Source organism: Zea mays, chromosome 1 (assembly GCF_902167145.1).
Source record: "Zea mays cultivar B73 chromosome 1, Zm-B73-REFERENCE-NAM-5.0, whole genome shotgun sequence".
Classification (NCBI taxonomy): domain Eukaryota; kingdom Viridiplantae; phylum Streptophyta; class Magnoliopsida; order Poales; family Poaceae; genus Zea; species Zea mays.
The window spans coordinates 173,423,596-173,495,684 of record NC_050096.1 but is presented as its reverse complement, the minus strand read 5'-3'; the positions used below and the strand labels follow the sequence as shown (position 1 = coordinate 173,495,684).

Sequence of the window (72,089 nt, the reverse complement as noted above, 5' to 3'; positions counted from 1 at the left end):
GTGGCGCCGCCGCAGCCAACACTTCACCATTGCCGGGCCGCCATCTGCCATGGACATGTATTGGCACAGCGCGATTCATGGTGAGCAGCCATCTATATTGTTCGCCTCCGTTCTCTCTTCGTGTAGCACGCGTTGATGGTAGTCGTGATCGCCGGTACTCGGGGTCGGGGGATCTCGCCGGCGGTGGCGCCGCCGTAGGGGGCGAGCCGTCGTTCTTGAGAGGCCATGGGAGGGGAAACTTCAGACCGTTGATCCAGCATTATACGGTCGATATTTGATGACAGTAGCAGCTCAGCCGGATCGATTAGCGACCGTTGATGCCAGATCGTGCGCCCAGGACTGGAGTTCGGTTATTTAAGCTATTAGCCGTAGATCTAAAGGCTGACGGATGAGATCGTTTTCTCACATAACGTTTCGCGATCTAATTCCGGCCCTCGGATCCGATCCAACGGTCGAGACCATAAGATACCCCTTCAGTGTACACATTTACAAAAGAATCCCTCAGTTTCTGATGTATCAACCCGCCATCCATCACTATATAACTCTGAGTCTTAGGAATTTTAGTCCGAGACCCCTGTCTTTCCTAATAAATTAGGCCCAGTCCAGTAAATAGAAAAATCCAGGAAAAGAGAATAGAAATCTATTTTTAATATAAAAGTAATGGTTAGAATTTGTTTAATTCGTAGAAAATTCATAATAAGTCCAAATTGATCCATTCTAATTTCTATGATTTTGTAATATTATTGTATATCATCTAGTACCACTGTTTTGACATGAAAGTCACATTAAATTTTTATCCTAAATAATCTTGTATCAAACACATAAAACCTAGTAAATTCATAACTTCTCCGTTTTAACTCCGATTTGATCCGTTCAAGTTGCGTTAGTCTCGTATGAATATTTACTATGCAATAAAAACATTTATTATATCATGTCTTGTTCTTTTATAATTAGATCTTTATTTAACGAATGTTGGTTAGTCTCGTTGAACTACTTATCATTATAATCTACTAGAATATAATCTATGGTCAATTTATAACTTAGATTAATGTTGAGATAATCATTTATAGAATATTCTCCCATATGGGATATCCTAACCAATTTATAATATATTTTAATATTTTAATCACATAGATCTTCTATAAAATCATAACTCCTTAATCGTAACTCCGATCTTAGTAGTTCTCAATCCCGCGATCTCGTAGCAACGCGTAGATCATTATTATGCAGTATATTCTTATGTTTGGTGTGATGTTAATTTTGTCTATACACTGTTTGTTTGTATTGCTATGACTAGCGGTGAGGTTACGAGGATCTAAAGAATCATACTGGTACCTGGAATCTCAAGTGCTAGGCAAGTTGTGCCCTTGACCACTTTTGTTACCCAATAATGTTCGTTATAATCATTTACCATACATAGGTTTAATTTTGATGGGACCCGATAGGTCACCCTAGATTGTTTATCTCTTTACCTTGTTATCCCTGAATCACTTGGGTAGTTTTGTTATTGCTTTACATGGTTTTGGGATAATATTTTGTTATATCCATGTTCCAGTTATTTTGTTATTCTATTTATGTTCATGTCAAGATCATTAATGTTAATTGGAACATGGAGCTTAATTTGAGAAACACGTGCCACCATAAGGGTTTAATGGGACGCCCTTGGCCAACTAACTAGGAAAGCAAGTGGAAGACTACCTTACCTGAAAGGGGCAAGGGCAGTAGGGATTGCATGCAAGGAGGTTCTCGGGTTGATTTTGCTGCGATGGTGGTCAGACGGGGGATTCTTGCAAGTGTTCTTCCCATAAACTGTAGCGGGTTTTCGGAAGCTAGTGGAACTTTGTAAAGGCCTCATTGTGGATCCTTAGCCATTCACCTCAGTAGTGTCTAAGGGTCTAGCTAACCCTGGCGACATGGGATACACGACTTGTGGGTACAGGGTATAACCTCTGCCGAGTGTAAAACTGGTATACTAGCCGAGCTCACGGTCATGAGCAGCTCAGGACTCTCTGATGATTAATTTATGTAACTTAAACTCAATTTTGTCATTTGCATATGCATGGGATTATTATTAATTTTGTTCTATTATTTTATTTAAGGTTTGGTATTTACTTACATTTAGTAACTGCTAATAAAATTTGACCAACTTATTAAAAGCAATGCTCAACTTTAACCCCTATTGTTGATCAACCTTACACATCACATGAACTCCCACCTTTGGTGAGTTCATGCCACATTATTCCCCACAACTTGTTGAGTGATGAACATGTGTGAGCTCACCCTTGCTATCTCACACCCCCCCACAGGAGAAGAACAGGTGGTTAAAGAGGAGTCACGTATCGAGGAGTTCGATTCGATCTAGGTGGCGTCTCCCAGTTGACTTGCGCCAAGGATGATCCTTAGTTTGTTTTATATTTATCTTTTATTTTGTAAGACTTTCGCTATGTAATAAGTACTCTGATTATATTGTGACTTTTATCTCTATACACTCTGTTATTATATATGTTGTCTTCTTTGGCGAATGTATGAGATGCACCCGGCTTTATCCCTTAAATCCCGGGTGTTACAGAAGTGGTATCAGAGGAAAAGTTGACTGTAGGACGAAACCTAGATAGAAATGGACAACACCCTTACCTACTTACCTTACTCTGATTCATTCTATACTTATCTTGATTCTGTCTCACCTTTTATTGTTCTACTCTAATTATTCTTACCTTCTCTACTCTGAGACAAGATGGATTACACACTTTGGAATCCTACAACTATGAACTTTTTCAAAGATAGGGAACCTAAGACAAAATTAAAAAAAATTCTCTATTAAAAATGTTGGTTGATTGTTCTGATGATCAATGCCTGATTTTCTTCTTTGATTGATTAAAATAGTATAGACGGGCATCTTAGCATGTAGCACCATAAGGTAATGAATTAGCTTTAGTAGGCGACACACTCAGCTAATAAATCCCCCAAAGTAACATGCCTCGTAATTACATGCTTTGTCTACAATCCTTTCTTTTGTACCCTGTGTTTCTAACCCAGATGGGCTACCCCTATAGTGTTAGAAGAGAGCAGTATAGATTTGATCCTTGGTATGTCATGGTTAAGAAAGGCAAAGGCAGTATATACACTGTGCTAAGGGAACCGTAGAACTCACCAGTTCCAAAGAAGAAAGATTTGAAGTTGAAATTGCAGTAACTACCACCATCAGATTAGCAACATTCTTAGTAGATGAGAAGTTTGTGGGTGGCAACATCCGTGCAGTTAGGGATTTTCCGGATGTCTTTCCAGAGGAGTTACCAGGGATGCCACCAGATAGGGAAGTTGAGTTGTCATTGATCTTTTACCTAGGACTGCTCCTATTTCTAAACTGCCATACAGGATGTCCGTAGAAGAACTAAAGGAACTTAAGAAGCAATTAATGGAATTACAAGAGGCTAGGTACATTCGTCCGAATTCTTCACCTTGGGGAGCGACAGTTCTATTTGTACAGAAGAAAGATGGATCGCAAGGGATGTGCGTGGATTATAGGTCCCTTAATGATGTTACCGTGAAGAACAAGTACCCATTACCCCGCATTGAGGATTTATTTGATTAGATGAGAGGTGCCAGGGTGTTCTCTAAGATTGACCTCAGATCGGGTTACCATCAAATGAAGATTAGACCATCGGATATCCCCAAGACGGCTTTCTCGACTCGATATGGATTATATGAGTTCACTGTTATGTCGTTTGGATTAACTAATGCACCAGCTTATTTTATGGATTTGATGAATAAGGTGTTTATGGAGTATTTGGACAGATTCGTCGTGGTGTTCATTGACGATATTCTTATCTATTCTAAGAGTGAAAGTGATCATGAGGAACATCTGAGATTGGTGCTACAGAAGCTACGAGATAATCAACTCTACGCCAAGTTTAGCAAATGCGAGTTCTGGATTGGCGAGGTGCCATTCCTTGGACATATCATTTCTAATGGAGGAATATCAGTGGATCCTGCTAAAGTCAAGGAGATAATGGCGTGGAGCGTACCCACTACAGTTACGGAGATTCGGAGTTTCTTGGGGCTTGCAGGATACTATCGGAGATTTATTGAAGGATTTTCTAAGTTTGCTAAGCCCATGCCTCGCTTCTGGAGAAAGGAAGAGAGTTCAAGTGGGACAAAAAGTGCCAAGATAGCTTTGATCAATTAAAGAAGAGATTGACGTCACCACCAGTGTTGGTTATGCCAGATCTACAGAAGGGATTTGATATCTATTGCGATGCATGTGGCCAAGGCTTAGGATGTGTGCTCATGCAAGAGGGACATGTGATTGCTTACGCGTCTCGTCAGTTACGGAAACATGAATTGAACTACCCCACGCATGACCTAGAACGGGCAGCCATTGCGCATGCGCTTAAGATTTGGAGACATTATATTATGTGAACCAAGTGCCAAGTGTACACGAATCATAAGAGTTTGAAGTATATATTCACTCAGAAGGATCTCAACCTTAGGCAACGTCGTTGGTTGGAGCTTATTAAAGATTATGATTTGGAGATTCACTATCACCCGGGCAAGGCGAATTTGGTTGCCGATGCCTTGAGTCGGAAGGAACACGTTCATTCAGCTATTGTGGCCAAGCTACCTGATGAGATTGTTGAGGATTTCATGAGACTTAACCTAGGGATAGTTGCTCACATTGAAGGTGTTACTATTGAAGTGGAACCTACCTTGGAGCAAGAAATCCGCAAAGGACAGACTGGCGATGCTAGGATACAAGAGATCAAGGATCTTATTACTGATGGTAGAGGTCCGAAATTCATGGAGGATGAGCAAGGCACCATATGGTTCAAGGACAGGATATGTGTTCCTGAGATTGATAACCTTCGAGAGACTATACTAAAGGAAGCCCATGACTCAGATTATTCTATTTATCCTGGGAGTACCAAGATGTATCAAGATTTTGAAGCAGAAATACTGGTGGTATGGATTGAAGAGAGATGTGGCTGCACATGTGGCTATGTGCGATGTGTGTCAAAGAGTTAAGGCTGAACACCAGAGGCCAGCTAGACTACTGCATCCACTAAAGATACCCGAGTGAAAGTGGGGAGAGATTGGTATAAACTTTATTATTGGATTGCCTCGCACCTCGAAAGGATATGATTCTATATGGGTTATTGTGGATAGACTGACCAAAGTGGCTCATTTCATTCCGGTCAAGACTACTTATAAAAGGCTCTCAGCTGGCAGAGTTATATATGGCACAGATTGTGTCTCTACACGGTGTACCGAAGAGGATCATTTCGGATAGAGGATCACAGTTTACCTCCAGATTTTGGAAAAGTTTTCATGAGAATATGGATATGAAGTTGAATTTTAGTCCGGCCTACCATCCTCAGACTGATGGACGGACTGAAAGGACTAATTAAGTGTTGGAGGACATGTTGAGAGCTTGTGCCCTTCAGCATGGTAGTAGTTGGGACAAGAGTCTACCTTATGATGAGTTCTCATATAATAATAGTTATGAGGCCAGTCCGAAGATGTCACCGTTCAAGGCTCTATATGGCAGGAAGTGCAGGACTCCTCTATATTGGGGTCAGACTGGAGAAAGGCAGTTCTTTGGGCCTGAACTGATTCAATAGGCAGGAGAGCAAGTCCGTATAATTCGAGATAGCTCAAACCAGGCAGAAGAGCTATGCTGATAATAGAAGAAGACCATTGGAATTTGAGGAAGGTGATCATGTGTACCTCAAGGTGTCACCACTTCGTGGAATGAGGAGATTTAAAGTCAAGGGCAAATTGTCCTCTCGCTTTATTGGACCCTTCAGAGTTTTTAGCCAAGTTGGAGAGGTGGCCTATTAACTCGAGCTACCTGATAATCTATCTGATGTACATAATGTATTCCATGTGTCTCAACTTAAGAAGTGTCTCCGTGCCCCTGAGGAACAGTTACCAATGGAAGAGCTCAGTGGTCAGGGAGATTTGACTTATACGGAGTATCCTATCAAGATTCTTGATACTTTGACTAGGGTTACAAGAAATAAGGTGATAAAGATGTGCAAAGTGCAATGGAGTCACCATGGAGAAGATGAAGCAACATGGGAAGAGAAGAAGAGCTTCAGATAGATTTTCCCCATCCTTTCCCTAATCTTTCCTAAATCTCGAGGACGAGATTCTTTGTAAGGGGGTAGGATTTGTAATACCCAAAAATGTATTCAAAGAGAGTAGAGTTGATCTCCTTAAATGTTTTACCATCTACTCATTACAACATGGAACATCCTATTTGAGTGAACAAATAACTAATAAAAATACTCTATGCATCATGTTGGGGTTTTTGTTTGTTTGTGCATTTCATAAAAATAATAATATTAATAAAGATACATTAATAATGGGAATTAGGATTTTAACAGGATTCAAATTCTAGAGTTTGGAAATAATGTATAAAAGAGAGGGAAATGAAACTCTATAAGTACCATGAAGAGAAATATACATATATAAATGAGTCATTTACTAGCATAACTGGATTAACTATTTAATTTAAAATTACCAGTTCACAAGCCAAAAGTTTAAATTCAGTTGAACATTTGAATTCAACAGAAATCTTTGAAAAAAAAGAAAATGGAAAAGGAAAGAAAATGGGAAAAACTCGAGTTTGGGCTGAATGTAGCCATTTGGACCATTTACTCATCCACTGCGCACAGCCCAGTGGGGAAGGGGGTCGGTCACTGCTCAGTGGGGCCGCACTGTCAGCTATCTCTTCTCTCCGTTTAACAGAATGCGCTCAGCTTCGCTTCCTGCACGGGTGGTTGGGGAATGGCTCCGCGAAGCTCTGGCGGTTCGTCGCGCGCATCTCGCTCCTCGTCGACTGCTTCTCCCCCTGAAGTCGGGCTCTATCCTGAGATAAAATCGAAGGCCAGCCCTCTCTATTCCCCATGGAAAGCTCCTCCGTCATGCCCCTGCCCTCTGCTTAACTCCGGTCGCGCGCGTCTCCCCTGGATTGCGCCCTGCGCTTGCCCTGCCTGCTTGTAGCTCACTGTAGACCTCCCCGGCTCGTCCCTCCCTCGCCTGAGCGTCCACTAGTAGAAAAAGGCTCAAAGCCTGTGGTGCGATACATTTTTACAGACGGATTCGGTTATCAACCGCCTGTGCTATTTTTTACTGGCGGTTCCTTATGAAAACCGCCAGTAGAAATCCATGATTTCTAGTGGCGGTTTTCTTAAGGAACCGCCACTAGAAATCATTTTTATCCTTAATTTTTTGAGTTTTTCAAACGACCTCGTATGATGAAACTATGAAAATAAAAGTTGTAGATCTCTAAAAATTATAAAACTTTGTAGTTGATAACTTTTTTATTTGAAATCATTTCGGCTCTCAAAAATTGTACCTAAATTTGTCAAATTTAAAATTCAAATTTTGCAAACGACCTCGGATGAAAAAAGTGTCAAAATGAAAGTTTTAGAACTTCAAAAATTATTCAATTTTGTAGTTGACAACTGTTTTATTTGAATTCGTTTACGGTCTCAAACAAGCAATTTACACTCAGTTAGTTGTAATATGTGGGCAACAAAACTACACACTAAACACAAAGCATGCCATAGCCGGAGTGGTAGAGGAGGTTACGCGTGAGGCTGAGGTCAGGGGTTCGATTCCTAGCAACTGTGTAGTGCACGAAAAATTCTGTGACCTGCGACTTCGACGGAGATGAACAGGTGAGTGGGTGGGCCGCGAGGTCTCCCTAATAGAAATATTTTTTACTATTTTTAAATCTGTTTTATGTTTCCTGGAAACGATTTTCACTGGTGGTTTTATTACGCCAACCGCCAGTGAAAATCGATTTTCACTGGTGGTTTTATTACGCCGACCGCCAGTGAAAATCGATTTTCACTGGCGGTTCTCAGTTACCCGCCTGTAAAAATGGTGATTTCTACTGACCTCTAGCACTGGCGGTTACGAAAAACGCCACTGTAAATAGGTTTACGACCGCCACTATAGAGCTTATCTGTACTAGTGGTCGCGGCGGACTCGACCGGCAGCTGGGGGGCGGTGGATGCCTCGCCGAGGTGCGGTGCTGCTGCCAAGCCGCCGCTCCCATGGCCGTGGAGAGCTCTGGCAAGCCACCGGACGGTTGAACAGAACTCCACCAACGGCGCCGGGTTAGGTAGTTGCCCTCAATCCTTGCCGGACTTCTCGGAATCCTTCGCCGAGGCTCGGGTGGCGCCGCCGCAGCCAACACTTCACCATTTCCGGGCCGCCATCTGCCATGTACAGGGATTGGCGCAGCGCGATTCGTGGTGAGCAGCCATCTATATTGTTCGCCTCCCTTCTCTCTTCGTGTAGCACGCGTTGATGGTAGTCGTGATCGCCGGTACTCGGGGTCGGGGGATCTCGCCGGCGGTGGCGCCGCCGTAGGGGGCGAGCCGTCGTTCTTGAGAGGCCATGGGAGGGGAAACTTCTGACCGTTGATCCAGCATTATACGGTCGATATTTGATGACAGTAGCAGCTCAGCCGGATCGATTAGCGACCGTTGATGCCAGATCGTGCGCCCAGGACTGGAGTTCGGTTATTTAAGCTATTAGCCGTAGATCTAAAGGCTGACGGATGAGATCGTTTTCTCACATAACGTTTCGCAATCTAATTCCGGCCCTCGGATCCGATCCAACGGTCGAGACCATAAGATACCCCTTCAGTGTACACATTTACAAAAGAATCCCTCAGTTTCTGATGTATCAACCCGCCATCCATCACTATATAACTCTGAGTCTTAGGAATTTTAGTCCGAGACCCCTGTCTTTCCTAATAAATGAGGCCCAGTCCAGTAAATAGAAAAATCCAAGAAAAGAGAATAGAAATCTATTTTTAATATAAAAGTAATGGTTAGAATTTGTTTAATTCGTAGAAAATTCATAATAAGTCCAAATTGATCCATTCTAATTTCTATGATTTTGTAATATTATTGTCTATCATCTAGTACCACTGTTTTGACATGAAAGTCACATTAAATTTATATCCTAATTAATCTTGTATCAAACACATAAAACCCTAGTAAATTCATAACTTCTCCGTTTTAACTCCGATTTGATCCGTTCAAGTTGCGTTAGTCTCGTATGAATTTTTACTATGCAATAAAAACATTTATTATATTATGTCTTGTCCTTTTATAATTAGTTCTTTATTTAACGAATGTTGGTTAATCTCGTTGAACTACTTATCATTATAATCTACTAGAATATAATCTATGGTCAATTTATAACTTAGATTAATGTTGAGATAATCATTTATAGAATATTATCCCATATGGGATATCCTAACCAATTTATAACTTAGCAGTAGGGGATTGCATGCAAGGAGGTTCTCGGGTTGATTTTGCTGCGATGGCGGTCAGATGGGGGATTCTTGCTAGTGCTCTTCCCATAAACTGTAGCGAGTTTTCGGAAGCTAGTGGAACTTTGTAAAGGCCTCATAGTGGATCCCTAGACATTCACCTCGGTAGTGTCTAAGGGTCTAGCTAACCCTAGCGACATGGGATACACAACTTGTGGGTGCAGGGTACAACCTCTGCAAAGTGTAAAACTAGTATACTAGCCGAGCTCATGGTCATGAGCAGCTCAGGATTCTCCGATGATTAATTTATGTAACTTAAACTAAATTTTGTCATTTGCATATGCATGGGATTATTATTAATTTTTGTTCTATTATTTTATTTAAGGTTTGGTATTTACTTACATTTAGTAACTGCTAATAAAATTTGACCAACTTATTAAAACCAATGCTCAACTTTAACCCCTATTGTTGATCAACCTTACACATCACATGAACTCCCACCTTTGGTGAGTTCATGCCACATTATTCCCCACAACTTGTTGAGTGATGAACTTGTGTGAGCTCACCCTTGCTATCTCACACCCCCACAGGAGAAGAACAGGTGGTTCAAGAGGAGTCACGTATCGAGGAGTTCGATTCGATCTAGGTGGCGTCTCCCAATTGACTTGCGCCAAGGATGATCCTTAGTTCGTTTTATATTTATCTTTTATTTTGTAAGACTTCCGCTATGTAATAAGTATTCTGATTATATTGTGACTTTTATTTCTATATACTCTGTTACTATATATGTTGTCTTATTTGGCGCATGTATGAGATGCACTCGGCTTTGTCCCTTAAAGCCCGGGTGTTACAGCGCACGACCCCCACCCGCCCCCTTGCGCGCGTGCGACCCCTGCGCACGGCTCCCCTGGCGCGCGGCGGTGCCCCTCCCCTGCTCCCCTGGCGCGGCCCTCCCCTGGCCCCAGCGCGCGGCGGTGCCCCTCCCCCGCCCGCTGGCGCGCGGCCCCTCCCGCAGCCCCAGCGCGCGGCGGCGCCCCTCCGCCACCCCCTAGCGCGGCGCGCGGCCCCTCTGTCACACTCGGTTTTAGAAGGCAAACCGAATGCGAACCATGTACGTGCCAGGACCAGCAATTCACGTACACAGCTGTTACATAACTAGACATCATCACACAGTGCTCAAATAATGACATAAAAGAGGGTATAATAGTCGATTACATCATGATGTCCGAGACATCCACATAGTCTTTAACAAAAATCAAAGTGCGGAAAAGAAACGTAGATACACATGGCCTACATAGGCAGCCGACTGGGGGTTTGCCGCTAACCCACGCCTAGAACTCATCGTACTCTTGGAACTCCTGGAAGTCCTCCTCCACGACTTCATCTTCACCTGAGCAGTGGTTGCAACGTGGACAACCTGGAGGGGTTTGGTGTGTAAAGCAAGGGTGAGTACACATCAACATACTCAGCAAAATGTCCTGTTTGGCTGTAGTAGACTAGCTTTATGTGGAGTTAAGCCAAGCAGTTGCTTTTAGTTGGTTAGGTTATTATTTACTAGTAGAAAGCCAGGTTTTAGCATTAACCCAAGTTATTAACCCAATGTACCCTTTCCAAACGGAAAGAATACCAATTACCAGTACCATAAGCATAATCATAACCATCATCCTCATCACCACCTGTAAACCATATGTCTCTGATCAAGTATCTCTAATCAATGGAGCTCCCTTGGCCGCTCATAACCGCGAGCACGGCTGATATACCAGTTTCATAACACTCTGCAGAGGTTGCGCACTTTACCCACAAGCCATGATTCCCTCTTGCCTTGGGCCGATCAAACCCTTAAACACTATCAAGGTGAATAGGCAGGGTCTCACTACGTAGCCTTTACAAAGATTTCCTGGGGCTGTAGCCGCTCGTTAGGTTTTCTAAATGCACCGCACTCCTCCACAAGGGGCGAACCAACCTTGGCAGAGCGAGCCGCATACACCGAGCCCCATTAACGGCATGACGATGAAGCGAACTACACCCCAGTTCCTCTAATTACTCAGCTAAGGATGTCCCACTCCACCCTCATGGTTGCACTGTTTTCTCGGGTGGTCATCCAACGAACCAGTCCTTACGGAGAGGCACTCGAGAAACAGCTCGAGCCCCCTTAAATGTCATAGTACCATCATCATAATCAAAAGGGAAAGCAGCGTATCATAGATAATCTCATCATGTTCATTGATTAATGTGAAGCACTAGCATATAACTAAACTGAAATAACCCAACCAAAATAGGTAAACAAGGACAAGATAGACAAAAGCTAGTCAATCCTTAAGTATAAATTGTGTCAATGCGGGGAATGAATTATAAGAATTAGTAGGACATAGATGTGTCAAGGGACACTTGCCTTCACCAACCGACTGCTGCTCAGGGTCTTCACCTGCATCTCCTTCGGACTCCACCAACTGACCGTTATCTATACGAGTTTAAACATACATTCCACACATTTAATACAAAAGAACAGTACACCATACAATGGAATGCAATAAATAAACAGACGTTCGACGCAGGGCTCACACTTACGACTAAGCGAGAAAGAGAATGTAACGGTCGAGACTACGGTCGAAGAGCGATCACGTTACACGATTATAAATTAAAATACTCATTTAAACATAATAGTATTAATTTAGCCATCACGTTAAGCATAAGGTAAAGTCCTATTCCATGTTTAATTATTATAAGCAGACAAAGGTAAATTAAAAAAGGATTGTCGCGCGGCGAGACGCGCGACAAAACACTTAAATTGAATTAAGAAATAAATGACTCGTCGCGCGACGGAGCACGCAATGAGACACTTGCGTTAATTATAAAGAGATGTTAGGCGTCGCGCGACGAAATGCACGACGGCATACGTCATCAAAACTGAATTTAAAAATGAAACGTCGTGCGACGAATCGTGCGACACAGCTCATTAATAAAGATGAATTTAAAATGAATCATCGCGCGACGAAACACATCGACAAATAAATTAAAAATGGATTAAACTGAAAGTCGAACACTGCGCAACTACAGTCGCGAGCGCGCGAACATGCTGCGCGCGCCGGGGGCACGCGAGGCCACGCCGGGGCACGAGGGCGCGGGGTCGCGGGGCGCACAGGCGCGTGGGGCACGAGGCCACCGGGGAGCAGGGGCCGCACCGCTGGGGAGCAGGGGGCCGCCACGGGGGAGGGCAGGGGCCGCGCCACCGGGGAGCAGGGGCTACGCCGCCGGGGGCCGAGGCTGCGCAGGGGAAACAGGGGGCGCGCATAGGGAGGAGAAAGGGGAGGGGGAGGGGAAGAGAGAAAGGGAGAGGGAGAGGGGAGGGGAGCTCACCTCGGGGTCCAAATCAGGCGATCACCGTCTCCAAAACATCAGGGAGAGAGAGAGATGGGAGAGAGAGAGGAGGTTGCTGCGCAGGAGAATTGAATGAGGGGAAGAGAGACAAGGGGAGGGGGTGCGCGCATGGGGAGGGGCAGGGCGCCAGGGGCGCGCGGGCTGAGTTAGGCCGGGCTAGGTCGGGCTAGGCTGGGTCGGGCTAGGCCGCACCGTGGGTCAAAACCCTATGGCACGCACAACCACAGATCGGAATTCAATTCGCGAAGCAAAATCCAAAACGAGACTAAGCAACACACATGACTAAACACGACATCAGACAAAAGAAATATGATTCGGCATGATGTAACACCCATGTCAATTTAGGTTTTGTTTATACGTAATACAGACACCAGTCACTACACCGCTTTGAAATTGGGAAGAAGGAGCGAAACGGGAAGAGAAAAGAGAGTAACGCCTGAATTTGGTGAGTAAAAAGAAGAAAAAATTCTACCCCCAAATTCAGGGCGTTACACCCTCCCCCCACCCCCTGGCGCGCGGCGCGCGGCCCCTCCCCGGCCCCCTTGCGCGGTGGTGCCCCTCCCCCCGGCTCCCCTGGCGCGGTGGCGGCCCCCTCGCGCGGCGGCGCTCCTCCCCCAGCCCCCTGGCGCCACGCGGCCCCGCCCAGCCATGCACGGCGGCGTGGCCCCGCCCGCCCCCCTCGCGCGGCGACGCGGCCCCGCCTGGCCCCCGGGCAGCGTGGTCCCCAGCGCGGCCCCTGTCCGGCGCGCGGCCCCTCATGGCTTGCCCAGCGCGTTCCCGCGCGCGCAGCTTCAGCGCACGCGACGATCGAACCTCGATTTAATTAGTTTTTTAATTTTAGTTTAATGAACGTGCTGCGTCGTGCGTTTCATCGTGCGGCGAATTAGTTTGATTTCAGATTCTATTGACGTATTGCGTCGCGCGCTTAGTCGCGCGACGATTCATCTTAATTTCATATTATTTAATGTGTGGCGTCGTGCGTCTAGTCGCTCGACGTTTCGTTTTAAATTCAGTTTAGATGGCGTATGCCGTTGTGCGTTTTGTCACGTGATGCTTAACGTCCCTTTATAATTAATGCGAGCGTCTCGTTGCTCGCTCCGTCACGCGACGAGTCATTTATTTCTTAATTCAGTTTAAGTGTTGTGTCGCGAGTTTCACCGCTCCACAATCCTTTTAATTTACCATTATTTGTTCATAATAATTAAACATGGAACATGAGTTTACCCTATGCTAAACGCGATGGTTAAATTAATACCAGTCTATTTAGACGAGTATTTTAATTTATAATCGTGTGATGTGATCGCTCGTCAGCCATAGCCTCGACCGTTACTTTCCCTTTCTCGCTTAGTCGTAAGTGTGAGCCCTGCGTCGAACGCCTGTTTATTTATTACATTCTATTGTTTGGTGTAATGTTCTTTTGTATTAAATTTGTGGAATGTATGCTTGAAACTCGTATAGATAACGGTCAGTTGGCGGAGTCCGAAGGAGTTGCAGGTGAAGACCCTGAGCAGCAGTCGGTTGGTGAAGGCAAGTGTCCCTTGACCCATCTATGTCCTACTCATTCTTATAATTCACTCCCCGCATTTACACACTTTATACCTAAGGATTGACTAGTTTTTGTTTATCTTGTCCTTGTTTACCTATTTTGGTTGGGTTATTTTGGTTTAGCTTTATGCTAGCGCTTCACATTAATCAATGAACATGAAGAGATTATCTATGATACGTTGTTTTCCCTTTTTATCATGATGATATACTTGTGGCCTTTAAGGGGACTCGAGCTATTTCTCGAGTGCCTCTCCGTAAGGACTGGTTCGTTGGATGACCGCCCGGGAAAACAGTACAACCATGAGGGTGGAATGGGACGCCCTTAGCTGAATAATTAGAGGAACTGGGGTGTAGTTCGCTTCGCCGTCGTGCCGTTAATGGGGCTCAGTGTATGCGGCTCGCTCTGCCAAGGTTGGTTCGCCCCTTGGGGAGGAGTGTGGTGCATTTAGGAAACCTAATGGGCGGCTACAGCCCCAGGGAATCTTTGTAAAGGCTATGTAGTGAGACCCTTCCTATTCACCTTGGTAGTGTTTAAGGGTTTGATCGGCCCGAGGCAAGAGGGAATCACGGCTTGTGGGTAAAGTGCGCAATTTCTGCAGAGTGTTATGAAACTGATATATCAGCCGTGCTCATGGTTATGAGCGGCCAAGGGAGCTCCATTGATTAGAGATACTTGATCAGAGATGCATGGTTTACAGGTGGTGATGAGGAGGATGGTTATGATTATGCTTATGATAATGGTAAGTAACTTGGGTTAATGCTAAAACCTGGCTTTCTACTAGTAATAATAACCTGACCAACTAAAAGCAACTGCTTGACTTAACTCCACATAAAGCTAGTCCACTATAGCCAAACGGGACATATTGCTAAGTATGTTGATGTGTACTCACCCTTGCTTTACACACCAAACCCCCCCCAGGTTGTCCGTGTTGCAACCACTGCTTTGGTGAAGATGAAGTCGTGGAGGAGGACTTCTAGGAGTTCCAAGAGTACGATGAGTTCTAGGCGTGGGTTAGTGGCAAACCCCTAGTCGGCTGCCTGTGTAGGCCGTGTGTATCTACGTTTCTTTTCCGCACTTTGATTATTGTTAAAGACTATGTGGATGTCTTGGACATCATGACGTAATCGACTATTATTACCCTTTTATGCTATTATTTGAGCATTGTGTGATGATGTCCAGTTATGTAACTGTTGTGTATGTGAATTGCTGATCCTGACACGTACATAGTTCGCATTCGGTTTGCTTTCTAAAACCGGGTGTGATAGCAGGCCGCCATGCCCGAGCGTGGAGTCCGGGCTTGGTGCCGATGGTTGCGCCCGCGGCTTCGGTCGAGGTGGTTGAAGCCAACGACCGGGTCACCGGGTCCCACATCCCAGCGCCTAGTTCAGAGGAACGCGGCCCGCTCTGCAGGTGGACGCTAACGATCCGGTCCCACGCTGCAGAGATGAAGTGTGCAAACGAGCGCCCGCGGCTGAGACCGGCTGACATCTGGGCCACAAAGGTCGGCGCGCAGGATTTCCAGTTGGGCCACGCGGAGGGAAAGCTGAGGTGGGCCGATAGTGCAGCCATGGCCCAACACGAGTGCTTTTCTTTTTCTTTTTTCTTTTCCATTTCCTTTTTTATTTCCAAATTTAATAATCCAAATTAAATTTAAATTTCTGTTTTGAACTCCAAATTTCCAAATATCACACAAACTTCTAATATGAATAATACTTCTTCTGCTTGCAGTAATATTATTTATTATTATTACTATTATTATTCCATTCCTTTAACTCTTTTTCTCCCATATTTTTTAGAGCTCAAATTTGAATTCGAAGCTAGATTTGTTTTAATTATAAATCTGAATTTGATGCACAAACAAAAGAATTCAAGCATGATGCATAGTTTCATGTGTTTATTTGGTATGTATTTAAAAGAAATATGCCTCACTAATAAGTCACACAATAAAAATGGCTCCTTTATTATTTCCCAAATGACTAGAGTCTTAGAGATTAGATTCTAAGGTTTACATTTGGCCTCGCCATTAATCCATTAGATAACTCCATCGGGGTCACAACAGATGAATTTTTGCTCTGAAGAAAATGCACCAACTTTTGAAAAGTTGTTCTTCAGATTCTTAGCGCATTCCATAGCCATATCGTACCATTTTTCTTTAGTTGCACGAACCTCGTCAACATTTCTCTGTGCCCTTGATCGTTTGATTTCACATATTTCATGTTTCATCAGCTCCACATTAAAATTTTCAGTTGCTTCGGCAACTTTCTTTTCTAGCTCTTGCACTTCGGCTTTGTGGGCTTCTACTTGAGCAGATAGCTTAGCTTCGCTGGATTTCAGTCTCTCGACCAAAGATAGCAAAATCTTGTCTTTTGCGAGAGCTTCGTTTCTTAAGGTTATAACCTCCGATCGAAGGTTTCCATGTGCTATCTGACAGCTCCCGTCTTCTACATCCTTTTGAGCCTTCAGAGCTTTACTGAGGATTAGACCCTGTCAAACAAAAGAGCGAACAAACAATAAAAGTAAGAATTACCGAAAAATAGCTTGAAAAGTACTAAACACGAAGCTAAAATGTGCAAACCTTTAAACTATTGTACGCGAGGCTGTCCGCAAGCTAGTCCTGTGACATGGTGGACAAACCAAGCTCGAGCTTTGGAAATCCCATGTTGCTCATCATCTCGTGGCAAACATTAACCTCCTTACTGTCGAGCAGACAGTAGAGGAAGTCATCTTCATCAACCCCTCCATACACCAAGGACCCTCGGGGGTATTTCAAGTCATTGACATAGTGTTCTACTTCGACAATTTGTTCCAATGATAACTGCTTTCCCGAAGCGTGTCGAACAATGTATTACAAGTCACCATGGGGAGGTGCTTCGGTGTGATATCCTGGCCCTGGGATGGTGATATCCTGGCCCAAGACTTAATATAATTAATAGAGTATCCATACCAACAAGGTGCGTCTTCTTTTTCGGAAGCCTATCTCAAAAGAACCTCCAAGTTAAGCGTGCTTGGCTTGGAGTAATTTGGGATGGGTGACCGACTGGGATGTTTTTCTCGGTGTTGGGGACTTGTTCTCAAATGCTATGAGTTAAGAACAAGACAACACAAAATGTTAATGGTTAAAGACCTTCGTCCTTCGAAGCATTATCTCCCTAAGGATAATGATCTTCAGATGAAGGTTATGAAGGACATACCTTCATCATATCAGCATATAATAATGACAGTAGAGAAGCATATGAAACATGGAAAATAATATAAGCAATTATCTTGAATTGATAGATTACTTATATTCTCATTATCTCATCATGTACAAACATTAATAACAATGAATTACATTTGTACCTTCGGCTCAACAGAAGGTATGAGTCCAAGAGTGACGTGCGAGTGAATACAAGTCAGCGTGAACAGTACGGTGTTACTGTTCATCTATTTATAGGCACAGGACTCAGCCTGTGCAAAATTACATCCGTGCTCTTGATATTTACTATTGACTTAAGGATAATCTATCGAGGACTAGATAGCCTTTTCCTCTTTAAGTCGGTTTCATTTTCCACCGCTAAACTGAAGCTTCTTCACGCGTAGCTTCGGAACTGGTTCATCCTTCTCCCAGATCATGCTTTTCATACCATGTACAGCTTCATTCCGAGGCCGAAGGTCCCTGTGAATGTATTATACTTGGAAAACATGTTAGTTGTGTTTTTGAGGACCTTCAGAAGATGAAGGCCCCCAATAGTTAGCCCCTCGCAGTATTAATTTGTTATAACAACGAATTCAGACTGCGACGTGAACGAAGGCCTTAAGCCGAAGGTCCAAAAAAACACCTTCCCTTCGCTAGAATAGCTAAAGTCAATGACAAACAGGGCCCGTCAAGTTGCAAAGCGCCAGGCGTATAAATAGGAACCCACAACGGCACCATTTGATACGCCATTTCTGCTCCTTGCGTTATTTTCTCAAATTTTTAATTCTCGGTTAAAAGCTCTCGCCTGATTTTCGAGCTTCGGCTTAAAGACGTGCTTGCTCCATATCTGAGGAGAAGATGACTGAGGAGAAGATGACTGCGGAGAAGAAGATAATTGAGGAGAAGAAGCTGTATGAAGAGAAGAAAGTTGCAGATCCTTTTATTGTTGGGTTTTATGAGTCTATGGCAAAGACGAATACAGAGAAAATTACTAAGGAGATAATGGAGGGTTTGTCTGAAGATTCTGATGACAGTGATAGTTATGATGTGGAGAGTGGAGATGAAGATTCTGAGGACCGGCCCTGGCGACCAAGCCATACCATCTTCGGAAAATCGACCATCAAACAAAGTCATATTGACGCCATGAGAGGGAGATATTTTCGCGACATGTCTATTATGAGGATTGGAGGAGACAGCACTGCCCCTGCTCCTGAGGAAAATGAAGTTGTTATTTACCGAAGCTTCTTGAAGGCAGGCCTTCGGTTCCCGTTGAGCAAATTTGTGGTTGAAGTGTTAAAGTTATTCTAGATCTTTCTTCATCAGATTACCCTCGAAGCTATAATTAGGATGGGGATGTTTGTCTAGGCTGTAAGGAGTCAGGGGCTGGAGCCGAGCGCAAAGTGCTTCTGCAATATGCACGAGTTACTATACGAGACGAAGGCTACCGGCAAAGAACAATACCACAAAAACTTCGGTTGTTACGTGTTCATTGTCCGCTCTAATGCAAGCTACCAGGTGCCAACATACCGAAAAAGATGGCCCGGTGCCTGGATGGAGGAGTGGTTTTATGTTAAAAATGATCTGATTGAAAGAAAGGATATCAAGGAAATCATCCAGCGCCCCGTCTGGTCTCACTTCGGCCTCCAAAGGCCGAAGGTGGCTATTGAAGGTGACGTCAAAGCATGCCAGAAGGCCTTTAGCAATGTTTGTGTCTTCATTGGCACAAGAGATATAGTCCAAGAGCACATAGCCTATAGGGTATGGTCACTTGTGGATAGCTGGGAAATGCCGAAGGAGACTACTGCTGAATCCAATAAAGGTGGCCTAGTTCGATTGAAATATACCTTCAGATTTAGAGAGAAGTTTGACGAACCTAATGATGATTGGTTCAAATGCATTGAAGCTACTAGCGACGAACTGCTTGGGACATACTCCAAGGCCGAATATGATGCCTTGTCCACAACTTTTGGGGGTCGGGGCAAGAAAAGATTGAACAGGGTGTTTGATGCAATTGGCTTCATATACCCTGATTATCACTACCCATTGCGAAGGCAAGGAAAGAAAAAACTACCGCTTCGGTCACCACTGCTGTGCCGAAGGGCAAGAAAATAAAGGTCTTGACCCATCGGCCGCGATATATTGAACCGGCCGTAGTTTTGGCGAAGGGACCTCTTCAACTGCCGAAGCAAAACAAGCGGCTCCCACCGTGCAGAGCGCTGAAGAATTGATTGTAGTGCCGAAGGTGCCTACAGTCGAGCCAGTCGAAGCCAAGGATGATACGGCCAAAGAGCCAAAATTGGAAGAAACAATGATGATGCCAAAAATTTTGAGCCCACCGGCAGAGGCAGAATTGCCGAAGATGACAAAGGCTCCTGCCATAACTCCCAAGAGGAGGAGGATGGCCAGCGTGCCAGACGCTGTCATGGAGACTACAAAAGCCTTGACCCCTGCTCCTATTAAGAAAGTTGCCAAGGTCCAGGCCGAAGCCGAAGCTGGGCCTTCAGTGCCCATTAAAACGAAGGCTGCCGCATCTGAAGATAAAGCTGAGCAACAAACTTCAGATACTGGCATGACAGCGGGGCAAGATATGATGGAAAAACCAAAATCTCCTGCCCCTGAAGCTCCGGCCAAAAACGTTGATTACATTATTCGACATGCTTTGGGGAAAAATTGTCCGAAGAAGAAATCCTAGAAGCCAGACACTACGCCCAGAAACTAAAATATCCAAAGGGGGCCTTAGTGTTCAATGGCACTAACGAAGATGATTTCCTATACTGTCTCCCGGATAACAAAGAAATATCCGTTTGCCGGAAGATAGCTAAAAGTATGTGATTTCTGAAGCTTGAGGAAGGCCTTTCGGCTATGTCGAAGGATGATCTTGCTGATAGCCTTGCGTACAACAGTATAAAGGTATAGAAGTTAACTTTAAAGTTGGAAATTAAGTATTTCATTGTCATACTCAATTCTTTGTTTTTCTTTGCAGGGCTTGATTCTTAGCAATGCCTTGAGGGCACAAAAGAGTGTCGAAGACGAAAGTTGTACAATAGCTCTCAGCAACCTTCGCTCAGAGGTAATTAAACTGAGAAACGAAGGTCTAGAAAAAGACAAAATTTTGATTTCATTGGTGAGTAAAATAAAAGAAGACGAAGCTAAGTACAATGCTCAGGCCGAAGCCCAAAAACCTGAGGTTGAAGACCTTCGGAAACAACTGGTCGAAGCCAAAGAAAATTGTGAAGTCACGAAGGCCAGCCAAGAGATAAGTGAATGGTGGAAGGCTAGGCTGGAGAAAAATATTGAGGAGCTTCGCTAATCCAAGGAAAGGTGCATCGAAAAATCCTTGGACTACGTGAAAATTTTGAAAAACAGCTTTGCAAAAGTTGGTGCCTACTCCTCTGAGGAGAATTTCATTCGAGGCGACCCTGAAGGCGTTATTGAGTGGATAAGCAGGGAAGCCGAAGCTTTTGAGGAAATTCTGAACGATCGTGGAGATATCTGTGCTTTCTCCGGCGTCCGGGGGATTGCGGCTATTCTGGAGAAGGCTAGATGCGATCACGTCAAAACTACAGCCAATGCCGAAGCTGCCTTCTCCATAGATGATACAAAAGATCCTTCAGCCGAAGCGACTTTGATGGGCGGAAAATTTTATTCTGATGTCTGGGTGAACGGTGGCCGAGAATTGGCCCATGAAATTATAAAAAAGAATGAAAAAGACACCCATGACACCCGAGAAGAAGCTAGGCGAACTTAAGAGGCTGCTGAGCGCGAAAGGCGCATAGGTATTGTTTTTTGAATTTTAACTTGGTACTTGCTTTGTGGCTTCGAACTAATAGTTCATCTATTACAGCTAAGCTATCACTGCTGCCGGAGCCGTACAATCCCCTGGTCGATCCGAAGATGAAGGAAGCACTGAACGTTATGAGCCTTGCAAATTCTATTATCGACGAAGTTGTCGACAAATTGTTAAATGAAGCTACAGAAAAGATCCTTAGAGAAGAGTAGACTTCATTGTAATAATACTTTGTAACTTTATTGTAAAAATACTTTGTAACATTTGGTGTGTGGAACAATTGACGAGACATGTAAATTACTGTAATATATTTCTTTACGATGCATGAAATTTACACACATACCGTTTTTGAGCCTTCGGCGAAAAAACACCTTCCCTTCTTTTCATGCTTCATAAAGAAAGAAATCCCTTCTATAGCAAGTCTGATAAAACTGTATTTCCCAAAGCTTACTTCATGCCTCAGCACATTTTCATTTTGACGAAGCATTTGCCAAAGATTTGCTTCGTATTCAATTTTTGTGCCATCAATGCAATATGATGTATGATGTAATGTTATGCGAAATGATATGATGCAAAATGATGAGGATGTCGAAGACACACACCCACGTGCCCACACTGTAACACACAAGACTCTGCATCCCCTTGGGAACGACTTTTGAGTCTTTAAGCTCTGCATCCCCTTAGGAACGACTTTTGAGCTTCTTCAACTTCTATTTCGGTGGTATTTGGCTATGCATTCCCTTAGGAACGACTTTTGAGCAGAAATCTTATGCTGCGCTCCCTTAGGAATGACTTTTGTGCAGCTTCGGATCATACTTTTTGGCTCTGCATTCCTTTAGGAACGACTTTTGAGCAGAAAACTTACGCTGCGCTCCCTTAGGAACGACTTTTTTGCAGCTTCAGATTATGATCTTTGGCTCTGCATTTTTTTAGGAACGACTTTTGAGCTTCGGAATTTTACTCCGCTTTCTTAGACACATCTTTCAAGCTTCGTAAATCCATGAGGAAGATATATTTCACTCTGGTGCAGGCACGATTATTACAAAAAATTGAAATTAAGTTCTTCATTACTTGTTTCTCACATAAAAAATAAAATGGCATGAAAGATAAAAGTACATCAAAGATAAAAGTACATTCTTCTTTTCCTTGGAGTCGTTGTTGTAGTGCTCGATGGCTTAGGCAACCCTGTTACAGCTGGTGGGCTCAGCACCTTTGGTTGTTCTACTGCCTTTTCTGATTCCGACTCTTTAACCGAGCCTGTACTAGCTTTGACTGGCATCGCAAATGCTATTTCTGTGGGTAAGGAGGTAGCCTCTGCACTTTCAATAAGCTTCGGCACATCGGCCGTCCCAATAGGCTTAGGCCTACGTGTCAAGACCTTGGCTCTCTTCGGCTTCGGTGCGCTAGAAGAGGTTGAAGCAACAATTTTCCTTTTCCCCCTTGCTTTCGGACGGGAAAATAGTAATCTGGGTAAACAAACCCAATAACATCGAAGACCCTGTTCAGCCTCTTTTTCCCACGAGCACCGAAGGCAACTGTCATGGCTTCGTCTTCTATCCTCAAGTAGGCTCCAAGTAGCTCATCACCCGTTGCCTCTATAGCGTCTAGCCAGTCATCATTTGGCTAATCAAATTGGCTTCTATACCGGAAGGTGTACTTAAGATAAACCAAGCCACCTTGGTTGGAGCCAGCGGTAGCTTCCTTCGGCATTTCCCATTCATTTGCAGGATGCCATACTTTGAAAGCGATGTGTTCTTGAACTAAATCTCTGGTACTGATGTAGGTGCATATGGTATTGAAAGCCATTACGCATGCTTGCACTTCATTCCCAATTGCGATTGATGGCCTCTTGATGCGGAAGTGCGACCATATAGGACGTTGAATGATGCCCCTCACATCCTCCCTTTGATCCAGGTCATTCTTTACATAAAACCATTGCTTCATCCAGGAGCTCGGCCACTTCTTCCGAAATGTAGGCACAGTGTAATTTGCCTCAGAGCGGGGCACGAAGCTATAACAACCAAGGTTGTTATGATATTGCTCTTTCCTGGTTGCCTTCTTCTGGTAAGATAGCTCGTGAATATTGCAGAAGCACCTAGCATCCGGCTCCAGTCCCTGACTCCTCAAGGCCCATATAAAAACCCCCCACTTTGATAAGAGCTTCGGGGTAAGTTGATGAAGGTATATCTCGAATGTCTTTAGAACCTCGACCAACATCTTGTGGAGTGGAAAGCGAAGCCTAGCTTTCATGAAGCTCTTAAAAACCACTATCTCATTAGCTTTAGGAAGGGGAATGGTGCTTCGCCCCCGACCCTCACTATAGAAACATCATGAAAATATTTGCCCTTCATTGCTTCGACTTGCCCTTGCTTGACAGTTGACTTCCTAAAAACAACATGGCTCGGCCTCCACGGCCAATCTTCAACATCTTCATTCCCACTCTCCACGTCAAAACTGTCGATATCGCTGGAATTTTCAAACAATCTAGCCAGCATCTCATTGGTGATCTTTTCTGTGTTGGTCTTCTCCATAGCTTCGTAAAAACCAGACATTGCAAGGTCTGTGATCTTCTTCTCAGCCAATCGGATGATGGTTGCGGCAGATGCCGAAGCTCAAAAGTCAATCGAGCTCGCAAAAGAGAAGGCTAAGATGGCAATCACAACACAAATAGCTAGATGGCAAGGAAAATATTTACGACACAACCTTCCATATATACTCAGAGCCCTACAGCTCGGTGGGTCCCACGGTTCAGAATGATCGCTATTCTAGCGAAGGAAGGTTTTTTTTCGGACCTTCGGCTAAAGGCCTTAGTTCACGTCATAATCTTAATTTGTTACAAAGAAACAAATTAATATTGCGAGGGGCTACTGTTGGGGGCCTTCCTCTTCCGAAGGTCCTCAAAAACATGACTAACCATATGCTTTCAGCATGATATGGATTATTACAGGGAGCTTAGGCTTCATGATTGAAGTTTTCTCCCATGATGAAAAAATACAAGGTGAAGATATAATTCGAAGATGATAAGGATAAACGCCGAAGCTATAGCCAAAGGATAATAGCTTTGGCTTAAAATGGTGATGAAGGCCAAACATGATGCTGACCGAAAGGGAAAAAGACTAGCTAGTCCTTAATGATTGATGTTATGGTCATAAGTAAATGTCATGGATACAAATGTACTTTTACCTGGGCTATGTCTCGTGCCTATAAATAGATGAACAGTAGCATCATATTGTTCACGCTGAATTGTAATCACCCCCGCGTTAGCACCTTCGAGCAAGTCGAAGGTATCAATGTAATACAGGCCCTGTTAATACTCATACATACTTTATGGAATGCAAATATGAATGAATCAATGAGTTATATTCATTATATTTATCCTTATGTATTCTTATTAATCTATAATATGATGAAGGCATGTCCTTCATGACCTTCGTCTGATGACCATTATATCCGGGAGGAGGTAATGCTTCAGAAAATGAAGGTCCTTAATACTCAACAATTGTGTTGCCTTGTTCTTAATTCACAACATTTGAGAACAAGTGACCAACAATGGGCATTACTATAAATCTGTGTAAAGTTGGTTCGTCTCCCCTATAAACAGATGAACAATAGTCTGCATAAAGTACTTTTGGTGAGATCTACAGCTTCGTAGTGCTTAGACTTCGAAGAACTATCATGCATCCTATCACTCAGGAGCCGAAGGTATGTTTGTAAATATATCCAATGTAATGAGAGACATATTGAAAATGCCAAGGCAACAGAGATAAGTTCTCGTGTGTTATTCCATATGTCTCTTCGTGTTGCATTTCACTTATGATGAATGTAATGGTATAAAACCTTCGTCTTTCGTATTCGTACTCCGAAGGAGTATCAACCTCAAGACGAAGGTTTTCATAACACTTCGACCATATTTTCAGTACCTTAGAGGATTGAAACCATGTATACGACAGATTCATCTTTTATTGTACCTTTAAAGCTTCATCCTTAGATGATTACACCAAAGATGAATTATCTTGGGAACGAAGGTTCTCATCTCTCAATTTTGTGTTGCCTTGTTTTTTATGCCATGGAGCAATTGAAAACAAGTAACCAACATGGAGATTCAACTTTCTTGTACTATATGTCGATGATATCTCGTTAGCAAGAAGTGATAAGATTTTGTTGTTAAATAGTTTTTTCGTTCTCACACTTTTATATGAAAGATCTTGGAGTTGCATCTTATGTCTTAAAGGCCTATCAGATTCACTGAGATAGAAATAAAGGCCTATCATATTTATCAAAAAAGGCATACATACAAAATGTTGTTAAGAATATTAGTATGCACGCGTGTAACCACACATCTATTCCAATAGTCAAGGATGACAAGTTGGGGAGTGATCAATGCCCTAGGTACCAATATGAGATCGATCGAATGAAATCGGTTCCATACACTTCGCATGTTGGAAGCATAATGTATGCTCAAATATGTACTCACGCTGACTTGGCATTCATAACCAAGATGATTGGCAAATTTTAGAAGAATCCAGGGATAAAACACTAGAAAGAATTTAAGAAAGTCTTATTGTATTTGCAAGGAACAAAAGGACGCATGTTAAATCGAGTAGCCTTGAAATTACATGATATACTTAAATTCAGATTATTTGAGGTGTGAAGAAGGTAGAAAGTCCACACCAGGTTATATATGCACACTCGCAAGAGGAGCTATATTGTGGAAAAGCGAAAAGCAGACATCACTACATCGTCGACAATGTGTGCTATGTTTATTGCACGTTATGAGGTAACAATGCAAACTATGTGGTTTAAGAAAATTGTACCTTATTTAAAAGTGGTAGACACCATATCAAAACCACTAAAGATATACTACAATAATGGACTAGCAGTATTTTAAATTGGTGGTGTTCTTTTCTTCTTTGTTCTCATGTTTTGTGTAATGTTATTTTTATGTACTCCTTATATGTTTGTATTTATTGCCACGAGTAGCAGCGAGGTCATGAGAAACCCGAAGACCAGTTTGGTGAAGTACCTAGAATCTCAAGTCACAGGCAAGTTGTGCCCTTGATCACTCTTCTTTACCTAATAATGTTCTCTGTTAACCACTGTGACATGCTCAGGTTAATTTGATGGGACCCGATAGGTTTCCCTAGTTTTGTTTACCCCACACCTTGCAGATAAATGAACTATTGGGTAGACTTGCTATTGTTCTACTTGTTTTTTGGGTTAATGTTACATCTGAATTACTATTATGTTCCAATTTTGCTGTTGTTTTAATTATTGTTCATGACAAGATTGTGGTGTTAATTGGAACATGGAGCTTATCTTGAGATAACTTTGCAACCACAATGGTGGAATGGGACGCCCTTGGTCAAGTAATTAGGATAGCTAGGGAGAGATTACCTTACCCAAAAGGGGCAAGCGGGGAGGCGTCACTTCAGAGTATAGGGAGGTCCTCGGGTCGGACTGTCTATAAAGCTTTCGGACGAGGGATTCCTATGCTTCCTTCTTCCTAAATCTGTAGCGGGTTTTCTCGAACTAGTGGAACTTTGGAAAGGCATCGCTGTGGATCCCTAGCCATTCACTTTGGAAGTGTCTACGGGTCTAGCTAACCCTGGCTAAATGGGAAACAAGTCTTGTGGGTAAAGGTGCCCAATCTTTGCAGAGTGTAAAATTGGTATATCAGTTGTGCTCACGGTCAAGAGTGACTCAGGACTGTCACATGATTAACTTATGGAATTAAATTTAATATGTCATATGCATTGCATTGCATTGTGGGTTTCATTATTAATTGTGATCAATTATTTTATTGGGATGGTATATACTTATACTTAGTAACTGCTAATAAAAATTTGACCAACTTTAAAAGCAATGCTCAGCTTTAACCATCTTCTTTGGTAAGCCTTACACTTCACATGAGCCCCCACCGTAAGTAAGCATGCACATTATTCCCCACAACTTGTTGAGTGATGAACGTATGTGAGCTTACCCTTGCTGTACTCACACCCCCAAGTCAAGGACAGGTACCACAAGATAAGGAGCATGAAGGATGTCGTGATGAGTTTGTGAGAGGTCTAGGCCGTCGTCTCCCAGTCAACTATGGTTGCTAGATCGTTGTGTTCATATGATGTAATTATATAGTTATTTTGTACAGAACTCCTATTATATAGTAAAGACGTGACATTTGTTTCTGTACCATGAGTCATCATATGTGTGAGACTTGATCCTAGCACACATTTTGATTCGTTCCTGGATTTGCCCTTAGAAATAATAGTAGAGTTTATTTTAGTCTATGTTTTATTTGTGAGACATGTTTCCTTTCAAATAAATATTAAAAATTATATAAATAAACAAAAATATATTTATGCATCATGCTGGTACTCTTTGTTTGTCGCATTTGAATTGCTAAACTTAGATTTGAAAGGAAAATGCAATTTGAGTTTAAGATCTGAATTTGGATTAAGAAAGGAAAATAGAAAACAAAAATCAGAAAAAAGAGAAAAAAATCAGAAGCATACCTGTGCCTTGGGCCGAATTCCCTCGGTCGGCCCTTGGATTCCACACCCGCCGGCCCAAGTCCTCCCACCAATCACCTAGCCACAAGAAGGTGTGCCGACATGTGGGCCCCACTGGGCAAGCGCTCACCCTGTTTCACGCACGCTGCATTGTGCCACTGACACTCTGGGCCTACACGTCATCCCCTCGCACCAGCTCGCTCGTCGGCCTAGGTGGGTATTCACTCCCGCTCGATTTCGTGCCTAGGTTCACTGACCGGTGGCGTCACGGATCAGATGGCGCTCTTAAGATGCTACTCACCCATGCAATTCTCGTTCTGTCGCTGACGCTTGGGACACTTGGTAAGACTTCTCTTCCTAGTTCGTAACAACTGCGACCAGGAGTTTCTTGCTTCGACGGATATATTAGGATGCCCTGCGCCACCCTTCCGTCCCACGCAACGAGCGGAGTGCCTACTCGTGGCCAAGTCACCGCTATAGCTGAGAGGAAGGAAGAGGTGCGTTGAGGGAGAAGGTGGTGCTGAACATCCACCACGGCAGGCCCAAGCATCCATTGTCCACCGGGGACTGATGGGAGGCGCAAAGGTTCGCTTAGGTGGTCAGGGGATGTAAACAGCGATGTCAGGCACAGTTGCAATGCAAAACCAGGCGGATTCCTCACCGGAGAAGCGTCTCCGTCGTAGCCCCACCCCACGCCATGGGCAGACATCACCGAGGCCGCCAAACGCTGGTAAGATGCCTTATAGAGGTTCACCATACACGTATCTGTGTGTAGCGTCGTTTGGATTGTAAATTTGCACGGTGGAGCGCTGGATGGGTTGTGGCGTTGTGCCGGCGAGCCTACCGGTGAGGAGGGCTCGACGCCACCGGTTGGGCGCTTTGGTTAGGAAGAGACGTCCTAGGTCCTTGATTCGTGAGTGGACAATTGCGATTAGACTTCAGTATAATGGTTCGCGGGATCGATTCTCGGCCATTGATCAGCGATCCGACAGCTGAAATAAAGCTCACCTATTCTCACGTGTGTGTGAAGGTTGGGATCTGGCGTGGATCAGATCTCGTGTGCCGCCACGTTGTGCTCTTTGTGCGGCATGAATTCAACCAGTAGTATTGTGCCGTGTGTCCCATAGAAGCTGACGCTAGTGCATCTTTCTGTTTTAGCCCTTCGATTTATAGTATTAATTATGAAGTGGTCCCTGTAAATTACACATGAAACCCCGGTGTTGGGGCGAAGGCGCAATGCCCCCTCGCTCGAGAAACTACAATGTCAAAGGATTCAAGACTGGAGGGCGCGAAGGCCTAAAGAGTGGGCTACGCTTCGAAGTGCACGAAGAGAGCTCGGGGAAGACTCAGGCGCTCCCTTTGTTTGGACGGTCCAGAGCGAAGACCATCGAGCATTACAATGACAGAGAATCTAGGATGTGAAGACCATGTGTGGTAACTTACTACTAATTGTAATAAGGGGGCCCATGTATAGTTGGACCATGCTACAAGATCCCACCTATAGGCCACTACGCGGTCATAGCTGTTAGTGGGTCAACCCATGTTTGTAATTAATTATGTTGTAATGACCCGCCATAACCCCCAAAGGAGAATATTCCGGGGATAACGTAGGTAACCAAGGGTATAATCGTCTTTGACGGGGCAGGGCCGTCCCTCGGTTACCTATAAATACCCCCGTACATCACTATTACGGGGGACGGAAGAAAATCACTATTGCCCTAATACTCTGTGTAACTAGGCATCAAATCTCTTCCTGTTTTTCCACTGTTAGGGCTTGGTTGACCATGAGTTAGCGAGTTCCAACATTTGGCGCCCACTGTTCGTGCTACGACAAACCATTCCCATAATGGCCCCAAGAGAGCGAATTCGAAGGCCGCCACCTACATCGACGATGCAGCGAAGGCGGCCCTTCTTGCTGAAAAGAAAGGCAAGGCTCCCATTGCAGACGACATCCCTCAATAGGCCTTCGACGATGAGGTAGTCAACAACAAAAGGCAACGCCAAGACAATCTGCCTACGCCGGAGGGCACTACGCGCACATGCAACCCTGAGGGGGTACCTCAGGCACCTCCGGCAGGCTTCATCCACCCAGAGGGAGAAGACACCATCGAAGACGACAAAATCATAGGCATATCAGCCGAAGACCAACTAAATTTGCAAGCCCTGTGCATCAAGAATAATCATTTATAGAAGCAGAAAGAAATACTCGCAGCCAAGCACCAGCGCATCAACATGCAAGCCAAAGTCAGGCAGATGATACTGGATGAGGAGCAAAAAGCCAGAGAACTAGAGCCACAAATTGCAGACATGCAAGGCGAAGGCTGACACCACATGCAGCGGGGCCCTCTCATCACTCCCACCACCTTCCAGGGGATTAATTACCTTGATGAGCGAAGGCCACTTGCACCACAACTCCAGGCATCACCCTGGCCCAGCAACTTCAGAGCAGGTGCCTACCCCAAGTACAACGGTAGCATAGACCCAGCACAATATATCATGAGCTACCAGGTTGTGATTGCATCGTCTGGAGGGGACGACGCCACCATGGCCAAATCATTCATCATAGCACTCGAGGGCCCAGCACTGACATGGTACACCAGACTTCTACCACTATCCATCGAATCATGGAAAGCACTCTGCGACAAGTTCTTGCTAAATTTCCAAGGATATAGGCCGGACACAGATGCCTTGGCTGAATTATCACTTTGGAGACAATAGGAGAAAGAATCCCTCTGGGAGTATTACAAAAAGTTCCTCCTCCTGAAATCTCAACTGCCATCTGTCGATGACCACATAGCCATCCAATATGCAATCAGCGGTCTCCGCGCCGGCGTTTTATATAGCCATTGCATAAGTGTTGGGGACTTGTTCTCAAATGCTAAGAGTTAAGAACAAGGCAACATAAAAAGTGTTAAATATTAAAGTCCTTCGTCCTTCAAGACATTATGTCCCTTCGGATATAATGAATTCCGGACGAAGGTTATGAAAGAAAAGACCTTCGTAAGCTCGATAAATGATGAAGAAGAATACATATATGAAATACGAATAATAATACAGATATTATCATCAACTTATTTTTATTTGCATTATCAAATTCATAATAACAAATTATAAATGTACCTTCGGACTGGTGAAAAGTAAAGGTACATGTGTGATGCGAAAAGCGAATGCCCAGTCAGCGTGAACAGTACGGGAGTACTGTTCATCTATTTATAGGCGCGGGACGCAGCCCATGTAGAATTACATTAATGCCCTTTACATTTATCAATAACTCTATAATAATTCTTCGAGGTCTAATTTGTTTTTTTATCTTTAAGTCGGTTCCTCTTTTCTGCCGTCATGCCGAAGCTTTTCTGTGTATAGCTTCGTGATCATCTTATCCTTCGTTATGATCGCCTTCCGTCCCACTCAAGCTTCGTCTTGACCAGACACTTGTATACCCGTAACCTGATGTCCGAAGATACCTGTTCACATATTACACTTGGAAAACATTGTCAAATCATGTTTTTGAGGACCTTCGGAAGCCGAAGGCCCCCAACAATAAGAGACCCACCCAAAAACTTGCAAGAGTTGTATCAGTTATTTCAAAAGTACACCAGGTACAAAGAGCTACAGCAGCACAATATAGAATCTCAACGAAAACCCAAGGACACCCCGCAGTCCAGCAGAACATGGGTCAGACCGACACAATCCGAATCCGGCAGGCCAAACCTATAAAGCCCAAAATTTGTATAAAAAATAAATAAAGAAAGAAATAAAATAGTAAATTCAGATATCTCAAATTATACTTGAGTTTTGAAAATTGAGGACTGAATTTCGAAACCAGGAATTATTTTAGAAAATAAGTAATAGAAAGGTTTTCTATTCAACTAAATGATTATGTGTTTCATTAAATGATGCACTATAAGCATTTATCTAAATGAGTATTAAATTTAGATGACTCAAATAAAGACTAGATTTTCTTTTTATGTTTAACACGTAAAATTTAAACTCGGGAAAATAAATAATAGAAGATATTCCATTGATTAGTTCTCCTCATAAAGTATACATACTCTTAAAACAATTAAGAAACCCTTAAATGAAAGTATACAATACCTTCTTTCAAAATAAATAGATAATGAATATTTACTTTGAAATAATTTTTAATTCTTATCCCACATTTAAAATGCTATTTTCCTAAAAAGAAAGGAATAATAGGAGTGTGTTCCATATTTCAAACGTCTACCAAACAAATAAAATAATTAAAATAAATATTTATTTATTGTATCATAATTGATTTTGAGTATGTATTAAAAATTTAGAATTCTTAAACTTTATCTTGGATTTGAATTTGAAATTTGTAAATCAAAAAGGGAATAGAAAAATAGAAGATGAGAAAGGAAATTGTAATAATCATTTATCACTCCTAGAATTAAATAATGGTTATGAGAATAAATAATAATATTAAATTTAGTGGGATTTGTAATCACAATAGGACTATGTGGAGGTTTGAAATTCGAAATTTAAAACAAGGATTTGAAATTGGTTGGATGTTTCAAATTGGAAAAGGGAAAAAATAGGAAATAAAAAGAAATAGAAAAGGAAAACATGTACCTGGGTCGGCTTCCCCACCTACTGGCCCAAACCGCGCTACTGCTCGGCCCGCGCTAACTCTTTTTCCTCTTACTGGTGACGCTTGCACATGGGCCCCCTGGGCGGGTCTTCCGTCGCCCACACTTAAGCACCCGTGGTCGCTGACTCGCGGGCCCCTGGTGTCAGCATCCTCTCTATGCTATTCAACCCCCGACCGATTTTTCTACTTGCAGCAGAGTTTGGTTCAACAGAAAAATCCCCACCGGCCGCCGATTGTGGGGAGACGTGCGTCGGGTCCCTGGCCATAAATACGTGGGCCGCGCCCGCCTCTGACCTTGCGCGGCCCAACCATACTCGCCCTCTTTGTGCCATCATGGAGAGACTGGGAGAAAAGGTTGGTCGGCCGCCGCCGCGGTCCGGCTCGTTCGTCGTTGCCTCGTTGGCATCCGCTAGTACGCATACTGCTAGTGGTGCTCCCAGGGAGGTTAGGGTGTGGAGCCCGGGGCCGTGGAAATGTGCAGAGCTTCCGACCGCGGGGACCGTGGGCGCGCAGAGGAATTTCTGCCATGGGTGTTCGTCCAGGGCGGGCCCGCTTGCCGCCGTTAAGATCCCTTACCTTCATCGGCATTCGGAGTACTCGACGCAGTCATGGGTGTTCACGGGTCTCAGTGCCGTAGATGTCGGAGAGTCGTCGTGGGAAATTTCGACCCCCTTCTCGGTGAATTGCTCACCGGTGGCCAAGCATCACCGCGGGTCCGCTCCTCGCCATGGTTGCTCTCGTCACCAAATTTCTGGTCTGGTAAGTTGTCTCCCTATGTCCGCCACCATCTCCATTTCGTATGGCACCGATCGTTGTGGAGTTTGGCGTCCCGGTGCCTCGTATAGCGCAGCTCCAGTGAGGAGCCACCGTAGTCGCTGGGCGGCACCGCCGTACCAGGTTCGTCTGGAGAAGATGAGCCAGGGCCACTGATCTCGTGATTGACGACCCAGATTAGATAGGAAGGTAATGCTTCAGCGTTTTAAATCCTGAGCGTCTAATCCGTCGTGGACGGATTGGATACAAACGCGTAGCAAGGTCATCCGGGACGTCGATCTGTGTTTCTGTGGCTAGGGATGCTCACCGTTTTCACTAGGGTTTAGATCTAATCCTAGGCGTAGAATCAGATCCAACGGCTGTGTTCGCTTGATAACCTTTCGACCTGGAAGATTTGCTAAAGAGTCCCTCAGATTAACAGAAATCAACCCGCCGTCCACCAATACTGCTCACTGAGTCTTAGGAAATTTACGTGTTAGCCCCTGTTATTCTCTGAATTCATGCGCTAGTCTAGACAGCGAATAAAATCAGAGAAAGTCATTTTAAAACCATTTTTTATACAAAAATAATGATAGAAACTTGTATAAATCATAGAAAACTCATATTAAATCCTTTTTAGACCATTCCAGTTCCTATAATTTTGTATTAATATTGTCTATTACTTGGTAACACTGTTTTGACATGAAAGTCCGATTAAAATTAATATCTTAATTAATCTTGTATCAAATACATAAAACCTTCGAAAATTTATAACTTCTCCGTTTTAATTCCGAATTGACTTGTTCCAGTTGTGTTAGCTTCGTATAAATATTTACTACACAGTAACACCATTAATTATACTATGTCGCATACTTTTATATTTATTTATCCTATGTCTACTAGATTACCTCTTCTAAATCAAATTTAACCTGTCCATAATTATAATTTGATTAAAATATGAGCTCTCGTCAAGTTATAATTAAACTAAAGTTGAGTTAATTATTTATGGAATAATCTCTCATATGATATGTACTAATCAATTTATAGTATAGTTTAAATATTTAAATCACATAGAACTTTTATAAATCATAACTCCTTAATAGTAACTCCGATCTTAGTAGTTCTCGATCCCACGATCTCGTAGCGACGCGTAGATCATTATTATGTAGTTTGTTCTTATGTTTGGTGTGATGTTAATTTTGTCTATACCATGTTTGTTTGTATTGCTACAACTAGCAGTGAGGTCACGAGAATCTGAGGATCATCCTGGTACCTGGAATCTTAAGTCCCAGGCAAGTTGTGCTCTTGATCACTTTTGTTTACCCAATAATGTTCTTTATAATCATTTATTCATGCATAGGCTTAATTTTCATGGGACTCAATAGGTCACCCTAGTCTGATTATCTTTTACCTTGTTTACCCCTGAATCACTTGGGTAGTTTTGCTATTGCTTTATATGGTTTTGGGATAATATTTCATTATATCCATGTTCCAATTATTCTGTTATGTTATTTATGTTCATGTCAAGATCATCATTATCTTTAATTGGAACATGGAGCTTAACTTGAGAAACACGTGCCACCACAAGGGTGGATTGGGACGCCCTTGGCTGACTAATTAGGAAAGCTAGTGGAAGACTATCTTACCCGAAAGGGGCAAGGGCAGTAGGGGAGTTGCATGTAGAGAGGTTCTTGGGTTGATTTTGCTACGATGGAGGTCAGACGAGAGGTTCTTGTAAGTGCTCTTCCCATAAACTGTAGCGAGTTTTCGGAAGCTAGTGGAACTTTGTAAAGGCCTCGTAGTGGATCCCTATCCATTCACCTCGGTAGTGTCTAAGAGTCTAGCTAACCCTGGCAATATTGGATACATGACTTGTGGGTACAGGGTACAACCTCTGCAGAGTGTAAAACTAGTATACTAGCTGAGCTCACGGTCAAGAGCAGCTCAGGACTCTCGCATGATTAAATTATGGAACTAAATTCAATTTATCATTTGCATTGCATGAGATTTATTATTAATTTTGTTCTATTATTATTATGGTTTGGTATTCACTTACATCTAGTAGTTGCTAATAAAATTTTGACCAACTTTAAAAGCAATGCTCAGCTTTAACCCCTATTGTTGATCAGCTTTACACATCACATGAACTCCCACCTTTGGTGAGTTCATGCCACATTATTCCCCACAACTTGTTGAGCGATGAACATGTGTGAGCTCACCCTTGCTGTCTCACAACCCCCCCACAAGAGAAGTTCAGGTGGTTCAAGAGGAGCCACACAGCGAGGAGCTCGATTTGATCTAGGTGGCGTCTCCCAGTTGACTTTATGGCACCAAGGATGGACTTTAGTTCATTTTATATTTATTTTTTATTTTGTAAGACTTCTGCTATGTAATAAGTACTCTGATTATATTGTGACATTTATCTCTATACATTCTGTATTATATGTGTTGTCTTCTTTGGCGCATATATGAGATGCACCCAGCTTTGTCCATTAAATTCGGGTGTGACAAAACCGCAACCAGCAACAAGTGAACATCATCGTCAACCAACACCCCACCGGAGACACAGCTTGTCGCCAGGAGTACCCCACACAACAGGGCAGTGGCGCCAACACCAGAGGCAGAGGCAGAGGCCGAGCTCCGGAGCCGTAAAGGTTCTACTGCCTCTTTCATGGTGAAGACTGCACACATCCCACTAGGGATTGCCCCAAAACCAAGGCTACCAAAGACATAATAGCCAGAAATCAGCCAGCCGACAACCAACAATTTGTTGCGCACACCTACCATCCCAGCAATACCACCAGCAACAATTCCACAATGAACCAATCCATCCCAACTAGCCCAACCATATGTACTAGCAACACCAAGAGATCCAAGTCCTCCCTCCACCTCCACACTACCAAAATCCTCCACCACCCCCACTAGCACCCAAACAAGAGGACTTCGCTGAACAACCTTTTCGTGGGGTCATCCACATGATTACCGGAGGATCAAGTGTAGACTTCAACACCAAACGGCAGAAGAAGGATCAGTACCATAGAGTCAATCACGTCGCCCTCACTGGGCCAGTGGTTCAGACAAAATGGTCCCATATACCAATCACCTTCGATGCAAGAGACGTCGATCTACGCAGCGCGCCACACGCGGATGCCATGGTGATCAACTGTCGTGTGGCATGTTGGGATCTACATAAAGTACTGGTCGACAATGGCAGCCAGGCTGATATCAACTTCTTGCACGCCTTCGACCGCATGGGCATCAGCCACAGCCTCCTCAAGCCTGCAGATAATTGAAAGGGAAATAGGCTTACACCTTTTCTAATTGATTTTGGTGGTTGAATTGCCCAACACAAATAATTGGACTAACTAGTTTGCTCTAGTCTATAAGTTTTACAGGTGCCAAAGGTTCACAATAAAACCAAAGAAAAGACCAAAGATGGATATTATATTTTGGTGAATGCCTAAGAGATTTTCTTATATCTAATGGCTTCAAAGTCGGAAAAGCCGATCCTACTTTATTTACTAAAACTCTTGTAAATGATTTGTTTGTATGCCAAATTTATGTTGATGATATTATATTTGGGTCTACTAACGAATCTACATGTGAGGAATTTAGTAGGATCATGACACAAAAATTTGAGATGTCAATGATGGGGGAGTTGAAGTATTTCTTAGGATTTCAAGTCAAGCAACTCCAAGAGGGCACCTTCATTAGCCAAACGAAGTATATTCAGGACATTCTAACGAAGTTTGGGATGAAGGATGCCAAGCCCACCAAGACACCCATGGGAACCAATGGGCATCTCGACCTCGACACGGGAGGTAAATCCGTAGATCAAAAGGTATACCGGCCGATGAAAGGTTCTTTACTTTATTTATGTGCTTCACGACCGGATATTATGCTTTCCGTATGCATGTGTGCAAGATTCCAAGCCGATCCTAAGGAAGTTCACCTTAGGGCCGTGAAACGAATCTTGAGATATTTAGTTTATACTCCTAAGTTTGGCCTTTGGTACCCTAGGGGATCGACATTTGATTTAATTGGTTATTCGGATGCCGATTGGGCAGGGTGTAAAATTAATAGAAAGAGCACATCGGGGACTTGCCAGTTCTTGGGAAGATCCTTGGTGTCATGGGCTTCAAAGAAGCAAAATTCTGTGGCTCTTTCTACCGCCGAAGCCGAGTATATTGCCGCAGGCCATTGTTGCGTGCAACTACTTTGGATGAGGCAAACCCTCAGGGACTATGGTTACAAATTAACCAAAGTTCCTCTTTTATGTGATAATGAGAGTGCAATCCGCATGGCGGATAATCCCGTTGAGCATAGCCGCACTAAACACATAGCCATTCGGTATCATTTTCTAAGGGATCACCAACAAAAGGGGGATATCGAGATTGCGTATATTAACACCAAAGAACAATTAGCCGATATCTTTACCAAGCCATTAGATGAACAAACTTTTACCAAACTTAGGCATGAGCTAAATATTCTTGATTCTAGGAATTTTGATTGATATTTTGCACACATAGCTCATTTCTATACCTTTGATCATATCTCTTTCCTTGCTATGACTAATGTAATTTTCAAGTGCATTTCATGCTAAGTCATAGATTGAAAGGGAATTGGAGTCTTCGGCGAAGACAAAGGCTTCCACTCCACTCCATCGAATTATTCATCATTCGCCGTCGCTCCGCAACACTCTCCACTTTGGTATAATCTTCACTTCTATTTTTTAGCCAAAGGGGGAGAAAGTAGTTAAAAGGGCTCTAATGACTCCGTTTTTGGCGATTCATGCTAAAGGGGGAGAAAGTATTAGCCCAAAGCAAAAGGACCGCACCAGCACCAATTCAAAAATTTAAATTTTGTATTTAAAGAAGTTTTTCAAAAGAGAGTTTCAAATTGATATCTTATTTGTAATATAATTTCAAATTGATACACCCTCTCCAAAACTAATATCTAAAACCCTCTTGAACACTAAGAGGAGGATATCATTAAGGGGGAGTTTTGTTTAGTCAAAGGAAAAGCATTTGAAACAGGGGGAGAAAATTTCAATCTTGAAAATGCTTCTCAAAAATCTTATTTATTTACCTTTGACTAGTTGCAAAATGACTTTGAAAAGAATTTACAAAAGATTTGCAAAACAAAACTAATGGTGCAAGCGTGGTCCAAAATCTTAATATGAAAAGAAAGCTATCCATGCATATCTAAGTAAAAATAGTTGGTTTCATTCTAAGTAATCTTTGCACTTACAATTATGCAAACTAGTTCAATTATGCACTTCTATATTTGCTTTGGTTTGTGTTGGCATCAATCACCAAAAAGGGGGAGATTGAAAGGGAAATAGGCTTACACCTTTTCCTAATTGATTTTGGTGGTTGAATTGCCCAACACAAATAATTGGACTAACTAGTTTGCTCTAGTCTATAAGTTTTACAGGTGCCAAAGGTTCACAATAAAACCCAATGAAAAGACCAAAGATGGGTTCAAATAAAGAGAGCTAAAGACATCGCCAAAGGCACCCAGGTCTGGCGCACCGGACTGTCCGGTGCACCACCGGACAGTGTCCGGTGCACCAGGGAACCCGAAGCTGAACTCGCTGCCTTCGGAAAAATGGAAGGCCGCTCCGCTATAATTCACCGGACTGTCCGGTGTGCTAGCGGAGCAACGGCTACTTCGCGCGCAACGGTCGACTGCAACACATTAAATGCGCACCTACGCGCGCAGAGGACAGAGCACGCGCAGAAGGCGCACCGGACAGTCTACAGAACCTGTCCGGTGCACCACCGGACAGCCCAGAGGCCCCACCTGTCAGAGCTCCAACGGTCAGAACCCAACGGCCGACTGACGTGGCTGGCGCACCGGACAGTGTCCGGTGGCGCACCGGACTGTCCGGTGCGCCATGCGACAGACAGCCTCCCAACGGCCACTTTTGGTGGTTAGGGCTATAAATACCCCAACCACCCCCACATTCAAGTCATCCAAGTTTTCCAGCTTCCAACTACTTACAAGAGCTATAGCATTCAATTCTAGACACAACCAAAAGAGATCAACTCCTCTCCCAAGTCCGGAATCACTCCAAATCAAATAGTGACTAGAGAGAGCGACATTTGTGTTCATTTGAGCTCTTGCGCTTGGATTGCTTCTTTTCTTTCTCATTCTTTTGTGATCAAACTCAATTGTAACCGAGGCAAGAGACATCAATCGTGTGGTGGTCCTTGCGGGGACTTTGTGTCCCGTTTGATTGAGAAGAGAAGCTCACTCGGTCTAAGTGACCGTTTGAGAGAGGGAAAGGGTTGAAAGAGACCCGGTCTTTGTGACCACCTCAACGGGGAGTAGGTTTGAAAGAACCGAACCTCGGTAAAACAAATCATCGTGTCTCACACTTTATTTGCTCACGATTTGTTTTTCGCCCTCTCTCTCGGACTTGCATTTAATTCTAACGCTAACCCGGCTTGTAGTTGTGCTTAAGTTTATAAATTTCAGATTCGCCCTATTCACCCCCCCTCTAGGCGACTTTCAATAATACTCTATATGGTTTCGGAGGCAAAGGCACCTTTCCCATCGGCAAAATAGAATTACCGTTGTCATTCGGCGTGGCGCCCAATGCGCGAAGTAAACAAGTCACCTTCGACATCGTCGACATGGTCTACCCTTACAACACTATAATGGGGCGGGATCCATCAATAAGTTTGAGGCAGCAATACACAAACTCTATATGTGCATGAAAATACCAGGCCCTCAATGGGTAATGTGGAGACCAACAAGCAGCAAGAAACATAGAAAGAGACTTTATCCCAGGACAGCGCAATGTTCATTGCCCAACAACAGAATGCGAAGACAACAGCAGTCCTCACCCAACTAAACATAAAAAAGTCAACGCACAACTGCAGAGTAGCGAGGGAACTAAGACATCCCCCTTGACCTCGCAACTCCCAAGCAAACTGTCTTAATCAACGAAGACCTTTCACCAAACGAAGAAGCAAGACTTCTCTCCTGTCTCAACCACAACAAGGATGTCTTCGCCTGGTCTGCTTTAGACCTAGTTGGGGTCAGCCGCACTGTGGCAGAACCTCCCAAGTTATTAGGCCCACATGCACCTGACCTTGTCTCAAAGACCTCAGACGGCTATGCATGTCCACCTAACAACTTAGCAGGATCTGTCCGAGTGCCCTGAGGACCCCAGGTAAACCACTTACAACCAGGATCGCAAAATTAAGTAAACACAAATCACATACCAACATTTTGCAGAGGAATTTCTTTATTACAAAAGGTTACAAGTTATAACAAATCTACATTATGTTTATCGGAGTGGTTTCAAAGTGATTCAAAGAAATAAATTTTGAAATGTTATAAATTGTTTGTAAGTTCGAAATATATGCTAGCTCAGTGACAATCCTCAATAAGAAGTATAGGAGAGGTACTTAGACTTATAAGAAGGCCGTGACCACCGGCGCTTAACACGATCCACAACAACACAATTCTAGTACATGCAACAACATGGGTTCGAAAACCCCGAGTACGAAGTGTACTTTTGCAAGTCTTACCCGTCTAAGGAAAAAGACTCTCAAGGATATGCTGGCTTATGGGAATCAAGGTAAAGCTTATCAAGAATAAAAGACTCTGTTTGCAGAAAAGCTTACTATGAGTGGATCCTTAAAATCCATTTTTACTTGTCAAGTTAAGTAAAGTTACCTGCATCTACAATTCTTTCTATCCTTGTTCAAGCACTTGGCCTATACTAGCCATCTTTTTATCATCGCTTCAGTTCACTGGATTGCTACGTGTAAGTCAGTGACCAAGTCTTCATATCCGAGAAGTAACGACGATCCAAATCGATTAATACTCAACTGAGGATCTCCAATCACACAACATATGTAGCACTTAACCCTTGCATATGTCAACTCGCCACCGGGTTTCTCAAGACCAGACCGGGTTCACGCCAACCGAGAGCATAGATACACCACCGTCCAGCCTCTTGCCATGGAGGGTACATGCTACTCTCGCCATCTCTCCACTCCCATTGTGTGTTGGCCTTTCTGGTATTGGTCTGCTCGAGGCAGAGCTTACCCAAGACAAGGCATGTGACCAGTTAAAGAGTCCTCGGTCAGCACGGTCCTTAAGTGACTCAGACGGGGACACTACACCGAGACTCCCTTCTCATGCAAGTCACCTACCCGGTCTCAGCTTTATTATTTTAAACCCAAAGTTTGGTACCTGGCAGAGGTACATCTTTTCAGATGTTGAACCCATCAAGGCCCTGATGGATCCATCATCACAAGTTTTTCTTTGTAAAAATTCCCATCCACCGTGAAGCATCACCTTTTGTTTTAAAACAAAACATTTTGTTTTACTAAAGCAAGGCTAAGCATCATAAAAATCCTTTTCATAAAAGGGTATCAAGGAAGGGTAATCAATTTTTCAAAGAAGGAAATGCATCAACTGTTTAGCACACAACTCCTATCACCTAATGCATCAAACAAGGTGATAAAGATTTTAAAACACAAGGAAAGGGATAATGCACCGGGGCTTGCCTAGAATAAACACTACATTAGTGTTTGTTAGACGTTGATCACTTGACGACCATCCTTTGTCCTGGCACTTGATCAGGTTATCCATCTTTAGGTTCGTCCATCAGCTTCACTATGCGGAGTAGTCCACCCGTTACGTCATCTTGGGGTCGACTTGGCTTGTATTCCGTATCACATGCTCAACTAGCGCACCTAATGAGATGCATAATGCACATGAATGAATACAAACAAGAATAGCACACGACAAATTATTGCTACACCGAAGAGGATTAATTATTTAGTGACGAGGCATTACAATACTCAAACAATGCTAGATATTACTATACCACTAGATATAACAATCATGTTCCTCTAGCTTTACCCGATCTAGCTCAATCATTAAGAAATGATAATTATGTGTAAACTCTACGTGTCTAAGTTAAAGTTCAACGCTAAAAACATAATAATTCTAAACTCAGTGGTCTAAGAGATTTAAATCTAGAACAAGAATAAAAGCACATCACTTTCTAGACCACACGACCGGATTAAATTACATACCACTCCAAGCTATCATATATAGCATACAATTAATTTTATCAAACAATTATAATTCGTCATAAGTAATACTAATAATATTATTGTTTAGACATTTTAAAAATGCTAAATTTAAACTTCATTCACTGATTTACCATATGTCACATAATTAACATCTCAAACCTAACAATAGCACCCAACGCGACCACTCCAAAATCATGAAAATAATCACATCGCATTCATCGAACTAATTCAATAATACTAGACGCATCCATTCATCAATCCAATAATTAAGCTAACAAAATATGAATCAGCTTACCCATAACTAAATCTGACGCGCTATACGTGAACACGGCAAGGATTCCGGTTCGGCCCTTGCGTCGAGCACTTGTGAACATCACACTATTAGCTTCGTCTTCACCTGACTCTTGGAATTTCTTGATGACGCACGGAACGACGACAATAGGGTCGAGCACGACAAGGAGTTCTGAAAATCGACGTAGGCAGCACGCAATTGGAAAACAGATCATCGGAGTCGACGAGCACGTCGTGGATACAACGTGGGTCGACGACGAGGTTCATGACAAGCGTCGCTTTCGGACTTCATTTTCTTCTTCAACCATAGCTCCAATTCCACACCAGATGAACGCAAGAACCACACGGGCTTCGCTTTCTTCTCCATCGACTCCATTCTTCCACACACATACAGACATGATGGAGTTCCGGTGTCGAGATGTCGAGGAAGACACACGTAGAGACCGAGCTGCCAGCGACGTGGACAGACGCGTACAAGCATTACAGAGCCGACACGGGTGTCGCTGGCGGACCAAGGTGGACTCGCAAGGACCAAGAGCGCGCGCGACACCAGGGAAACAGGGAGTTGCCGACAGTGTAGCAGGGACAGGGGGAGGAGCGCGGCGCGATGGAGATTGAGGGGAAACAGGGAGTTGCCGACAGTGTAGCAGGGACAGGGGGAGGAGCGCGGCGCGATGGAGATTGAGGCCGAGCGAACCGAGAGGGCGTGCTGGCGGGCAAGAAGGCCGCGACGCCATGGACGAGGTGGAGCGCGCACAGGAAAGACTGGCGAGCACGCGCGCAACCAGGGACAAGGCACGGAGCTGGAGCTGAGCACAACCAAGGGAGGGACCTCGGCATCGCAGAGCAGGGAGAACACGAAGGCTTTCCTCGATCCGCCACATTTCCACACGGCCGCGGCGTGCCATGGTCGAACCTAGGCGGATTGGTCGGAGCAGGGAGCAAGACGGATGCCGCAGCCAGAGGGAGTCAAGGCCGACGACGTCCATGGCAGAGGGCAGGGCAAGCGCTAGGGAGCTCGGCACGGTGGAGCATGCGACCCGGGGCGCGGCGGCCATGGCGTGCAGAGGACGCCGGCTTGGAGGAGCGCGCAGAGAAGGGGCCAGGGCGCGACGCAGGAGGGCGAGCAGGGCGCTTCGGCCGAGCGAGCTGGGAAGCAGGCCGAGCTGGAGCACCACGGCGCGGAGGGAGCTTGGCAAGGGCGCGACTTCCATGGGCGAACAGGGGAGGGAGTAAAAGCAGCAGAGAGCCATGGATGGAGGAGTGGAGGAAAGTCCGGCACGCAGGGGAAAGGGGATCCGGTGCAGGGAGGAAATGGGACGGTGCTAGGGAGGAGGCCGAGCTGGCCTGTGACGTGGAGGCGCGTCGCAGGGGAGCTCACCATGGCCACGAGGGAGAGATGGAGGTGGAAGACAGGCTGGGGCGACGGCCAAAAAAAATCCCACGGCGGATAAGGATAAGGAGCTGGCGACGGATTGGAAAAATCAGAGGGAGTGCGGCCAAGGAAATATCAGTGAGAGACTGAGAGAGAGAACGGTGGAATAATAAGAGATATTTTCTTTCTTTTTACTCAAGCGATAAAGAGATCCACAATTCTGAGATTAACGTTAAAAAGAGACATAAATGAGATGGATACGGACAATACTAGATAAAAAATTCGCATAGAATTTAATTTAGCGAACACTCTAGAGTTCAAATGAATTTTTACCAGTTACTTATATCTGAAGATTTGGATCTGTGCGAGGTCTAAATGAACTGGATATCGGATCTAATATTGGAATAATGTTTGGCTAATTTTGAAATTCGAGAAACTTTATCCGTTATCTAAACACAGTTAATTTTACTATTTTACAGAGTGTGCTGGAGAATAAATCGGATCATAACCTGGCGCACGATTTCTCTCGGACAATGCACGATTTAGATTATTTTGCCCCGAACATTTTAGTCGTCGAGTTCTACTTAATCTGTTTGAGAGGAAATCGGAAGACTGGACTAAATTTCCAAAATCGTATTTGCGCAAGCAATGAATATTAAATAATAACCAGACTCGCTAATCTTCGGAACAACTATGTTTCGAACATCACGAAAATTTAGGAAGAGCCCGGATAGATAAAGATAAAAATGATGTCGAACTCACGACAGACGAAACAGATTAAGACAGAGAGACTGTTATTCTTATTAATATCCCGTACTTACGTCCATATTCGATGTTTACGTACAGTAACACCTAGGGTGTTACACGCACCATCATCGAACATAGTCCACAGCTGGCTGCAAAGTCATGTCTCTCCTAGATTGCTTCTCAGGTTATCATCAAATCTACATGAAAGAAGAGGACAAGGCTAGCACAAGTTTCATCACACTCTTCGGCATGTACTGTTTCGTGCGGATGCCTGAAGGGCTCAAGAACGCCGGCTCAACCTTCTCCCGACTCACCAAAAAAAATTCTTGAGGACCAGATGGGCCGCAACGTCTTCACATATGTTGACGACATAGTCACTGTGAGCAAAAACAAAGATGACCACCTTTAAGACCTTGCAGAAACATTCACCAACATGCGTGAAGCCCGACTCCGGCTGAATCCAGAAAAATGCATCTTTGGTGTACGCCAAGGCAAAATACTCGGTTACCTCGTAACGCACAGAGGAATTGAAGCCAATCTGAGCAAAATTTAGGCTATCATGGACATGACACAACCACAATCCACAAAAGACATCCAAAGACTAACAGGAAGATTGGCTGCACTGAATAGATTTATCTCGCGATCCACCGAGCGAAGCCTTCCTTTCCTCAAAACGTTACGCGGTGCAAAGGACTTCACTTGGGGCCCAGGACAAGCTGCCGCCTTCGAGTCTCTGAAGCAATATCTGTCTGACATTGCAACATTAACAAGTCCAGACCCAGGGCTACCCCTGCTACTCTACATCGCAGCTTCACCCAGCATGGTCAGCGCAGCCTTGGTCCAAGAGAAGACCAGAGAGGGCAAGACTCACCAATGCCCAGTATATTTTGTCTCTGAAGTACTTACAAGCTCCAAGTGCAACATGATAGAGCTAGAAAAAATAGCATACACAGTCATCATGGCTTCACGCAAGCTGAGACACTATTTCGAGACACACGAAGTACTAGTCACTTCCGATCGGGGTCTTGGAGAGTTGCTCAGGAATCCGGAGGCATCCGCCAGAATAGCCAAATGGGCAGCAAAACTCTCCGGTTACAACATCACCTTCGAGCCCACAACAACAATTAAATCATATGTTTTGGCCGATTTCATCATAGACTGGACAGGGCCTTTGGAACCACCGCAATGTCGTGCAGAAACCCTCTGGACCATCCACTATGATGGGGCATGGTGTCATGCAGGCACCAGCGTTGCAGCAATCATCACATCACCCGCAGGACTCAAATACAGATATGTTGCACATCTCCGCTTTGCACTAGAATCAGAAGGTGCACAAACAACATCGCTGAATACGAAGCAGTCATCTTAGGACTTCGCAAACTGCGAGCCCTCAGAGTGAGCACCTGCATTATCAAAACTGGCTCCAAGGTCGTCACTGGCCAGATCGAAAAAGACTACTCCACCAAAGAGCCATTACTAACGCAGTATCTTGCTTCTATTCGAAGCCTAGAAAAACAATTCAAAGGTTTCACATGACAACATATTGAGTGGAACAAGATCGAAGAAGCCGACACACTAGCCAAAGCAGCAGCGACAGGCAAACCCTTGCCATCCGATGTATTTTTTCATATAGTCAGCACACTAGCCGTAAGAAACCCCGAGGGTCTGCAAATAACACAAGATGCTGACGGGCACCGGATAGTCAATCTGATAATGGCCGAAAACTGGTGGGCACCAATCACCCTTATCTCTAAGGCCACTACCATTCCTCCGACCAAAGCGAAGCCAAAAGATTAAAACATAGAAGCAGAGACTTCACTATAGTCAACAGACATCTCTATAAGAAGGGGATAAGCCAACCCATGTTGAAATGCATAACTGAAGCCGAAGGCATAGAACTTCTCCACGAAGTCCATAGGGGTATATGCGGATCACATTCAGGACCAAGGGCCCTGTCTGCCAAAGTCATATGCCAAGGTTTCTATTGGCCGACAATTGTGTGCACAGCCAACCGGGTGACCCGTTCGTGCGAAGCATGCCAGAAATTCTTGCCTCAAACGGGCGACCCTTCACAGCTCACAAAGCGCATTCCACATACCTGAACACTACAACGTTGGGGACTAGACATCATCGGGCCACTGCCCACCGCACAAGGCAACCTAAAATTCACCTTCATTGCCGTTGAATACTTCACCAAGTGGATTGAGGCCAGAGCCGCATCGACAAGAACGTCCAAGATAGCACAAAAATTCTTCTGGCAGAACATTGTTTATCAGTTCGGAGTCCCATCAGAGCTAACAGTCGACAATGGAAAACAGTTCGACAACCAAGATTTCCAGGAATTTTGCAACTCTATCGGCACGAAGGTCGTGTTCACATCTGTCTACCATCCAAAATCCAACGGAGTAGTTGAACGTGCCAATAGCAAGATTTTCAGCACCATCAAGAAAAGGCTACTCGAAGGCAAGAAAGGCAAATGTGCAGACCAGCTTCCCGAAGTCATATGGGTGCTAAACACAACAGAATCTAGAGTTACCGATTTCACACCTTTCCGCTTGATGTACGGATCCGAAGCAATGACGCCACAAGAATTGAAGCATGGATCTCCACGAGCAAGCTCCACAACTACTCTTGATGTCGATGAGTCAACTCCAAGGACCCTATCGATAGAGATCGAGTTCTTGCCCTAGAAGCACTGAACAAATACCAAGCGCAGACGAAGGCATGGCATGACAACACTGTCATCCCCAAAGAGTTCGAGGAAGGAGAACTAGTCCTCATCAGAACCACTAGAACAGAATCTCGGGGCAAACTCGAGCCCAAATGGGAAGGGCCATTCATCGTCAAGACAAAAACGTCCCCCAACGCCTACAGACTCACATCACCATCCGACGAAGACCTAAAGCACCCATGGAATGTAGACAACTTAAGAAAATTCTTCGTCTAGTCCCAAGGCTTTCGCGCCTTTGTAATTTGTGCAGACACTATTTTAGTTGGGCCCACACTCTCTTCCTCGTAGGGGGTGAGGTTTTTAACTAGACGGAGCCATGTAATAAATCACCGCAAAAATCCCCCCAAAAAATGAAAGCGGCACCACGACCGCGGATGTCGAAAAAGACAGCAGAGTCAGTTTTCGGTATTCGACGCCAAACAGTCACCGCAACGGCAAGCCTCGGCAGCCATTACGTGCGACAAGCAAAGTCTAGGCAAAAGCCGCCTAAGGGTGCAGCCGGATAAGCACAACAAGTGCGTAACAACACGCACAGGGTGTGAAGTCGTCTATAAGACACACATTTTTATCCGAGCAAAAGCCGCCTAAGGGTGCAGCTAGATAAGCACAACAAGTGCGTAACAACACCCACAGGGTGCGAAGTCGTCTATAAGACGTACATTTTTATCCAAGCAAAAGCCACCTAAGGGTGCAGCCGGATAAGCACAACAAGTGCGCAATAGCACCAAAAGAGCGCGAAGTCATCTACAACACACATATTTCTATCCATGCAAAAGTTGCCTAAGGGTGCAGCTGGATTCACACTAGGCGCAGCAAGCGAAGTCGTCACAAAAGATTACCAACAGATCAATATAAAGCGCATGAAGACACCACCAAGTGCAATTCAGCGCAAAACACAAATGAAACACATTATGTTACAACTACATGATGTACACTATACACAAGATATCCACCCCTCATAGATGTCCCCATCGCCGTCCTTTGGCGAAGGGGGGCGAGGGCAGCATTTTCGCTCATCGTCGCCAAAGAACAGCGATGGCAACACTCATCATTACATTGGTTCTTCTTTCGGGATAAGACCAGCTTATCGGAAATTAAACAGCATCAACCTCAACTCTTCCCCATCAAAAAGGTCCCGCAGATCCCTTCCCCCATACACGACCCGGATGTCGGCGCCAGCAAGTCACGATAGGCCCCTGATCAAGCTGTGTTCTGATCCAAAGATGTGACCTCTCCATACCCATTCGACGATGCCTTCTAACACCTTGCGAAGACTCACTGACGTTTTGTTTCGATACCCCCATCTTTTTTGCCCCCGCGGGTCACCTGGAGTGCACCATCCGAAGTCATCGACGCTTCACGGGGGAGCGACCCTCAATGGAGACTCCGCTGCAGCTAAATCCAACGCCGCAAAAAAATCTAAATCATCCTCCGAGGATTCGTCATCTATCCAAGAAAAAAGGCTCCATAACTTTCCACCCTCCGAAGACCACGACCCAGCATCAGATTCCCAGACGCGTTACTACTAAGAGACACCACATTTCCATCCATCAAAATATCATCATTCATGTCATCATCAGGGTTTGCTTGCGCAGGCCCAGACGCCGGAACCTGCGCAGCAACCGATCTTCAGTATCACACAAAACGAACACTATCAGTCTATTCCCTATTACACTCTCTCAACCTACGCCAAAGCATCTGTTGTCGTAGGACCCTTAGTGACACCTCCTTGGAGCATGGTTCACTCTTCGGCTCCCGCCTCCGCCGAAGCATCACTCCGGGTCACCGAACTGTCAAGGCCGGCGAGGTCCTCCACATCTTCTTCATTCATCGCCTGCGAAGATAGCACAACAATGTTTCAAAACAACGAACACACACAACACCCCTCTCCAAACCATAACATACCTGTGCCAGCGCTCGGTCTGACCTCTCTCGGTCGATGCCGCGGCCGTGAGGGCCCCACATCCTATCAAAAAGCGCCCCAACAGAGCGCTTCAACACGTCATCTTCAATCTAGAACACACCACGATCGAAGTCCTCGTTCGCTTGGTCAAAGACCTCGAAATGCCTACATACCTCTCGAGACAAATCATTCGCAGCCCCTTCGCAAGTGATAAGAGACGCATAGGACATGAGACCCGTCACAATGGACGGGAGCGACTCTAGCTCATCTTGCAGCCACCCTAGAAAGCGGGTCCCCACCTCCTCCCCCGATTTGTCAAAAGGGGCAGTTTGCTCGCCAAGGTCACGGTACGCATCCACGAAAAGCGTGTGCGCCCGTTCAACCCCAGCACGGGTGGAAGACTCTATCCTCTCGCGGTGCCCACGCATATTCTTCAGCTCTAGCTACAAGTTAGCAGCATGCCTGCGGGCATCCTGAGCCTCCATGCGGGCGTTCTATGTGTTCTCTTTTTCATCAGTAAGTTGGCAACCGAGGTCCTCCTTCTCCTTCTCCAATGCTGTCACCTTCTCGAGGAGGTTTCGACTCTTATTTTCGGCCGCCGGCTTATCCCTAATCGTCTCTCTAGATTAAAAGATGATCTCTAATTAAGTTATAATTTAGATTAAAGTTGAATTAATCATTTCTTTAGATTATCTTTCTCACATGATTTATATTAATCAACATAGAATATAGTTTTGTTTAAACATCTAAAACTTCAGAAAACTATATCTTTTTAACCATAACTCCGATCTTAGTAGTTCTCGAACCTACGATCTTCTAGTGACACGTAGAAGATTATTGTGTGATTTGTTTTTTTTGCTTTGGTGTAATGTTACCATATCCATTATTTGTTTGATTGTATGTATTTCTACGAGTAGAGGCGAGGTGTCAAGGAATCTGAAGCCCAACTTTTGGGACATCATCTAGACAACAAGGTTATCACAAATATAAGGAAAGTTGTGTCCTTGATCACATTTTTTACCTAATAATGTTCATGATAATCACCGTGACATGCTTAGGTTAACTTGATGGGACCTAATAAGTTACCTAGTTTTGTTTACCCCACACCTTGCATACAAATGAATTATTGGGTAGTCTTGCTATTGCTCTACCTGGTTTTTTGTTAATGCTACTTATGATTCATGCTCATGTTCCCTTATTAGTTATTACTATTCGCTTTATTATGATACATGATAAGATCATATTGTTTAATTGGAACATAGAGCGACCACATGAGACAACAGTGTAACCACGAGGACTATATGGCTCTATTCTTGGCCAATTAATTATGAAAGCTAGTGAGCGGCAAGCGGCTAGGTGTCGCTGCAGAGTATAGTGCTGGCTATAATTACTGCGGTGGGGTTATATACCGTGGAAAAGGCCTATGCTTCCTTCGTCCTAAAACTGTAGCGGGTTTTCTCATGCTAGTGGAACTTTGCAAAGGACTCATAGCGTCCCTATGCCACCACACCTCGGTAGTGTGGTACTGTGCTAGCTGGCACAGGCGTGGTTAGGTACAAAGTTCTCTGAACTTTTACGTGACTTATAGATAAAGATGTGCAAACTTTTCAGAGTGTAAAACTGGTATATTAGTCGTGCTCACGATCATGAGCGGCTCGGACCACCACACGAGTAATTTATGGAATTAAACTTAACCTGTCATTTGTATTGCATTGTGAGATTTATTATTAATTATGATCAATTTTTTAATTGGGTTGGTATATACCTATACTTAGTAATCGCTAATTTTTTTGACCAACTTCTTTAAAAGCAATTCTCAGTCTTAACCATTTTCTTTGGTAACCCCTACACTACACATGAGCTCACACCGTAAGTGAGCTCATGCACATTATTCGCCACACTTACTGAGCGATGGATGTATGTGACTTCAATCTTGCTATAATCACACCAGATTAAGAACAGGTACCGCTGGAGAAACATGAAGGATGATACGATGCGTTCGGAGAGGTCTAGGTCGTCGTCTCGTCCCATTCAACTATGCTTGCGGAGGATCGTTGTCGGCATATGATGTATTTACTTAGCTATTTTGTACAGAACTTCTATTCTATACTACTCTATTAAGAACTGGGCACTTGGTGCTATATGGCTTTACCCTCCACCTGATACTCTAGGCCCACCCCACACGCCCTGACTAGTTCTACCACCCCATGCCCAGGGCCCGCGCAACGCTCTCTCACCTATGCTTGTCCAGCACCCAACCCCACCCGCACCACAGTGTTTAGAAAAACAATAATTATATAAAAAATAATACAGAGCGAGCACTCACCCACACCCCCTACTCCAGAAATTTAGGGCTAGCCAGTAGACCACACGTACCTTATTATTTAGAAATAAACAATAATTATATTTGAATAAATATCTCAATACCTGTTTACATGATATATAAAAACTGTATCAAAGTACGAGCAACTGGCTAGTATATAATAAAGATATGACATTGATTTCTGTACCTATGAGTCATCATGTGTGACACTTAATCCTAACATACATTTGAGACGCATCCGAGTTTGCCCTTAAATCCGGGTTTGACAATGACTTACAGCAAACGATGCTTATTATATATAAATATTAATAGTTTTTTTATATGTATACATTTAGTATAACTTTTGAGATTGATTTTCTTATTGAAAACACGTTCTTTTTTAACTCAACTAGTATATACTAAGAATGGCGTTGCTGTAGGCCTGTAGCATGCATGTGCAGATCACATTTTATGGGGGCCCACCATGTACCGGAGGAGGAAAAATTGTACTAACCTTGGGCTGCAAAAAAGAATAGCTGGGTCTCTTAGTAGATGGTGGCAGGAATGCTCACTATATAAAATCTGGATGTACCGGAGGATAACGATTTTAGATAGCAAGAATGCTCGGCATTCAAAATCAAGATTTCTTTAAGGCCCTGTTTATTTTAGATTATAATCTCTCCAGATTATATAATTTAGCACAAATAATCTAATAATTAAACAAACACATAGATTATGAGTTCAGATTATATAATCTAAACTCCAGATTATGAGAATCTCATAATGTTCTCAAGACTAGCTTATTTGAGATTATTTTGGCAAAAGACCCACTACCCATGGTAATGTAAGTAGAAATTATAATATATGCCATCATTCTTTTCTCATCTCAAATAAACAATAAGGGTATTGTTGTCTTTGTGAATAATCTACATTTGTATAATCTATACTACCAAACAACTACATATAGATTATAATATATCTAAATTATAATCTGGATTATATAATTTAGATTATAATCTAGATTATATAATCTCTAAGCTGAAACAAATATGTCCTAAGTTACTGCCATAACAGATCAAAATACAAAATTATTGAATAAAATATGCACTATATACTGTTTTTCATAGTGAATTTGCGAGGAAAGCATATGCACTAGCCCGAATTGGAGGAGCACGGGCCTAAAAAAATGTTAGATAAGTCTATCTCTAACTGGTCTCGTATTTTATCCCCTATCTTATACTTTATTTTAAACTTCTATCTACAAACAGTATCGTCTACAGTTTCGTGTTCTATATTTTACGCACTCTATTGGAGACAGTCTAAGACGAAAAGAATGCCTGGTATCTGAAATCAAGGTCCCCTATGTTACTGCAATTACAGATCAATATACAAAATTATGAAATAAAATATGCATTATATTGTAAGATGTGCGGTTACTATTTGATAGTGAATTTGCGAGGAAAGCATATGCATCTATTTAGTCTGCTGCATAAACCATAGGACCGGGCGGCGCCAACTAGAGTTGGATATCGAGCTAGCTCGGCTCGATTAGTTTGAGCTCGAGCTGGCTCGTTAAGCTAACAAGCTCGGCTCGGCTCATTTAGCTTGTGAGACGGAGCAGAAAAAACAATATGTATATAATTATCAATTTCTAGTTAATTTTAAACTAATTTAACAATAGAAAATATTAATTATACTCGTAGTTTTACATACCACATCAATGCACATCAAATTAACACAACTCAACACTCATCAATTCACTATTCACACACATGTTCATTAGTTTAACCCACACTTATATTTGTATAGACCAATTTAACATATAGACAGAGTTCATCAATCATCAGTTTAACTTATAGACCATATATAGACACCATACATACATATATTATGGTTATCGATTGTTATGTAAAAGATATGCATATATTTTTGTTTTGCTGAAATGTGATAGCTCGTGAGCTAACTCGTTAATAAACTGAGCTGGCGTGTTAACGAACCGAACTAGGATGCCAGCTCAACTCGTGAAAAAATTAAAACAAATCGATCCGAGCCAAGACGAGCTAGCAACTCGTCAGGTGCTGTATATATGCAATTACTATTTTCTAATGAAAGTAGAGGAAATTATTAAGTATAGACTCACCGTAGGGAGGTCGAAATCAAGCATGAAGATGGCTGCAAGTAGTAGCAGAAGGTGCCCCCAGTGAGTTCTTCTGGGTGGATGACTATGAGAAGGCATCACCATCGTTTGCAGAATGAATTGCAGTAAATTAATCCTATGCATATGTATAATTGTATATACGTATATATGGTTTCTTCTATTGTCTTGCAGTGTTTATTTCTTGGCATGCATGTATTCTAGCTACATATGCATATGTAATAAGCCGCAATGTAATAAGAAGATCGATGGAGCTAACCTCTTTATAAACACATGGTATATACCCTACCACTATAATTAGTCCATCACCGCGTGCCGGCCGTGTCAAAAGCAAGGCGGCCGTCAACGGTGGTCTGTGGTGGAAGCAAGTGGAACTGTTGAAGCGTACATGCATACACCGCGTACGTGCCGCGTGAATCAGCTGACCAGAACACGATACGTGCAGCACACGGCACACCGCACTCACCGAATCGTATCAGGGCTAGCTGTCCAAACCGACGACCACCGTGCATTGCGAAATACGCGCGTACGTCCATGTCTAGCTATATATACAGTGGTTCCACTAACTAAACCTGGCCTGTCACCTCGGAAGATGTTTGATGGTAGTTAAAAGTATTAAATATAATTCAATTAGAAAACTAATTATATATATATATATATATATATATATATATATATATATATATATATATATATATATATATATATAGATGATGACTAAACGATAAGATAAATCTATTAAATCTAATTGTTTCATGATTCGCTTTCGTGATGCTACAGTAAACATTTGCTAATTAATAAATTAATTAAGCTTAATAAATTTGGCTCGTCATTTATGTATTAATTTTTTAATAACACTTGTAATTGACATTCGTATATCCGATTTGACATGGTTAGTCCCTAGAACCAAACACATCTCAGGCATTTTTAACAGTAGATTAATCCAGGAAAAATATATTACAGAGTTGGTGACAACAGAAAGCAGCATATGCGAATGTAGCACAATGAGCATAAATATAATTAATAATTAATACGGAGAAACTCGATTTAAATCCAAAGGAAAGAAGAGATATACCCAACGGTAGATATTGTGCCAATTAAGGTAGCCATCTTGGTCGATGCAGTGCCAATTAAGGGCTTGACATCTCGTTTGCTGCGAGCAAACTCAACCGGTATATTTCAAACCTAGGAGATGATCATTGACAATGGCCTGGAAAGGGTTTTTGCGCTATCTAAAACAACTGATTTATGGCATATATTCACTACACCGGGTACCGAAGGGTATTGGAGGGTTATTATGATACCAACTAGATATATCACGCTCTCGAGAATTACTCCACAAGTGGATATATGTTCTTACTTGGTGCTGCTTATCGGTGTTTTGAACCAGCTTCGACGAGTAAATTTGTGTATGCGCGTTCTGGATTCGGATGGTGTGCTCAGTGGGTGCAAGATTTATACTTGTCAGGGCAGAACGTCCCTACTTTCAGTCTTCGGTGGTTTGCACTACCGACACCTTGATACTCAATGCTCGTAGTAGGGGTTTGAAGCGGACGAGAGAGGAAGGGGTTCCCAAGTCTCTATGCGTTGTTGGTTCTATGGGACTATGTAACGCCCTGAATTTGGGGGTAGAATTTTTTCTTCTTTTTACTCACCAAATTCAGGCGTTACTCTCTTTTCTCTTCTCGTTTCGCCCCTTCTTCCCAATTTCAAAGCAGTATAGCGAATGGTGTCCGTATTACGTGTAAACAAAACCTAAGTTGTCATGAGTGTTGCATCATGCCGAGGCATTTTTCTTGTCTGATGTTGTGTTTAATTGCGTGTGTTGCTCCGTCTCGTTTCGCGAATCGGATTCCGATCGGTGGTTGTGCGTGTCGTGGGTTTTTGCCCCGCGACGCGACCCAGCCCGGCCCAGCCTGCTCCGGCCCGCGCGCCCCCGGCGCCTGCCCCTCCCCATGCGTGCGCCCCCTCCTTTCTCTCCCTGTCTCTCATTTGATTTTCCCGCGCAGCAACCTCCTCTCCTCCACCTCTCTCTCTCCCCGTGGTGCCCTAGGTTTTAGAGACGGTGACCGCCGGATTTGGACCCCGAGGTGAGCTCCCCTCTCCCTCCCTCTCTCTCCCCTTCCCCTTCTTCCTCCTCTCCCTTACCCCTCACGACGCCTCCCCTGGCCGCACGCCCTCCTGACCACGCGCCCTCCCGGCCGCGTCCCGCGCCCTCCCGGCCGCGTCCCGCGCCCTCCCGGCCGCGTCCCGCGCCCTCCCGGCCGCGTCCCGCGCCCCTCCCGGCCATGCCCCCCCGCGCCTCCCCTGGCCGCGCCCCGCGCCTCCCCTGGTCGCGCCCCACACCCTCCCGGCTGCACCCCCCCGCGCCCTCGCCGCATCCCGCGCGCCCTCCTCGGCCGCGTCCCCGGCGGCTGTGCCCCCTGGCGGGCCCCGCGCGCTCCCTGGTGGGCCCCGCACGCCTGCGCGCCCCGGTAGCCCCTGCGCGTGCCCCAGCGTGGCTCCGCGTGCCCCGGCACGTGCAGCGGCGGCCTCACGACTAAACTAAATTACCATAGTTGCGCGACGTTCAACTTTCAGTTTAATCCATTTCTAATTTTATTTTAGTCGATGTGCTGCGTCGCGCGCTTCGCCGCGCGATGATTCATATTTAGTTTTACCCTTATTTATGAGCCGCGTCGCGCACTTCGTCGCGCGACGATTCATTTCAAATTCATCTTCAGTAATGAGCTGTGTCGCGTGCTTCGTCGCGCGACAATTCGTCTTAATTTCAGATTATTTAATGTGTGGCGTCGCACGTCCAGTCGTGCGACGTTTCATTTTAAAATTCAGTTCAGATGACGTATGCCGTTGTGCGTTTCGTCGCGCGACGCTTAACGTTTCTTTAAAATTAATGCAAGTGTCTCGTTGCACGCTCCATCGCGCGATGAGTCGTTTATTTCTTAATTCAATTTAAGTGTTGTGTCGCGCGTTTCGCCGTGCAACAATTCTTTTAAATTACCTTGATCTGTTCATAATGATTAAACATGGAACATGACTTTTCCCTATGCTTAATGTGATGGCTAAATTAATACCATTCTGTTTAGACGAGTATTTTAATTTATAATCGTGTGACGTGATCGCTCGTCGGTCGTAGCCTCGACCGTTACTTTCCCTTTCTCGCTTAGTCGTAGGTGTGAGCCCTGCGTCAAACGTCTGTTTATTTATTACATTCTATAGTATGGTGTACTGTTCTTTTGTATTAAATGTGTGGAATGTATGTTTGAACTCATATAGATAACAGTTAGTTGGTGGAGTCTGAAGGAATTGCAGGTGAAGACCCTGAGCAGCCGCTGGTTAGTGAAGGCAAGTGTCCCTTGACCCATCTATGTCCTACTCATTCTTATAATTCACTCCCCGCATTTATACAATTTATACCTAAGGATTGACTAGCTTTTGTTTATCTTGTCCTTGCTTACCTATTTTGGTTGGGTTATTTTAGTTTAGCTATATGCTAGTGCTTCACATTAATCAATGAACATGATGAGATTATCTATGATATGCTGTTTTCCCTTTTGATTATGATGATGGTACTGTGACATTTATGATGTGTTTGGTTTGTGGAGTCACTCTATACTTCATGAGATGATGCATCATAAGTGCATTCCATCAATTTTGGTGGAATCAACCCACCCCTCATGTATATACTAATTGTTAGCTTATGAGGAATGAGGTAGTGATGGATCAACCCATTCTATTCCACAAACCAAATAAAAATGTGAGGAGTGAGAAGAAGATGGATCACTTTATTCCTCAAACCAAACACACTCTTAAGGGGGCTCGAGCTGTTTCTCGAGTGCCTCTCCGTAAGGACTGGTTCGTTGGATGACCGCCCGGGAAAACAGTGCAACCATGAGGGTGGAGTGGGACGCCCTTAGCTTAGTAATTAGAGGAACTGGGGTGTAGTTCGCTTCGCCGTCATGCCGTTAATGGGGCTCGGTGTATGCGGCTCGCTCTGCCAAGGTTGGTTCGCCCCTTGGGGAGGAGTGTGGTGCATTTAGGAAACCTAACGGGCGACTACGTACAGCCCCAAGGAATCTTTGTAGAGGCTACATAGTGAGACCCTGCCTATTCACCTTAGTAGTGTTTAAGGGTTTGATCGGCCCGAGGCAAGAGGGAATCACGACTTGTGGGTAAAGTGCGCAACCTCTGTAGAGTGTTATGAAACTCATATATCAGCCGTGCTCGCGGTTATGAGCGGCCAAGGGAGCTCCATTGATTAGAGATACTTAATCAGAGATGTATGGTTTACAGGTGGTGATGAGGATGAAGGTTTTGGTTATGACTATGGTGATGATAAGTGGTATTCTTTCCGTTTGGAAATGATACATTGGGTTAACAACTTGGGTTAATGCTAAAACTTGGCTTTCTACTAGTAATAATAACCTGACCAACTAAAAGCAACTGCTTGACTAAACTCCACATAAAGCTAGTCCACTACAGCCAAACAGGACATATTGCTGAGTATGTTGATGTGTACTCACCCTTGCTTTACACACCAAACCCCCTTGGTTGTCCGCATTGCAACCACTGCTCAGGTGAAGATGAAGTCGTGGAGGAGGACTTCCTGGAGTTCCAAGAGTACGATGAGTTCTAGGCGTGGGTTAGCGGCAAACCCCCAGTTGGCTGCCTGTGTAGGCCGTGTGTATCTATGTTTCTTTTCCGCACTTTGATAATTGTTAAAGACTATGTGGATGTTCCAGACATCATGATGTAATCGACTATTATACCTTCTTTTATGTCATTATTTGAGCAATGTGTGATGATGTCCAGTTATGTAACTGCTGTGTACGTGAATTGCTGATCCTGGCACGTACATGGTTCGCATTCGGTTTGCCTTCTAAAACCGGGTGTGACATAGGTGGTATCAAAGCCGTGCTGACTGTTGGACCGCTAACCTAGAGTAGAATGGTCGTTCTAAGGATTATAGACCCCTATCATCACCTTGACTTTGATATCTCTTCAAAAGTTGGTCATACCGACCAAACCTATGTTCTACTACATATATTATACCTTGCTGAAAATTTTGTTTTATTCTAATTCCTTATTTATTTATGGTTTACTTGCTGGTCATATTAGTTCTGTTCTCACTCTTGTGCTTATGGTGTCTTTTGTAGATGGCTCGTCTTAGACACACTGCACGGAAGTCTGTCATTCCTTTCTTGCCTTCTCGTCTCATTGAGCGTCCGCTTCGCCGTCCAGTGACTGGTCAGTCTAGCCACTTGGAGAGGCTGCACCACCGCATGCACGAGGAGCAGGAGCGTCGATGACAGGAGCTGGAGCAGCAAGGCTCTTCTTTCTCGATTCAGCAAGAGATAGAGTCTGTGAGGAGCTGCTCCCCTGTGCTCCCACTGGAGGCGCCCCCTGCACCACCATTGAGCGCCCCAGCTGCTGGAGTAGCTGCTGGAGGAGACCAAGACGATAGAGGTGGCGACAGCAGCTCGAGCCACAACATCGACCTTTCAACCAACCAGGAGCCGGAAGGATGGGTTGCTCGACCCATCACTCGCGACGCCGCTCGCGGGTGTCACTTTCATGATGCGGTCGACACCTTGCTACGCCATGCACTTGACCGGTGTACCTGGTCTATCGAGTATCGCTGTGTTGTCTTCCAGCATAGTCGCGGGGTTTACCCGGACCGCTGGGAGGCGACCTGCTTGGTGCGCCGTCTGGAGAACAGTCTCAGGGGTGCGGAGATCTGCTCAGAACACTACTCTATTTCTGAGTGGGACTCAGCTGAGGCGGCCATGCAAGATGCCGCATGGCGTGCGCTTTCGCACTACTGTTCAGTGCTCGGCGGGGTAGCCGATGGTCTCAACCTGAGGTATTACCCCCGCCGTCCATCTGGCAGCACAGGAGGCGTGGTTGTCTCACCTGTCGGTGAGGACAATCCTAAGTTGAGCAGCACAGTCAACCTAGCCACCGTGCTAAACATAGAGCTGGACCATGCATTAGACGAGCTGAGTAGGGCTCGTGCTGAGATTGCCCAGTTGTGGGCTGAGTGTGCGGAGCATCGTCACCTGGAGGATGGCTCCCTCGCTCCCGTTGGGACTCAGCACCCGTACCGCTCACCTCGGCGTGGACACCATGCTTATAGTAATCCCGACTGCAGGACCAACATAAATTTAGAACCATAGATCGTCAGCATCGTACCTTGTAATTAATGAAAAAATATATAAAGAAGTTATAGTCTTAGCATTAGTCTTACTCTTAGTTAGTCTTAGTTAGACAAGGTAGTTTGATTATCTTGTGCCTTTTATGTTTGCCATGATGAACTATGTTGGATTTGGATCTTTGTAATGACTGTCGCCGGAGTGTGGGTATCCCCCTGCACTTTGGTTTACTTGTTAAATGTTAATAAAATTAGTTATCTAGTTGGGAAGCTCTTTCGTTCTACTTTCCTCTTTATCTGAGAAGTTGTGCTTGCCTGTGTTGGAAGTTAGTGAAGATGTTCATCTATTCAGTGTTGTGGGAGGATTCTATACTCTTTTCTTATGCTGTAGGTTGCAAGATCAGTTCTGATGTATGATTGCATTCTACAGATGTCAGACAACAGGCACAGAGGAGGAAGACGTGCTCAGCAGGAGCAGGCAGCACCGCAAGATGAGGCACCCCAACAGCAGCTGCCACCACCGCCCCCAATGACCATCGAGCAGATGTTCCTAATGCAGACTCAGACAATTCAAGCCATTGGTCAGACTCTGGCCGCCATTCAACAGCAGTAGCAGCCCCTACCTCAACCTCAGATGCCTCAGATGCCCAGGGACAAGCGTGCTGAATTCATGAGAGGACATCCCCTAGTGTTCGCTCACTCTTCTGACCCCATGGATGCTGAAGATTGGCTGTGTACCATGGAGCGGGAGTTGCACACTGCTCAGTGTGACGACAGGGAGAAAGTTTTGTATGGTCCCCGTTTGTTGAGAGGAGCAGCTCAGTCTTGGTGGGAGTCCTATCTCGCCACCCATGCCAACCCCGACACCATCACTTGGGAAGAATTCAGAGACAATTTCCGTCAGTACCATGTTCCAGCAGGCCTGATGACAGTGAAGAAGGAGTTCCTGGCACTCAAGCAAGGGCCTATGTCAGTTAGTGAGTACCGAGACAGGTTTCTACAGCTGTCTCGCTACGCTCCTGAAGATGTCAACACCGACGCCAAGAGGCAGTATCGTTTCCTGAGAGGCCTAGTCGACCCTCTGTAGTATCAGCTGATGAACCATACCTTCCCCACATTTCAGCACCTGATTGACAGAGCAATCATGACAGAGAGGAAGCGCAAAGAGATGGAGGATCGCAAGCGCAAAATCAGTGGGCCTCAGCCTGGGAGCAGCAATCGCCCTCGTTTCTCAGGCAACCCACCTCAGCAGTTCAAGCAGAACCAGCGTCCACCTCAGCAGCAGCAGTTTCAGAAGCAGTACCCTCAGCCCCAGCAGCAGAATCGCCAGAACAATCAGTCAGGAGGAGGTCAGTTTCAGAGGCTGAATCAGCAGACACCTCGTCTTCCTGCCCCAGCAACCAACCAGAACAGTCAAGCGACACCAGTTCAAGGTGGAAGCAGAGCATGTTTCCATTGTGGAGAGCAAGGCCATTGGGTGATGCAATGTCCGAAGAAGGCAGCCCAGCAGCAGTCAGGCCCCAGTGCCCTAGCAAAGCAAAATGTGTCTCAGCCTAGAGCAAGCAACCGCTCCCAGCCACGCTACAACCATGGGAGACTGAACCACGTGGAGGCTGAAGCAGTTCAGGAAACACCCGGCATGATAGTAGGTATGTTTCCAGTCGACTCCCATATTGCAGAAGTGTTATTTGATACTAGAGCAACACATTCATTTATTACTGCATCATGGGTAGAAGCACATAATCTCCCAATCACTACCATGTCAACATCTATTCAAATTGACTCAGCCGGTGGTAGAATTCGAGCCGATAGCATTTGCTTGAATGTAAGTGTGGAAATAAGGGGATAGCGTTTCCTGCCAATCTCATAGTAATGGGTACTCAAGGAATAGATGTCATCCTAGGGATGAATTGGCTAGATAAGTACCAGGCAATTATCAGTTGTGATAAGAGGATAATTAAGTTGGTGTCCCCACTAAGAGAAGAAGTGGTAGCCGATTTAATCTCACTAGAGCCAAGGAAAGGAGGTTGTCATCAGATGGCTGTTGATAGCAAGGAGCCAGATTCACTCGAGATTATCAAGGTTGTGTCAGAATTTCCAGATGTGTTCCCGGAAGACTTACCAGGCATGCCACCTGAGCGGAAAGTTGAGTTTGCCATATAGATTCTTCCTGGCACCGCCCCCATTTCTAAAAGAGCCTACAGGGTATCTAGACCAGAGTTGGTTGAACTTAAGAAGCAGATTGATGAGCTGTCAAAGAAAGGTTATATAAGGCCAAGCACCTCGCCTTGGGCCGCCCCTGTCCTATTCGTGGAGAAGAAAGATGGCACTAGAAGGATGTGTATCGATTATCGAGCTCTGAATGAGGTCACCATCAAGAACAAGTACCCCTTGCCCAGAATAGAAGATCTGTTCGACCAGTTGAGAGGAGCCAGTGTGTTTTCAAAGATAGATCTAAGGTCAGGTTATCACCAGCTCAGGATTCGACCTTCAGACATTCCGAAGACGACATTCATTACCAAGTATGAGTTGTATGAGTTCACCGTTATGTCCTTTGGTCTAACAAATGCACCAGCCTTCTTCATGAATCTGATGAACAGTGTATTTATGGTTTATCTCGACAAGTTTGTGGTGGTATTCATTGATGACATTCTTATATATTCTCAAAGTGAGGAAGAGCATGCAGATCATTTGAAGATGGTATTGCAGAGATTGCGAGAGCATCAGTTGTATGCGAAATTGAGCAAGTGTGAGTTCTGGATTGATGAGGTCCTGTTTTTGGGTCACATAATGAACAAAGAAGGATTGGCTGTGGATCCAAAGAAAGTGGCAGACATTCTAAACTAGAAAGCGCCAATGGATGCTCGAGGAATCAAGAGCTTCATTGGAATGGCCGGATTTTACCGGCGATTCATTGAAGGGTTTTCGAAGATTGCGAAACCGGTGACAGCTTTTCTAGGCAACAAGGTTCAGTTCAAGTGGACCCAGAAATGTCAAGAAGCCTTTGAAGCGCTGAAAGAGAAGTTGACTACAACGCCTGTCTTAGTCTTACCTGATGTGCACAAGCCCTTCTCAGTGTATTGCGACGCTTGTTACACTGGTTTGGGATGCGTGTTGATGTAAGAGGGAAGAGTTGTGGCTTACTCGTCCCGACAGCTGAAGGTTCATGAGAAGAATTATCCAATCCATGACCTAGAGTTGGCAGCAGTGGTTCATGCACTGAAGACATGGAGGCACTATCTGTATGGGCATAAATGCGATGTCTACACAGACCACAAGAGTCTGAAGTACAAATTCACTCAGTCAGAGCTGAATATGAGGCAACGAAGATGGTTAGAATTGATCAAAGACTATGAATTGGAGATTCATTACCACGCAGGCAAAGAGAACGTAGTGGTAGATGCTTTGAGCAGGAAGAGTCAAGTCAATATGATGGTCGCTCGTCCGATGCCTTATGAGTTGGCCAAAGAGTTTGACAGGCTGAGTCTCAGATTTCTGATCAATATGCAAGGAGTGACAGTTGAGTTAGAACCCACTTTAGAGCGAGAGATCAAAGAAGCACAAAAGAATGATGAGAAGATCAGTGAAATCTGACAACTGATTCTAGAAGGCAGAGGCAAAGATTTTTGGGAAGATGCAGAAGGTGTGGTATGGTTCAAGGACCGTTTGTGTGTTCCCAATGTCCAGTCCATTCGGGAGTTGATCCTCAAGGAAGCTCATGAGTCAGCTTATTCTATTCACCCTGGAAGTGAGAAGATGTATCAGGATCTGAAGAAGAAATTCTGGTGGTATGGAATGAAAAGGGAGACCACAAAGCATGTGGCTTGTTGGGGACTTGTTCTCAAATGCTATGAATTAAGAACAAGGCAACATAAAATGTTAAATATTAATGCCCTTTGTCCGCTGAAGCATTATCTCCACAAGGATTTAATGATCTTTGGACGAAGGCCATGAGCAAAATATCACAAAGGTCACACCTTCGTGAGCAGACTTGTAAAACGATATGAAATGAAATATCAAACATGAAACATTATAGAAAGATATACTAAAAATAGATAATATTATTCACATATTTTATTATATGAACCCAAATATTAAAACATAATATTTAGGTACATTTATACCTTCGTCTTGGCAGAAAGCAATGATTCCAGCGTAATGTGCCAGCAGTTACCAGCTTGCGTGAACAGTACAGGGATATTGTTCATCTATTTATAGGCACAGGGCATAGCTTGTGTAAAATTACATTTATGCTCTTTACAATCGACTACAATAATGACACAAAACATCATGGGTTTTTAAGTCATTTCATCTTTAAGTCGGTTGACGCCTTCGTCTCGAGATCTGTCATTGTGCCGAAGCTTTATAGGTAATAGCTTCAACGCTGCTCCTGAGAGGATCTGCCGAAGGTGTTCTCCTTCTTTAGGATCTTCGGCTACGAAGCATACTCCCAACAGTAGCCCCTTCGCGGTGCTAGATCGTTTTTCGTAACGAGCTTGATCCGTGAAAAAGTCTTCTAGGCTTCGGGATGCCGAAGATCCGAAAAACACCTTCCCTGAGCTCGTTGGCAAGAAACAATTAAAATAATCCGCGCTCGAGGTGGCTCCATCTTGCAGCAGTTACGCGCGCCCTGGCGATTCACCCTCTCGGACCCTGTGGCCCACCGTTCAGCGAGTGCGGGTGACTGTTTGTTCGGTGCGGGAGACCTTGACGATTCAACTTCCCACCTGCGGCACTATATAAACAGACGGGTAGGTGTGAAGTTACCACAACATTCATTGCTATTGCACTGTTTTGCTGCCAAAAATTTAACCATAGCCGAAGCTTGATCATCGCGCTCAAACGAAGCGGCGCTTTTGATTTTGCTTCGTCACAAAAGGAAGAGCTTCGAAAAAATAAAAAAAAGTCAACAACAAAAATTTCAAGAAATTCATAATCAAATGGCAAGAGTTTGTTCCACTGCTAGGGTTGGTAGTGAGGGAGATGAAACCGAAGCTACTGAGACTGTTCCGATTTCCAAAGCGATGAAGCGGTCTGGGCTGGTAACATCGGAGGATGCACCTGCCGCTGAAGCAGAGCAGGCTGATGTTGAGGAGACTGAGTCTGAAGATGATTATAACAGCGCAGTGCCAAGTAAACCCAGCCATCTGGATTTCGGAAAATCCACCATCTCCGAAGGTGACTTACCTAAGATGTTGAATTTGGGCTATTTAAGTGAAGCAAAGAAAGAGCTGATTCGTTTTGGTGGGGAAGAAACTACTCCGAAGCCAGGAAAAGATGAAGTAGTGATCTTCAAAAGTTTCTTTAAAGCTGGTTTAAGATTCCCTTTGAACAAGATGATTGCTGATGTGCTGAAGAAGTTTGGGATCTACCTTCATCAGCTAACTCTTAACGCTATCGTTAGGCTTAGCGTTTATATTTGGGCTCTCCGAAGCCAAGGGGTGGAACCATTTGCCTAAGGTTTCTATCGAGTGCACGAGCTTCATTATCAGACCAAGGCTAGAGGAGATGGTCTACATGAAAACATTGGCTCCTACAATTTTGCCTACCGCAAGACTACAAAATTTCCAGTAATCAGTTATCGTAGCAAGTGGCCAGCTGGCTGGAAGTCTAAGTGGTTTTACGTCAAAGTTGACAAAGATAAGGAGAAGCTGGTCCAGAGTCCGTTAGAGTTGATCTTCGGAGAGACCAGACCCCCATGCAACATGACACCAGAGGATCCAACCCAAATTGCTCTGGCTGAATTTAGAGTTATTGCGGAGCACATCGGCACTAGGGACTTAGTGCAAGAATTCTTAGCTTTCAAAGTGTTTCCAACTATGAAAGAGTGGGCCATGCCGAAGCTTGAAGGAAAAAAGAAGGAAGGGGAACTTATCTGGTTGCCTTACCATTACAAATTCAAGAGACATTTCAAAGTGCCTTGCCAAGAATGGCTGGACACGATTGAAGTAATGTGCAATGAAATACTTGGCAATTACTCTAAAAAATAAGATCAATTGATGACTGCGGCCTTCGGCACCCGTCCGAAGCGAAGGTTAAACCGAGTAATGGATGCTCTGGGCTTTGAATATCCTGACTACGAGCGGCTAGAAAAGGGTGCCGAAGGGCAAAAAAGGAAGAGAGTGGCTGATGTTCTGAATAAAGATGATGAATAACAACTAAAAAAGAAAAAGCTGAAGCTTGAACCAAAAACAGATGCTTCAAAGAAGAGAAAAGCTACAGCTCCGAAGCAGAAGGCAATTGACGAAGAAGAAGAAACTGCTGCATCACCCTCTACCACCAACGTGGAGGAAATTTTAAAGGTAATGACTGAATCCTTGCCTGTCAAGCTGAGTCCATTAGGGCCACAACTGACGAAGCTTTTTCAGAAGGACAAGGAGCCCGCGAAAACAAAGAAGGCAGCTAGGCCAAAAAAGCAAAGAATCATTACAGTGACAGAAGCCATCGAAGGGACACCACCACAAGCTTCAGCTCCGAAGGCGCCGGCTGTTGAAAGCACGACAGCTACTGAAGCTGTGCCTTCAGAAGCCACAGATGCCGAAACAACCAGAGCCGAAGATATTCATTTAGAAAGCATGGTTGCTGATATAGATAAAATACTGCTAGACATGGCCGCGGAAGAAGCTACCGCAGCCACCGAAGAGACTACGGCCCTAGAACCCGAGAAGGGGAAAGAAATAGCCGAAGACACTTCGGAAGATGAAGTTTTTAAATTTCAAAACTTAGTTGGTTAAGAACTGACAAAGGCTGAAAAAGAAGAGCTAAAAGAATAAGCTATATCTTGCGGATATCGGTCGGGAGCACTTCTCTTCGGTTGCATTGATGATGAAAGGTTGGGCTACGTGCGGGATCAAACTGGTGCGAAGGTTATCGGTACTCTATCAAAGAGTATCGGTTTCCCGAAGCTCGAAACAAATATCAGCCGCTACCGACGACAGCACATCGTCGGTAGTTTATTTTCTTCCAATTTCAAGGTAAACAACTTTTCTCTGACTTTTATTGTTTTTTATAACGAAGATGTTTTCTAACGAAGGTTGTTTGTGTGCAGAGTATGCTGTTGAGCAAAGCTTTGAAAATGCAGCAGGACTTGGAAGATAAAAAACACGAGGTTATAATTGAAAATTTAGAGAGCAAAATAAAAGAGCAATCAACTGCTATTGAAAAGAAAGACTTCGAGCTTCAGACAACCGAAGGCTTACTGGTGGCAGCTGAAGCTAAAATAACAGAATTACATACGAAGCTTCTCTCTCAATTAGAAAACTTCGAAGAAGAAAAGCAGAAGCTTAATGCAAATTTTGAGGCCGAAGTCCAAAAAAGTTCAGATTTGAAAAAATCATTGACAAGCCTTCAGGATAAATGTCTGGAGTTTAGTAAATGATGTGTTCAACGGCTGAAGCAGGTCTTCTATTCAGTTGGAGCCAGCAGCAAAAAATTTATTCCTTCGACTGAAGACCTGCCAAGTGCCTTCGAACATATCGAAGGTGAGATTGATGATCTTGACGAAGTTATAGCTGGACATGGTGACTTCTGTGCCCTGGTAGCTTCTCGGGGCACAGTCGTTGCCTTCCTGAAGTCTGGCTGTGAACACGGAAAGGTTATCAATAGACCCAATTTCAGCTTGTCACCATCAGATCTGGATAACATTCCGAACCTTGCCCGAAGCATAGCCAATAGATTTATAAAATTGGTATGGACAAAGGGTGGACGAAGCAAAGCTGGTGATGAAGCTCGAAGTCATCTTAAGCCGGTAACAAAATCATACCTTGTACTTACCTCTTCCTTCGAAATTGAATTTTGCTTACAGTACTTTAATATGTACAGGATGACGAAGCTGAGGCTGAAGCTGAGTTGTAAAAAGACGAAGCTCCATGGACACAAACAAAGCTTGAATAGTCTGTAGAAAAAGCTCTAAAAACTCTTGTAATGATTTGTGTAAAGAATGATGTAATTAAATTTTACTTCGTGGACTTTGTCCATACCTTGTAATATATTCTTACCTTTCCATCAATGTATAAAATGCTTTGATGTGAACGAAATTAGCATTTTTGAGCCGAAGGCGAAAAACACCTTCCCTTCTTTTCGTACGCAGCGAAGCATAAAACTGCTTCTTTTTCTTTTTTCCGAAGCCTTCTCTTTAGAACCGAAGTAACTGTTTATGTTATGATGATGATGATCCTATGTATGTCTAAATAAATGTTTATGAATGCAAATGTATGATGTAATGTACCGTGCAAATGAATGTCCAAACCCACACATACGAAGACATAACCAAAGCCTTCGTTCCCTTAGGAACAACCAAAGTCTCTTTGCCGTTTATTTTTCGTCTTCACCGCTTAGTTTTCGGTGTATCAGCGCTTACTTTTCGCTGTAAGTTCTGCATTCCCTTAGGAACGTCTTTTGAACTTCTTCTCCTTCTATTTCGGCGGTATCGCGTTGACTTTTCGCGCTTCGCCTTATATTTCGGTGGAATCAGCGTTGACTTTTCGCTGTAAGCTTTGCATTCCCTTAGGAACGACTTTTGAGCAGAAAACTTACGATGCACTCCCTTAGGAACGTCTTTTTGTAGCTTCGTCGTGCTCTGCATCCCCTTAGGGACGTCTTTCGAGCTTCTCCCTGTTTTTTCTTTTTCTCTTTGCACTCGATGGTGCATGCTCAGTTTTTACATTTACATCTTTGGGGGATATTGCTCTTGTAGAGCTAAAATAAGAAAAAGAGAAATTACATGCTACGGCCCCATTAAAAACCTTTCTCCCCCTTTGGAAAGGAAAAGGGTGCCGTAGGAAAAAAACTAAAAATGATTACATCAAACTACACATAATATCGCCGAAGCTCATCCGCATTCCAAGATCTAGGAATGTCGTTGCCGTCCATATCCTTCAATTTGTAAGAATCGGGTCTTGACGAAGATACTACCAGAAAAGGTCCTTCCCACTTTAACTGTAGTTTGCCTATTGTATCTGGGTTAGCAACTCTCCGAAGTACCAAGTGCCCTGGCTTGATATTTTTTAACCGAACTTTTCTGCACGCCATTTTATTGTTTCGGCCTGATATTTATTGATGTTTTCCACAGCCTGAAGCCTGATCCCTTCTATAGCATCTTTTTCAACAGAATAATCAGCTTCGTCCTCCGCCGAAGCCACTGTTCTTATTGACCCAGCTTTAGCTTCTTCTGGGGTTATTGCTTCGTCGCCAAACAACAATTTGAATGGTGTAAAGCCTGTTGACCTTGACATCGTTGTGTTGTGGCTCCACACCACTTTGATCAATTCATCTGGCCACTTTCCCCTGGGCTGATTGAAAATTAACTTCATCATTCCTGTCATTATAATGTCATTAGCTCTTTCGACAAGTCCATTTGACTCTGGATGTCTAACAGATGCAAAATGGATCTTCGTGCCAATTTGCGCACAAAACTCTTTGAAAGCTTCGGCATCAAACTGTGTTCCGTTGTCCACAGTAATAGCCTTCGGCACTCCGAAGCGACAAACAATATTTTGACAGAAAAATTTTTGAACAGTGACCGAAGTTATTGTGGCTAAAGGTTTCGCCTCAATCCATTTGGAAAAATATTCTACCGCCACCACAACATATTTTAAATTTCCTTGTGCTGGTGGAAGTGGGCCTAGCAAATCAAGGCCCCACCTTTGCAGCGGCCAAGTGGGCTGTATTAACTGAGTTAGAGACGAAGGCTGTTTTTGATCTCTTGCACATTTTTGACAGCCTTCGCATTTTTGGACTAATTCTGCTGCATCCGAAGCTGCCTTCGGCCAATAAAATCCTTGACGAAAAACTTTTCCCAGCAAGGGCCTAGATCCGATGTGAGATCCACACAGGTCTGCGTGTATTTCCTTCATCAATTCTATACCTTCAGCTCTAGATAAACATTTGAGCAATGGAGAACAGACTCCATGTTTGTATAACTCCCCTTCTATTATTACATATGGTCAGGCTCTTGCCTCTATTCTATTATTATAAGCTTCGTCATCTGAAAGGAAATTGCCCTGGAGAAAAGACATGATCTTGGTTCTCCAATCTTCACTATAAACAGGAGATATATTGAGCACTGCTCTTTCAATAAGTTCCACCAAAGGTGCTTTTATTGTCTCAAAGAATACTTTCGAAGGCAAAGGCAGCCCCTGTGCCGCTGACTTGGCTAGCTAGCAGATCAGCAAGCTCATTTTCTCCTCGTGGAATATTCTTGACAGAAAATCCTTCGAAAGAAGCTTCAAGCCTTCGAACTGTATCCAAATATTTCTCAAGCTTCGGATCTCTTGCTTTACAACTTTTGTCAACATGACCAGAAATAACTTGGGAATCGGTTTTGAGAACCGCCCTTCTTATCCCCATTGCCTTCAACTTCCGAAGCCCCAAAAGCAAAGCTTTGTATTCAACAATATTATTTGTGCAGCTGAAATCAAGTTTCACTGCATAGCATGTTCTAACTTTGGAAGGTGCAACTAAAACAGCAGCCGCACCTGCCCTGAAGGTTCCCCAGGAACCATCGCAGAACACTGTCCAAGCTTCGGCATCTTTACTTGCTTCTTCCTCCTGAGCCCTTAGCGTCCAGTCAGCGATGAAGTCTGCTAACGCCTGTGACTGAATCGAAGATCTATGCACATAATCAATGCTGAATTCGTTGAGTTTCACAGCCCACTTTCCAATCCTTCCAGTAGCTTCTCTGTTCCTCATAATATCCTTCAAAGGCTGTGATGAAGGAACAATTATATGGTATGCTTGAAAGTAGTGTCGAAGCTTCCTGGAGGCCATTAAGATAGCATATAGCACCTTCTCCAATTCTGTATAGTTTTTCTTTGATAAACTGAGAACTTCGGAGACAAAGTACACTGGGGCTTGCTTTTTAGTTTGTCCTTCAAGCTTCTCCTGGACAAGTGCCGCACTCACTGCAGAGTGCGAAGCTGCCGCATACAGCAGCAGAGGAGCCCCTGGCGCTGGTGGAGTTAGCGTCGTTAGATCGCTCAAATACTGGTTCAGCTCTTCGAAGGCTTTCTGCTGAACTGATCCCCATTAAAAGACTTCGGCCGACCTCAGCACTTCAAAGAATGGTAAATTTCTCTCTGCTGATCTGGATATAAATCGATTCAAATATGCCAATCTTCCTGTCAGCCGCTGAGCCCCCTTCTTTGTGCTTGGCGGCTCCATCCGAAGAATGGCTTCAATTTTGTTTTGGATTAGCTTTGATTCCTTTTGTTGAAACTAGACAACCAAGGAATTTGCCCTTCTTTACTCCGAAGACACATTTTTCTGGATTCAACTTCAGGCAAGCTTGCCTAAAGTTAGCAAATGTTTCCTGTAGATCAGCAATGTGATTTTCTTGCTTCGTGCTTTTTACTATGATATCATCAACATATGTTAGCACGTTTCTGCCTATCTGAGAATGAAGGACTTTCGCTGTCATCCTGCTGAAGCTTCCTCCAGCATTCTTGAGCCCCTCAGGCATCCGAAGGTAATAATATGTACCACTGGGGGTGATGAAGCTGGTTTTGGCTCATCTTCCTTCTTCATCCAGATTTGATGATAGCCTGAATAACAATCTGTAGACTCATGAGCTCTGACGAAGCTGCTGCATCTACTAGAGAATCTATCCTTGGCAATGGAAATTCATCCTTCGGACAAGCCTTGTTGAGATCAGTAAAATCAATGCACATTCTCCATTTACCATTAGCCTTCTTCACCATAACAGTGTTAGCTAGCCATTCTGGGTATTTTACTTCTCTGATGACTCCAGCGCTGAGAAGTCTTTTCACTTCGTTCCGAGCACCTTCGGCTTTGTCATCAGACATTTTCCGAAGCCTCTGCTTTCTGGGTCTGAAGGATGGATCAACATTGAGCGAGTGTTCAATAACATCCCTGTTGACACCACAGAGATCATTAGCTGACCATGCAAAGACATCTTTGTTGTTGAACAGGAACCTTATTAGGGTTTTCTCCTGCTCCTCAGACAATTGAGATCCCAGCAGCACCTTCTGGTCTGCTATATCTTCACATAAAAGCATGGGCTTCGGCTGATCAGCCAAAGCAACCTTCTCCCTTCTGTACTTGTATTGCTCACAAGCTTCAGCTCCATCTATATTATGGATTGCTTTTGAATCTATCCAGTTTCCTTCGGCCTTTCTGGCAGCTTCTTGACTTCCATGAATAGCAATAGGCCCTTGATCCGAAGGTATCTTCATGCAAAGATATGCTGGATGAAGAATTGCTTCAAAAGCATTGAGTGTCCCACGACCAATGATTGCATTGTAGGGGTATTCCATGTCGACAATATCAAACACAACTTGCTCAGTCCTTGTATTGTT

At 44.1% G+C, this 72,089-nt stretch overlaps 1 protein-coding gene and 2 long non-coding RNA genes across 4 annotated transcripts in view; 1 reads left to right on the top strand and 2 right to left on the bottom strand.

Moving 5' to 3' along the window:
• Positions 1-2,504, top strand: part of LOC103640560 (uncharacterized) — a 2,901-nt gene extending 397 nt beyond the window's left edge. Inside the window, exons 1-2 of the long non-coding RNA XR_559727.2 lie at positions 1-80; positions 2,307-2,504. The exon at positions 1-80 is cut by the window's left edge and continues 397 nt beyond it. This is a non-coding gene — a long non-coding RNA (uncharacterized lncRNA). The remainder of the gene's footprint in view (positions 81-2,306) is intronic.
• A 37,791-nt stretch (positions 2,505-40,295) lies between these two features.
• On the bottom strand, positions 40,296-43,921 carry LOC100381689 (uncharacterized). 2 transcript variants are annotated; one of them, XR_552398.4, is made up of 2 exons: positions 42,416-43,921; positions 40,296-41,775 (listed from the first exon to the last, which is right to left on the bottom strand). XR_552398.4 is itself a non-coding variant. In NM_001174501.1 (1 exon), exon 1 carries the CDS (start codon positions 43,662-43,664, stop codon positions 42,675-42,677), a length of 990 nt encoding a protein of 329 aa, NP_001167972.1. In that variant the 5' UTR covers positions 43,665-43,825; the 3' UTR covers positions 42,317-42,674. The 2 variants fall into 2 exon arrangements, 1 of the variants encoding a protein (NP_001167972.1); NM_001174501.1 differs by lacking the exon at positions 40,296-41,775 and having other exon boundaries at positions 42,317-43,825.
• A 4,306-nt stretch (positions 43,922-48,227) lies between these two features.
• Positions 48,228-53,889, bottom strand: LOC109943463 (uncharacterized). The gene is made up of 3 exons (XR_002266250.2): positions 53,610-53,889; positions 49,170-51,989; positions 48,228-49,098 (listed from the first exon to the last, which is right to left on the bottom strand). It is a non-coding gene; the product is annotated as an uncharacterized lncRNA (long non-coding RNA).
• Positions 53,890-72,089: the final 18,200 nt, after the last annotated feature.

Coding starts and splice junctions, on each gene's coding strand:
- LOC100381689 (NM_001174501.1), bottom strand. CDS start 43,664: ATGGCTCTCTGCTGCTTTTACTCCCTCCCCTGTTCGCCCATGGAAGTC.